This window comes from Salvelinus namaycush, unplaced genomic scaffold (assembly GCF_016432855.1).
Source record: "Salvelinus namaycush isolate Seneca unplaced genomic scaffold, SaNama_1.0 Scaffold141, whole genome shotgun sequence".
Taxonomy (NCBI): Eukaryota; Metazoa; Chordata; class Actinopteri; order Salmoniformes; family Salmonidae; genus Salvelinus; species Salvelinus namaycush.
Window position 1 is genome coordinate 279,035 of NW_024058131.1, and position 72,089 is coordinate 351,123.

At 43.6% G+C, this 72,089-nt stretch overlaps 1 protein-coding gene across 1 annotated transcript; it reads left to right on the forward strand.

Moving 5' to 3' along the window:
* The first annotated feature begins 2,831 nt into the window (after window positions 1-2,831).
* Window positions 2,832-55,633, forward strand: mroh1 (maestro heat-like repeat family member 1). The gene is made up of 43 exons (XM_038983038.1): window positions 2,832-3,060; window positions 3,800-3,911; window positions 4,082-4,227; window positions 5,157-5,288; window positions 5,552-5,714; window positions 5,932-6,030; window positions 6,141-6,292; window positions 8,215-8,355; window positions 8,469-8,561; window positions 9,036-9,114; window positions 9,564-9,677; window positions 11,736-11,809; window positions 12,420-12,542; window positions 12,704-12,814; window positions 13,678-13,822; window positions 14,458-14,498; window positions 14,673-14,814; window positions 15,419-15,471; window positions 15,950-16,057; window positions 16,364-16,483; window positions 16,947-17,069; window positions 17,533-17,679; window positions 19,393-19,419; window positions 20,393-20,515; window positions 20,768-20,847; window positions 21,163-21,307; window positions 23,806-23,901; window positions 23,995-24,099; window positions 24,708-24,843; window positions 25,200-25,312; window positions 25,488-25,640; window positions 25,720-25,874; window positions 26,733-26,898; window positions 27,026-27,222; window positions 27,620-27,757; window positions 27,897-28,011; window positions 35,343-35,489; window positions 35,893-36,081; window positions 51,282-51,431; window positions 51,832-51,966; window positions 52,243-52,345; window positions 52,805-52,870; window positions 53,138-55,633. Exons 2-43 carry the CDS (start codon window positions 3,890-3,892, stop codon window positions 53,212-53,214), a joined length of 4,944 nt encoding a protein of 1,647 aa, XP_038838966.1. The 5' UTR covers window positions 2,832-3,060; window positions 3,800-3,889; the 3' UTR covers window positions 53,215-55,633.
* Window positions 55,634-72,089: the final 16,456 nt, after the last annotated feature.

The following is a 72,089-nucleotide window of genomic DNA, read 5'->3' on the forward strand; positions in this document are numbered from 1 at the left end:
ATTCATGTCTTTATCTTGACTGAGCATCCCAAAGGGCATCCTACCCCCTATATAGTGCACTACTTTTGACCAGAGCCCTATGGGGAATAGAGGGGATAATGGGAATAGGGTGCCATTGAGGACGGATCCCTAATAGTTGAGAAAGAGAGGAAGTAAGTTGTGTTTATTCACCATGAGTATAGCAAGATTTTATCTTGATAGATATGGCATTGCACCTTGAACAGAGGCAAATGTGATTCACTACACTCATAATGAAGCCCTAGATTGATCTGCCTCTCCAATTTCCAAAGGCTTCAAGAAAGAAGGGCAGTTTCATTATGAGTTCCACAGAATGTCGTTAGGCTATGCCTTGACTATTTATTGGCCTACCTTGGATGCACATTTCCTTGACCATAAACCATGTTTTTCCCCCCCTATCTTCTCTTGGAGCGACCATGATGCCATGATCTTTTCAATTTGAAGAGTGGTGCTGATGTTGTCATCACTAAGAGCTTATTGAAAACATTTGTCAGGTTGTGCTGGTGTTTTTGCAGGTGACGGTAACAGTACAGTACATGCCTAGGCCTCTCGCTGGAGTGCACTGGAAGCAGGTAAATATAGAAGCCTAGTCCAACTGAGTGGCTCCCCCTAGTGCAGTTTTCTAGGTTTTGTCCAAGACCCAGTGGCTTGTTCTTAATGTTATTACCATCAGCAAGAGATGTCAAATAGCCAAGATGGTACAGCAGGCTGCTGAGGGGAGGACGGCTCATAACAATGGCTGGAACCAAATGGAAACCAAGGATTTGATGTATTTGATACTATTCCACCTATTCTGCTCCAGCCATTACCACGAGCCCGTTATTGTGACACCAACCTCCTGTGTAATAAAATACAATCAAATATCTAATCAAATCTAATTTTATTAGTCACATGCGCCAAATACAACAGATGTAGAGATCTTACAGTGAAATGCTTACTTACGAGCCCCTAACCAACAGTGCAGTTAAAAAAAATATGGATAAGAATAAGAGATAAAAGTAACAAGTAACTAAAGAGGAGCAGTAAAAAATAACAATATATACAGGGGGGTGCCGGTACAGAGTCAATGTGCGGGGGCACCGGTTAGTTGAGGTAGTATGTACATGCAGGTAGAGTTAATTAAAGTGACTATGCATAGATGACAACAGGGAGTGGCAGTGGTGTGGGGAGGATGGGCAATGTGAATAGTCTGGGTAGCCATTTAACTAGATGTTCAGGAGTCTTATGGCTTGGGGGTATAAGCTGTTTAGAATCCTCTTGGACCTAGACTTGGCGCTCCGGTACAGCTTGCCGTGTGGTAGCAGAGACAACAGTCTATGACTAGGGTGGCTGGAGTCTTTGACAATTTCTAGGGCCTTCCTCTGACACCGCCTGGTATAGAGGTCCTGGATGGCAGGAAGCTTGGCCCCAGTGATGTACTGGGCTGCTCGCACTACCCTCTGTAGTGCCTTGCAGTCGGAGGCCGAGCAGTTGCCATACCAGGCAGTGATGCAACCCGTCAGGATGCTCTCGATGGTGCAGCTGTAGAACCTTTTGAGGATCTGAGGACCCATGCCAAATCTTTTCAGTCTCCTGAGGGGGAATAGGTTTTGTCGTGCCCGCTTCACGACTGTCATAGTGTGCTTGGACCATGTTAGTTTGTTGGTGATGTGGACACCAAGGAACTTGAAGCTCTCAACCTGCTCCACTGCAGCCCTGTCGAAGAGAAGGCGGGCGTGCTCAGTCCTCTTTTTCTTGTAGTCCACAATCATCTCCTTTGTCTTGATCACATTGAGGGAGAGGTTGTTGTCCTGGCACTACACAGCCAGGTCTCTGACCTCCTCCCTATAGGCTGTCTCGCTGTTGTAGGTGATCAGGCCTACCACTGTTGTGTCATCGGCAAATTTAATGATGGTGTTGGAGTCGTGCCTGGCCATGCAGTCATGAGTGAACAGGGAGTACAGGAGGGGGCTGAGCACGCACCCTTGAGGGGCCCCTGTGTTGAGGATCAGCGTGGCGGATGTGTTGTACCTACCCTTACCACATGGGGGCGGCCCGTCAGGAAGTCCAGGATCCAGTTGCAGAGGGAGGTGTTTAGACCCAGGGTCCTTAGCTTATTGATGAGCTTTGAGGGCACTATGGTGTTGAACGCTGAGCTGTAGTCAATGAATAGCATTCTCACATAGGTGTTCCTTTTGTCCAGGTGGGAAAGGGCAGTGTGGAGTGCAATAGAGACTGCATCATCTGTGGATCTGTTGGGGCGGTATGCAAATTGGAGTGGGTCTAGGGTTTCTGGGATGATTGTGTTGATGTAAGCCATGACCAGCCTTTCAAAGCACTTCATGGCTACAGACGTGAGTGCTACGGGTTGGTAGTCATTTAGGCAGGTTACCTTAGTGTTCTTGGGCACAGGCACTATGGTGGTTTGCTTAAAACATGTTGGTATTACAGACTCGGACAGGGAGAGGTAGAAAATGTCAGTGAAGACACTTGCTGGTTGGTCAGCGCATGCTCGCAGTAATATGGCTAATATTGCTGTAATTGTTGGATAGAAAATAGAAATTGAATATAAAAACATAGATATTGTGATGTATCCAGTCCACATTGTCAAAGTATTTCAAGTCATGATGCATGACACAAAACACATTATTTTCCTATGGCTATAAAGTTGTAAAAGTTACAGAAAAGTGATATCTCACGTACCTCGTGATATCCAGTCAGTGATCTATCACATGCATCAAAATCATTCAATCAGCTCAACTCCTGTCAAAGTCACGCCCACACTGACTCGACGCACATGATTAGGGGTGTTTACCTGCGTGCGATGCGTTGCAGTGGCATAGAGCTAATCTAGCTATTGGATGCTAACAAGTCTCTCTCTTTATATTGAGGAAAAATACAATATCACAGTGGAAGACAGTTAGTCAGCCAAGTATCGGACAATATACATCGCATTTTCACTGGATTACTGCGCGTGAGGAGATTCATCCTTGCATTTGTCTGTAACGTTAGCTAGCTTGCTAGTTAACATCAAGCTAGCCTGTCAGACGGGCTGTTCAAAAGGTGGGGAGCCTACTTTGCTGCATTTAACGACGCTCATCATTCCACGTGTTCGCCTCTGGTATGCGGTTAACAGTATGGATGTTGTCAATATACTAGAATTGAATACGTGAAATGTCATCGACCCCATTGTCTATTGTTACAGGTGACCGCTAGCTAGCTCTGTTACAGAGCTTGCCCTTCTGTCTCAGTCCGAAACAGAGCTAACTTGTCACCTGTAGTAATAGACGATGTAGGTCGATGACACTTCATGTATTCACATACAATTATAGCATATTGACAACAACCATACTATTAACCACTTACCAGCGCAGAACATGTGGAATAGCTAACTTAGCTACGTAATATCCCAACCAAGAAAAACAAGTCTTGGTCTGACTAGGAAGTGCTGCACTTCTCTCTGACTGTTTTCAGGTTCAGACTCGTTATGATTTGACAGCTAGTTAACAGTTGATTTACTTTGTCATGCACGGCAACGGTCTGTTGCAACTCTTTGTTTCTATCCAGCATAGGACATGTCATGTGGCTATTTGCACTAGTCTTAAAGTTGCCACATAAAGTGACGCAAGTGAGCTAGTCATGATGTTACTGCACATCATCGCCAGTGAGAATATAATGGAGATTGCACCGTTTTAAGCACATGAAAACCAATCACATTGTGTTGGTGTTCTCCATTCGCCCGACTATTACCATAGACTACATTCTTTGACATGTCAAACATGCATGTTTTCTCTCTTTGTAGTGTGGTGAAACCAGATGAACAAGTTTTAACCCTTTCTGACCACCAAATGAAATCCTAAATATCTCCAGGCCCAGCCATCAGACAGGCACTATGGAGGAGTCAGATGTGGAGCGTGAGTGACCTCTATTCATAATTGTGTCCTTATGCCATTACTTCTTTTGATATTGGCTATCCCTTGCATGCTGTTTGGTGGTATGAATAGACCCCAGGTCTCTCATTTGTCTCACTCCTCCACGTCTATTCTGTATTCTCTCAATCCTCCATGTCTTCTCTCCCCATCAGAGGTGACCCTGGCCCTGCTGGATTCAGCCAATGACAAGGACCCAGTGGTCAGGGAGCAGGTCAGGAAGTCCATACTGACCCTGGGGAAGCAGCAGCCTAACAAGGTCCTGTCCATGTGCCAGGACTACCTGGTCAAGCACCCCAAGGTCAGACACCACTACTACTACTGCCACTTACTGTTGATTGGCTACTGTGTGGAGCAGAGACTGGAACACTATAATAAAGTCCCCAGTCTCATTAGCAATTTATGCTGAACTTGATGTGGCCCATGTTTGTAGGCTATCTGTGTCTGTATTTGTGTTGAGGTAGGTGGTGCTCAATGCTGGCCTACGTAAACATTGCTCTATGTTAACAATATTAATATATTCTTCTTACTACCAAGACCCAAGAAAATTGTAATACAAGCCTGATGTTTAAAACCTACTGTAGCAGTCATATGTTTCCATTGTACTTGAATAACAGCATAGGTTTCTAGTTCTGTTTTAGAGGTGTCGTTCCTCTTTCAGCCATTTATCTGTCCTGTCACCATCCTTGATGTAAATTTCACTCTCAGAACATGGGAAGTGGAGGTGTGACAGTGAAAGGGTTCTTGGATATGAGAAGGCTACTGTACTATGTGTGACCATAACCCTCTGATGCAAGGGCAATTTCAGACAGCACCAATGCTGCTCTGTGCTGCAGATTTCCACACAATGCTGGAGAGATAAGGTTTTGAGTTTTATTAGTTGTTTGCATGGGATACGCATGGTATACATCGTCCAATGAAATGCTTACTTGCAGGTTCCTTCTCGACAGTGCAACAACAATAATAAATAATAAAAGATTGCATTAGGATGTGAGATGTTCTAACATGAAGAAATAACACGCATCCTACCAGAAGCTGGAGACCTTATCATCACTTCTCTGTTGACTGGGACTCTGCATGCGCTGCTCCAACGATATGAATACAAAAGAGATGATGAAATGTACTGTATGGGAGAGACTTTTCATACAGGCCACTGTGTTGACATTAATGCATGTAGACTTAAGGCCTGTGTTTTGAAGTGAATTACAATGTATATGTATTTTCCTGCAGCTTGTCATTGGGCACAGAGTTGTCATACTGCAGACGATTGAGCTGATTGTGAAGACCAAGATAGACGATATCAGTTACCCGAAAATCAAAAGCATAATTTCTTTGGCCTCCGATGAAATGACCCGATCGAAGGTTAGATTGTTTCTGATGATTGTTATTTGGTCTCATCTGAAATACAAAGTTGGTCATTCAATTTCTCTGCTTTTAGCCTAATATTACGTGTAATCTAGTTATTCTTCTGAGAATGTACTTGATTTATCAGTGGTTATACTTTGTTCTAACATTGAGGCCATTGCATCAATCTGAACACATGAATAGTATCTGTTTGTTTTCATGTAAATACAAAAAGTATGGCCTAGGGTTTGAGTCAACAGCTCAGTTTTCATGTTTTACAGGATGTTGTACCTGATTGGCAACAGGCAGCCAGCAATATTCTGGTTGCTGTGGGAAACAAGTACATCAATGACATCATGGAGGAAATCCTCAGCAAGTTCCAGCCAGGGATCCTGCCTCATTTTTTTGTGGTCCAAACATTAGCAAGCCTCTCTGAATCCAATGGTAGGCTAACACCAGACACAATGGTGTCAAGCGCACTGTATAGAGCTGTCTAAATACTTAGGCTGCTAACATGTATCATTTATGTCCTGTCACCTAGCTTCCGAGAAGCATTTGTTTTTCTTTTTACAAAGACTATCCCCCTCAGTGTTTTTCAAATTGCTTAGAGATCTCTTGCCATTGTAATAGAGTTAGAGTCTAATCTTTCTTTTGTTGACAGTTTATGGTATGGTGCCGTTTCTCAATGCCATCTTGGGCACCATGCTCCCAATGCTGGGCATGGCCAAGCAGGACAACATGAAGTGGGTGTTCTCCTCTGGTAGGACTAGATGCACTATATCCAACATACTGTAGGGTTATATATTATTATTATTGTACATGGTTAAACATGTGTTACCAGACCCAGTTTATAGACCTTCCTTCTCCCAGCTCTGTCCCACTTCAGTGAGAGTATCCTGGAGTACCTAGCCAACCTGGACAAAGCTCCCGACCCGACGGTGAGAAAGGATACGTTCTCCAGCGAGATCTACGCAGCCTACGACATCCTCTACTGCAGCTGGCTCCAGAGCAGGGAATCCAAGGTACACCACATTACATTAAGAGGAGCAGGAAACCAATTTCTCCTAATTACATTTCTGTCTCAACGGTCCCTCTGTTGTAGGGATGTCTTGATGAACGCAACCCCTTAGACTGTGTGCTGGTATTTATAGGGAAGGGAGGAGAGAGGTCCGCAGTCAGGTCAATGACTGATATCAGATGAATAAAGACATTTAGGAGAGTTTCCTGGACATATTTGCCTGGTTAATTCTCAGCAAGGTTATGCAGATAGGTTTTCTTGTGGTGTCTGAGTAGAGGACATAACCACAGTACAGGTTGGTCTAGGCTTGTGGGAAAACAAATAGTCCCTTATCTGTAATCTGGTCATAAACTCTGTATTCCTCCATTTTGGTTCTGAAATGATTAGCCACAGAGCAACTGCAGCATAACTGCTGCTCTTTTATTTTTGAGAATGCCAAAAGTAAGATGACTCCCCGTCTCTGCATTGGTAAACAGATTTCTGCTTCAGTTAGATGTGGACTCGGTTGATAGAAATCACTGGAAAAAGATTCAGTGTCCCAAATGGCATTGTATTCCCTAAATCACGTGTCAAACTAATTCCATGGCGTGCCGAGTGTCTGCTGGTTTTGCTCCTCCTTTGTACTTAATTGATGAATTAAGGTCACTAATTAGTAGTAAACAACTCCTTACCTGGCTGTCTAGGTCTTGAGAGGAAAAACCAAAAACCCGCAGACACTAGGCTCTCCGTGGAAAGAGTTTGACACCCCTGCCCTATAGAGTAGTGCACTACTTCTGACCAGGACCCATAGGGTTCTGGTCAAACCTGATGCTGCTATATCTGGTCAAAAATAGTACACTGTAGAGAATAGGGTGCCATTTGGGATGCAGTCCTAGTGTGGTGTTTCTCTCTCTCCCTGGCTGGTGCTGTAGCTATGACTGTGGTGTTTCTCTCTCTCTCCCTGGCTGGTGCTGTAGCTATGACTAACTGTGGTGTTTCTCTCTCTCACCCTGGCTGGTGCTGTAGCTACGACTAACTGTGGTGTTTCTCTCTCTCCCTGGCTGGTGCTGTAGCTATGACTAACTGTGGTGTTTCTCTCTCTCCCTGGCTGGTGCTGTAGCTATGACTAACTGTGGTGTTTCTCTCTCTCTCTCCCTGGCTGGGGCTGTAACTACGACTAACTGTGGTGTTTCTCTCTCTCCCTGGCTGGGGCTGTAGCTACGACTGACTGGTGTTTCTCTCTCTCTCTCCCTGGCTGGGGCTGTAGCTACGACTAACTGTGGTGTTTCTCTCTCTCACCCTGGCTGGGGCTGTAGCTACGACTAACTGTGGTGTTTCTCTCTCTCCCTGGCTGGGGCTGTAGCTACGACTGTGGTGTTTCTCTCTCTCTCTCCCTGGCTGGGGCTGTAGCTACGACTGTGGTGTTTCTCTCTCTCTCTCCCTGGCTGGGGCTGTAGCTACGACTGTGGTGTTTCTCTCTCTCTCTCCCTGGCTGGGGCTGTAGCTACGACTAACTGTGGTGTTTCTCTCTCTCTCTCCCTGGCTGGGGCTGTAGCTACGACTAACTGTGGTGTTTCTCTCTCTCTCTCCCTGGCTGGGGCTGTAGCTACGACTAACTGTGGTGTTTCTCTCTCTCTCTCCCTGGCTGGGGCTGTAGCTACGACTAACTGTGGTGTTTCTCTCTCTCTCTCTCTCCCTGGCTGGTGCTGTAGCTACGACTAACTGTGGTGTTTCTCTCTCCCTGGCTGGTGCTGTAGCTACGACTAACTGTGGTGTTTCTCTCTCTCTCTGGCTGGGGCTGTAGCTACGACTGTGGTGTTTCTCTCTCTCTCTCCCTGGCTGGGGCTGTAGCTACGACTGTGGTGTTTCTCTCTCTCTCTCCCTGGCTGGTGCTGTAGCTACGACTAACTGTGGTGTTTCTCTCTCTCTCCCTGGCTGGGGCTGTAGCTACGACTGACAGTGGCAGAAGCAGTGGGATCCATGAGTCACCTGATGGCTCATGATAAACTGGAGGAGCAGCTTCCCAAACTCATTCCCACAATCCTCTCCCTGTACAAGAAGAACACGGAGCATTACGTCATCAGTAAGGTAGGTCGGCCTCTAATGACCGCTGCTGGTGTTCTATACAGGGAATAATGTGCTGTGAGGCACCCAGAGGTCTGCTCACTAATCAGCTCATGTTGTTTTCACCTCCCCTGCAGAGCCTGTGTCAAGTTCTGGATGCTTCTGTGAACATGGGCAGCAGAGTTCTGGAGACGCAGATCGACAGCCTGCTCACTACTCTAAACCAGCAGGTACGGCAAAGTGACAGTCCGCTGATGGCACAGTACAATGCAATGTTGAGGGAGCTAGCATGCAAGCATTTCACTGCACCTTTTACACATGCTGTAAACTGTTGATGTAACTAATAACATTTGATTTGAAAGTACTTCCTTGAACACACAAAGCTTCTTGTCACTCCGCCTGGGCTGTTTGCGCAATGTCAATATTATGTTTTTCTTTATTTAGCATAGCTAGTAATACTAGAGACTGACTAAGGTTTCTCTATAACAGGATACATAATAAATCACTTCCTGTTGTAGTCACATGGTTTGTGACTCACCCTATGCGACTTTGAAATGTCCTCGATGCATTGGTTTGATTGCACTTAGATCAACATCAATTAGATTGAATCGAGAACAAACTTTTCAATATGGATTGGTTGATTTGTATGAATAATAGTTAATGTACCTACATGTACAGTAATTCTCATTTTGCGCCCCCTCCAGGTTTGTGCACCTGTTGACTACAGCAACCCACTGACGGTGAAAAATCACAACGAGGTATTGAGATGCTTCAGCATTCTAGGTTGGTTTTGTGTTCTTCAATAATCAGTGTTTTGTTCTCTGGGTGTATTGGATTGAGGTCAGGGTTGTAGTCAGTACGGTACTAGGCCTATATACCATGTTCAGAGTTCCAGACTGTTTTCCCTCTTCAACCAATACAAGACTCTGTGTCTCAAGTGGCACCCTACTCTCTATATAGACTACTTCTGACCAGAACCCTATGGGCCCAATAGGCCCTGGTCAAAAGTAGTGCACTATAAAGGGAATAGGGTGCCATTGTGAACAAGGTCTTTGTTATTCTGGAACTCGGAGCTGCTGCAGAGAAACTACATGATGGACACCATGTCCTCCTGTAATGAGAGAATCCATGATTTAGATCTTAGATGGTGTGACTTCACTCAGAGGTAAATGTGTTTAAACTTTAAACAGTGGTCTGACTCTGTGCCATACGCTTCCTTCCTTCCTCCTCAGCCAACACCTTCCCAGACCGGCTGGTCATGTTTGTGCTTCAGAAACTGGAGAACAGTAATGAGAGGATCCGCATGGGCTCCCTGGCTGTGCTCCGACACCTCATCAACTCCTCCAGTAAGACTGTTAGTTAGTCTGGCTCGGGCCTGTCTGCACAGGACAGGAGGCACTTACTGCAGTGTATATATAGACACTACTACAAACTAATACAGAATATATATAGGCACTACTACTAACTTCTCCATGCCTATAGTCACTACTACAGTATACATATAGACACTACTACTAATTTACTACAATACATACAGTACCAGTCAAAAGTTTGGACACACCTACTCATTCAAGGGTTTTTCTTTATTTTACAATTTTCTACATTGTAGAATAATAGTGAAGACATCAAAACTGAAATAACACATATGGAATCATATAGTAACCAAAAAAGTGTTAAACAAATCAAAATATAGTTTACATTTTAGATTCTTCAAAGTAGCCACCCTTTGCCTTGATAACAGCTTTGCACACTCTTGGCATTCTCTCAACCAGCTTCACCTGGAATGCTTTTCCAACAGTTAAAGGAGTTCCCACACATGCTGAGCACTTGTTGGCTGCTTTTCCTTCCTAAAAGGCACATAAAGATTCTCAGACCATGCGAAACAAGATTCTCTGGTCTGATGAAAGCAAGATTGAACTCTTTGGCCTGAATGCCAAGTGTCACATCTGGAGGAAACCTGGCATCATCCCTATGGTGAAGCATGGTGGTGGCAGCATCATGCTGTGTGGGTGTTTTTCAGAAGCAGGGACTGGGATACTAGTCAAGATCGAGGCAAAGTACAGAGAGATCATTGATGAAAACCTGCTCCAGAGCAGTCAGGACCTCAGACTGGGGCGAAGGTTCACCTTCCAACAGGACAACGACCCTAAGCACACAGCCAAGACAACGCAGGAGTGGCTAAGGGACAAGTCTTTGAATGTCCTTGAGTGGCCCAGCCAGAGCCCGGACTTGAACCTGATCGAACATTTCTGGAGAGATAGCTGTGCAGCAATGCTCCCCATCCAACCTGACAGAGCTTGAGAGGATCTGCAGAGAAGAATGGGAGAAAGTTCCCAAATACAAGTGTGCCAAGCTTGCTGCGTCAGACCCAAGAAGACTCGAGGCTGTAATTGCTGCCAAAGGTGCTTTAACAAAGTACTGAGTAAAGGGTCTGAATACTATTTTGATAAATTAGCAAAAATGTCTAAACCTGTTTTTGCTTTGTCATTATGAGGTATTGTGTGTAGATTGATGAGGGGGAAAAAACTATTTAATACATCTTAGGATAGGGCTGTAACAACAAAATGTGGAAAAAGTCAAGGGTTCTGAATTATTTTCCCAAGCCACTGTACATGGTGTGCTTCACATAATGGCATCAGTTGGATTTCATTTAGCGGTTATCCCTTGTCCTAACAGTCGACACACATCTTCACCACTTTTACTTGCTCGACACACTTCACACAAACACGTCACTTGCAGGGGACACAGGTGTCCTGGGTTCTGTTCTTTGTGCATCCGTCTCCTCCCTGCGAGCTGTGTGCAATTTGCCTCGTGCAAAGGCTCACAGGGCATCTTTGCTGCTGCCTTGACTCTCATATGTCTCTCAGGTAGCCCATATGCCAGACTCATGATGAAGTGTCTCCTGGGCATAGTGTTGTTCATGCACTTCTTGAACAACACGTGTGTTGACAGCAGCCAAGTCAAGCATGTTGTGTGTGTTGACAGCAGCCAAGTCAAGCATGTTGTAAAACACAGCAACAGGCCAGCGGAGGGTGTCTCCTTTCAGAGTATAGCCGTGCCATGTGATCAAAAACATCCACACTAATTTATGGTGTTAAAACCATTCAAATAATGAAATGCCCTCCTAAAACTCCAGTTCTGTTTGTGATATTAAGATTCTAACAACCACAGTGTCTTTTTATATAGACTTATTTAAGGCAGGTCAAGGACGGAGGGGGGGGGGCATGACTTAAATGGCAGAGTAATAAAATACATTAATGAACAGTCAAAATGACTACTTTAGCAGTTCTAGTGTTATTTGACCCTGTTCTCTGGATTTGAAAGTGTCACTGGTACTTACAAAGAACTTGTTTGATATGAAATAACCTCAAGATGTTACTCAAGGCTTTCTGTCTGTGATCTAGCATCCATTATGGAGTCGAAGAAGCTTCTCATCCTGGCCAGCATCAGACAACCACTGGCTGACCACAGCAATAAGGTAACCTCATGCCATGTGTAAATATTAAACTGTTACAATTTGGCACAGTTTTCTCTCCTAAAAGGCATAGAAAATAAAAACAAACACAGTTTCAATGACCCATATCCATGTGCTGTAACAAAACAAACACAGTTTCAATGACACATATCCATGTGCTGTAACAAAACAAACACAGTTTCAATGACACACATCCATGTGCTGTAACTAAACACAGTTTCAATGACACATATCCATGTGCTGTAACAAAACAAACACAGTTTCAATGACACACATCCATGTGCTGTAACTAAACACAGTTTCAATGACACATATCCATGTGCTGTAACAAAACAAACACAGTTTCAATGACACACATCCATGTGCTGTAACTAAACAAACACATTTTCCATTGGGAAACATATCACACATTATGGGCCAATTTCCTAGACATGGATTAAATCTGGTCCTGGTTTGAAAATCACTTTCAATAGGCTATAATCTCCATTGAACATGTATTTTAGTACAAACATATGCTTAATCAGGGAAACCGGCCCTACATTGTTTCTTATTGTTGTGTTGTATTAGTGTTTTGCTTGACCTCTGACCTCGGTCAATCGTTGCCCCCCTGCAGGTGAAGAAGAGGGTTGTCCAGGTGATCAGTGCCATGGCTCACCATGGTTACCTGGAGCTGGAGGGAGGAGAGCTGCTGGTCAAGTTTATCATCCAACACTGTGCTCTCCCCGACACCTACTATGTACGTCTGTCATAAATACAATCCCTTTTGGTCTTAAGACATTATCCTTGGCGAGGGATTAGCATGACATTGTAGATGGTGGATCAGTTAACTACTCTCTGACTTGTATATGGTGGTCCGTGTGTTTCTAAAGAACTGTGTGTGGGTTTGGTCTGTTGCAGCGTCCAGGCCAGCGCCCCAGTGACCCGGAGGAAGTGACCAATGAGGCGCTGCGGAGCATGTGTGACAACACACTTCACCTCTTCACTACGACCGTGGGACGCCTGACTGACGTGAGTCTACTGCATGGAGATAAGAATCCTCTCGGCAGGCAGGCAGGCAGGCAGGCAGGCAGGCAGGCAATATATCACCTGTTTTCTTCTCTCACATTAACATTTTATCTGATCAGCATATTTATGCACAAACATATATTTTGTAGTTCATGAAATCGTTTCAGGTATAGAGGCAGTGAACAAAGGACATTTTAATGTTTGTTCCTGCTGTAAAAACGGCTTTTGAATACATCGAAGCCAAGTCACACTTAACACCAAACATAATACTGTTTATGAGAAGAGGCAGAGGGTGGAATTGCTATAATATGGAGTTTTGTGTAAAGAAGCTCAGTCAGGAGAGTATGAACTATCATCCGATGTCTTGAGAGGAAAACCGGCTCACATCCAAAGACGGCATCACCCTGTCTGTTTTACAGCCAATCACTCTGCTCTTAGTTACTTGTTCCTTTGCGGTTCCCAACATCAACACTCTGAGATGACATGTCTCTTGTATTACTTCCCACTGGAAGCTATGAGACAAGGCATTGACAGAGACTGAAGAGAACAAGGATTTACCATGCCTTCATGGGATTAAATCTCTGCAGAATTGGGTTCAAATCATACATTAAATATTTTGTTTGATTTAGCATGTCTAGAGCTCTGGGTTTGATTTAGCATGCCTAAAGCTCTGGGTTTCAACTTTTGTGACTATTCTATTGGTTCAATTGCACCAGGCGAACTCAATGTTGTGATATTACTGTACATCTGTCTCCCTGTGGCAGGTGCTGTGTTCCATGCTGTACTACCTGACTGTCTATGTCTGTCTTCAGGTGCTGTGGTCCATGTTGTACTACCTAACAGTGATCCTCTGTCTGTCTCTTCAGGTCCTTTGGCCCATGCTGCTGTACTACCTGACCCCAGGTCAGTACTCCAACGCCACCACACCGCTCTGTAAGAGCCTCACGCTGCTGGGAACCAAGAAGAGAGCCTCCCAGGAGCCCAACTTCAACATCGACTTCAACGAGCAAGGTAGGTGTCTTTTAGAAGAAGGAGCTCCATTTACTAGGTGTGCAACAGAAATGTATTTTTTCTATCCCATCCTCCCTGGTAGACATTTACAGTAGATTAATACACAGTACATTACATTCATATTAACAAGCCATTATGTCTTCACGATGAGCCGGGGTGATCTGATCAATGAGATGAGGTCTTTTCCTCCCTCCCTTTTTCACTCACCGAGTCAGTTTTGCGTTTCCGTATTGGGATTCGGCACACAGGCCCTTTAATGTAAACGAGATGGTCGCAGCCCGGGCCCACTCCTCGTCAGCACTTCTTTGGGATTGGGATTTTTGTTTGTTTTTTTCTTCGTTGAAACTGTATTTTATACAGCCATTTTGTTCTCATTAAAGGGCCGTTGGTCGGTTCTTAGAGGCCAGACAGACCAGAGTGTCTGGTTCTGATTAGCTGAATGAGAAGCCACATTTATCACTAAATAAAGCACTAGCATTGCCTGGGTCCTGAACTGGTCGTTGTTTCAATCATTAAGCTGAACTCTTTGTGGGGAGAAGTATGAGCCTGGCCAGTTAATCATTCAGTCATTCATTATAATGCTTAGTCTGCTATCAACCTTGTTTATTCTCATCTGTTTCTTCTTTCTAATTCAGTTAATCTTCCCTCTCCACATATACTGATGGTGCGGCTCTTGGTGAGTATGAAATCCTAATGACATGCCACTTGAATGCTCATGGATTTCAGTTTGCTATGTGGGTGTTATAAAACTGGAACTTGATTTAAACCCTCATGAACTATGATCAGTGTCTCCAGTAATAGCTAGGCTATGTCTTTGTCTTACCTGTAAGTCGGGGTGTGTGTGTCTCAGGTGAATGGTTCGTTCCCGTTCCGGAGTCGTGGCCATGGTGCACCGTCTTTGTCTCTACTGAATGTTATAAGTCCTAATATCCACCCTAACGCTGAGACACTCTGGGAGAAGGAGATCCCTGCTCTCCTCAGCTACCTGGAAGGTAAAGGACCTCAACTCAATGACCCCAGAGTCTTATAACCTGTAGCGAGCAATGTCTGTTCGTCAAATGGCACCCTATTCCCTAAGGAGCCCCAATGGCACCCATCTCTCTCTCCAAAGCAGAAGTGACTCTGAGGGCTTTTATTGCTGCTGCAGTATTGACAGCTTAGGAGGCTGTTTGAACCTCATTTTAATGTCAGTGGTGTAAAATAGTTTTTCCTCCATGTATTCTACTGAGAACTGACATCAATAAAGACGCATGCTTCTACCACAACAGCTGCAGTTAAGGGACGTTATAAGTGATTCACAATTTTAAAGACTATTTTATGGCCTATATATATATATATATATTTATTATTATTTTTTTGAGATATCATTTTTTTGTTGCTGTGGGCCATTTTCATCTTTCCATCATAAAAATACATAGCTTGGATTGAAGTAGAGCATAGGGTATTAAAACTGATCTTAAATCATTTTAGCTCTTTGGTCGGTTTTGGAACGTGCACAGAATATTCTACTGCTCTCTTTTTAAATGTATTTATTTTTTGTCTGGGAGGAAGTGCGTCGAGCGAGGTCTGAGTAGTATGGTCTATTCTTCTTTACAGAGTCTACCCCAGAAACACTAGACAACAAGAAATGGGAAGAGAGTCTATTACAGGTATGCCCGTCTTTATCTAACATCCTCTTTGTCTGTCCCCACAACACTGTCAATAAGTCACTATGGTGATCTTTATTTAACATCCTCTTTGTCTGTCCCCACAACACTGTCAATAAGTCACTATGGTGATCTTTATTTAACATCCTTTTTGTCTGTCCCCACAACACTGTCAATAAGTCACTATGGTGATCTTTATTTAACATCCTCTTTGTCTGTCCCCACAACACTCAATAACAGTCAATATGTAGAACAAGTTTTGTCCCAAATGGCATCTTATTCATTTTATAATACACTAATATACTTTTGACCAGGGTCAACAGTATGGCACTACATAGGGAATAGGGTTCCATTTGGGATGCATACAGTGTCTGACACAGTGTTGGATGAGAAATGTTTTCTGTTTCAGTCACAAAGGGATTTGATATACAGCATTATGATGTGGTCACATGGCTGTGTGGTTTTGTTTGGACATGTACAGTTCCTAGCCAAGTCCCTGGTGGCCATAGCTGATGACAAGTGGAGCTGTCAGCTGGCTATAGAGGCCACACGTTACCTGTCCACCTATAACCAGTCCCTGGAAGAGAAGGTTAGTGAACAACCTCATCCTAACCTCTCTTCAACCATGAGTAGGGCCAAGAGTTCTTCATGACCTGACCAGGGAATTCTCTGGTCTCCACTTAGAGTTCAGGGAAAACTCCTAGCCCTAACCATTAAAAGAACCTCAAGGAACTCTTCTGAACCTGATAAACATTAACAAAATCTTGTTAAAACAATATATTCTACAAAGTATCCAGATTGGTAGAACCTCCATAAGCCTCAGCAAAATCTTAGTAAAAGAATATCTAATACAAACTATCAAGGTTTCTCATCTTGGCTTCATGGCTCTTTCCAGAGTTTCCTCTACAGGTGCGTTGGTGTGACTCTGCAGCAGTGTTCCAATAAGGAGGTGGTCCAGAAGCAGCTACAGGAGATACTGATCAGTGCACGACACAACGACGCCATCGAGAGAGCGGTAAACCTCTTGGTCCCCGTTTGAGTCAGGCCATGATTCTCTTGATAGCATTTGCTTTTATTTATCATCAAATGTTCAGCGTGACCCGTGATGTAATTGTCTGCGTACGGCAGGGCAGAGCGTCGCCGTGCAGAACAGTGTTTCTTTGTGCAGCTAAATTGCCCATTTAAGACAGTCTTGTGACAAGTACTCTTAAGCCTTTGCTTATTTTCAAAGGGAGGTCACGTCTGCCTTCCTAAGCTGTAATTTGTGTCTGGTGTTAAGTTTACGCTAATTTCCGTTGTATTTTAACCAGATGATTAGGAATTGTGGTGTTTTTACAGTCTTTAGGCCTAATAGAGAGTGGTAGTCAAATTGTAATGCCGGTGTTAATGATAATCCAGATGTACTGTTTGGTCATTGGAGGCTGAAGCGTCCATTAAACTGTGCTAATAGAGTGTGTTTGGGGTAATGGGTTTCCCAGGGTGTCGCCATGGGGATCGGGCTGTGTGCAAGCAGTCATCTCGATGCCACTCTGGCCAAACTGGACGACTTCGGGAAATCTGACGCCTTCAAGAAAGCCTCAGGAATATTCAGCCTGCTCAAAGTTAGTATGCTATTCGTGTTTTTATTTTCATCGTAGGCGGATAAACACAAACTTGGCAATGTCTGCCTGCCTGGGAGGTTCTCTCTACACCGTACAGTCAGCAATTTAACACATTCAGATTGAAGATTTTATGGAGTTTGTTTTTCTTTCTACTACTTTGAGCATTTGATTGAGCCTGCCTGTAGTGCCAGGTACAGTTGGCACGGTTTGCACTTTTGGGACTATTCCATTGGTTCCATTTCACCAGACAAGCTCGATCAAGCCCTGCTAACCTATTTCTAAAGGAAACGGGTATTGATAAACTGATTTTAATTAGCCTAATTTATATATTTGAAGGTTTTTATAAAGTTGACATTCATTCTACATTTGAAATAGCTTTTTAGTCCACTACTAGGCTCAATCTGTGTCTGGGAAACCAGCCCCATACACTGTAATCCTCCCATCTCTACCTCCTCCTTCACAGGACAAGAATGACTTGGATGTAGAGAAGATGAAGAGCACGCTGATCCTGTGTTACGGTTACGTAGCGCTCCACGCCCCAGAGGACCAGATCCTGTCCCGCATCGACTCAGACATCCTCCGCAGCATCAGTAAGCACTTCAACACCAAGGTAAGGAGCTAGGGCTTGGGAGACACTCACATGATGCTCCACCACATCCCTTTAATAAAGCTAGTCCACAAAGTTTCGACCCAAGAGTGAATCTCTGTCAGGAAGGCCTGGATGAAACAGCCAGCATCTCTCAAATTTAAATAGTTCTTTAGATGTTGTCATCAGTCTCAATGGACCCGTTTTGGCCTTCAGGGCACATAGTCACAAAGCGTCTCAGAGTTGGAGTGCTGCTTTGGATCAGTTTTATCTTTTAAATCATAATGAATAAGAGGGGGAGGATCTGATCGTAGATCAGCACTCCTACTCAGACACTACAGGCCCAGGCCTTCATCAGCATAAAGACCGAAGAGAGTTAGTTAGGGTGTTACATTTGGCTGCCCATACTGTTAGAGTACAGAGGCTGCCAGGGACCGACCTGTTAAATACCCCCACATGTCCTATAAAGAGGTGCGGCCAGTCAAATTAAACCCCACTCCCATCTCCAACCATCCATTTATCCCCCCATTGCAGAGAGAGAAAATAATCACTGAGCATTACCTGTCGCTGATCACCACATAGCACTGTGTTTTCCCTTTCCTCAATGGCAGCGTTAGCTAGCGTAGTCAGAATAGCTGCAGTTTCACATTATTCCTGAAACTCTATTTTTACCGTTCTCCGTTGGCCCAGTGAGCATGCTTGGGTTGGCATGGTACTGAGTGACCTCACAGAGAAGAAGTTCTGTGAGCATGCTTGGGTTGGTATGGTACTGAGTGACCTCGCAGAGAAGAAGTTGTGATAAGACTGAGTCTGATGGAGTTAAAAAGACATGCTGGTCAGACAGAGGATCCATCCCAAATGGAACCCTATTCCCTATAGTGCACTATATAGTGAATTTGGGATGTACACAGTCGGTTAGGCTCACTGCTCACAATTACATACTGGTGGTTATATGGTTAAAACCAACGATGGGTCATAATGTGAGGCATTTGAAAGGTACATAAAACCACACAGCACAAACCACAGTGAAAGGAATGTGTGATTATATCAACCAGTTGGAGAAGTCCTGCTACGTTGTAGTGTTTCAAATGTCTCACTCGTATCATTCAGGAGCTCTCTGTCTCTCCATGGCTACAGATGAACCTGGTTTATGTCCTCAGTGGTTCTTCTCCTGTAGCTGCCGGCCATATGCTTAGCATCACAATGACTGTCTGAACTAGCCTCCATAGTTGTCTTGGTTAAATGAGTCCCGTTAAACTGCAGCCTTCAGGGGCCGCTGCCAATGTACACTATGACCTCCAGATGTCCACTTGAATTGGATCATGGGATTTTATGTCCATGGTTAGGGTGGGTGATTGGACACACACACACACACGGTGTTTAATGTTAAAAAGCCGAGTCTATATCCATCGAGTCGTTTGGGTTCCACACAGGGCTCATTTAATTGGCTACTGCTAGTTGGCTAGCACTGTAACATTTGCTAACCTTTTTAGTGCAATGTGGAAATAGAGGTTGAGTTCATCTGTATGTGTGAGACATTTAATGTACCGCTGTCCCTTGCCATGGTTAACCATCTAAACGGGGAACACTTTCATGGTAAGGGCCTTCTGTAGTCTGATAACATTTTCTTAATGAGGGGAAAGAGCATATTCTCTTCTCTTTAGGGGGAAAGGATATATTCTCGTCTAGTAGCGTACACTTGTGGATTAAACTCCTTGTTGCTTTTATGTTGTGCAGGTTCTGGGAATTAAAATAGAGACCAAGGTACCGTGACTGGACCCTAATGAAGGATCCTCTCTCTGTCTCTCACTAAAACTCCTCTAACAATCTCTTCTCTTTAGAACGCTGCTGCTTCAACTTTCTGAACTTTTAGAAGTAAATGGCTCAGCACCACATGTAGTTATAATGGGAGGCGGTGTATTTGTTTGCCTCTGTTTCAGAAGTTCAGAACGTTTAGTGCTTTTGAATGCCCTCCATGTCCTACTAACACGGTATGACACTATGGTGTTTCTAGGGCCTTGTGGTTTCCTCCTCCCCTGTTTGATCGAAGACACACACCAGCTCTTAGGTTGTGATGCCAAATCAGATGGTGGAATTTGATGTTCAAATTCTTTTTCCCCTTCCAGATCGCAAAGCTTACATTTCTGTCTGACATTTACAGTCTCCAAATCAAGGCATGGATGATCATTCTTTAAAAATACACCCTCTACTTTTTGATTGTTTAATTCATATTGACCTGTATCTACACATTGATTTTTAAGCCAACTGAAAAGTAGTCAAATTCATCTTCAGTAGAATGTGTGACTTACCCAACCATAAGCTGTTGTTTCTTATGCCATTTTCTGAAACCATTCTATTGATGAGATGCTCTTATCAAGTTAAAAATAATAATAATTATCGACCCCTAACATTTTCAACAAAATCAAAAAATCACTAGGGTTGAAATCCTTGGTCCTGCTCTAGGCTCTCCAGCTATCTCTAGATGTGTTATGGATGGCATAGGGAACTTTAGAATCATAGGGTCAGTGACTGTCTGTCTGTGTATGAGGGCTGCACTATACAACTAATATGTGGTCGTCTTGCTCACAATGATGCCAACAAACTAAACCTCGGACTGCTATCGCCATGAACACAGTCTGAGGCTGTGTGTTTGTCTCTGTGTTTGTCTGTCTCCCTGTCTCTGTGCATATGTGTGTGTCTATCGGTGTGTGTGTACGCTGTATTCCCCCCCCATCAGGACCTGACCATGAAGCTGAGTCTGATTCAGAGTGTGGGGCTCATAGCCAAGGCCATCAGCACCGTCGTACGTAATCAGGGCTACATGTTCGTCCGCAAGCAGGAACTCATGGGAGTCATGATGGTCAGTGTTTATGTCATGTTTATGTATTCTGTTATGTCGTTGTTAGGACAGTGTTATGTATCCCTTATGATGGAGGGTTACATTAAATGTTACTGGATTTAGATCACACCAACTGTAAAACATTGTTTATGACTGCCTATGACAGCTGTTATGTCTTAGGCAGCTGTTAGAAAGGCTTTATGATATAAGGGCTGCTACAGTCAAGTGGTTCTGATTGTGTTGACCCATCTCAATATCTTCCTTTTATTGAAGGATTTTATCAAGGCAGAACCCACGGATGCCATGCGGACTCCGGTTCGCCACCTTGTGATGACCACGTGTGCCAACCTCATGTATCCTTTAATGCCCAGAGGTGTGCTAGTGGGTTGCATATTAGAACAGAGCCCAGAGATGTCAGCCATAGACTGTCAGCCTGTCAGGAGCTTGTCAGTACCAGGTGTTTCATCTTCCTCTCGGGTTGCAAAAATCAGGGAACTTTCTCCAAATTCCCAGGTATTCCAGAAATCCTGGTTGGAAGATTCTAGATATTCCTTCCCTCCTGATTCCAGGAATCTTCCAACCAGGATGTCTGGAAAACCTGGGTAGTTTTTGCAACCCTAGCCTCTACTGAGTGACATCATTGATCCTTGACCCCAGGTTGATCCCAGTAACCTGGAGCCGGCACTGACGGAGAATGAGAACTTTGATATGCTGCGGACGTGTCTGAACGGTGTGTACGGCCTTCCCCCGGTGAACACTCCAGACAAGGACAGGGGAAAAGACGAGGAGGTGCTGGAGCCCCAACAGAGAGAGGTGAGAGATGACGCTGTAGCATCTCAATACCTCGTTGTGATTTTTCCCCGTCACTGGGTTGCTGTAGTCAACAGGTGCACAAACCTGGAGGCGCAAAATGAGAATTACTGTACATGTAGGTACATTAACTATTATTCATACAAATCAACCAATCCATATTGAAAAGTAAGTTTGTTCTCGATTCAATCTAATTGATGTTGATCTAAGTGCAATCAAACCAATGAAAAATTGACATTTCAAAGTTAGTGGATTGGCATAGGGTGAGTCACAAACCATGTGACTAAAGCAGGAAGTGATTTATTATGTATCCTGTTATAGAGAAACCTTAGTTATGTTCAACTTTAGGACACACATGAACAACCTCAAGTATACATACACTGTATGCACAGCCCTTCTCTCTGTGTGTAGACACGCAGTCATCTCAGCAAAAACATAAACCTGCACTTTGTTCCTTCACACTCATTTTGTGAAAGTATGTCTTTAAAACATATCTTAAATTCATTTATCTGATTTAAAGGCCTTAATAAGTCAAAAAATGTCTAAAATTCAGTTTTCAAATGTCTTAAAGAATGTGACGGAGATGACTACACTGTTTTATATTGTGCTTCTGCGTAATTGTTGCTACTTTGGCAAAACGGCAATATTAAATAACAATCGAACCGCACTTTCAAGATGGTGTGTGTGTGTGTGTGTCGGGCCGTTGCCAGAGGAGAGAGAGAAGGTAGCCTATACAATCAGACAACAACCCGATCTGGGATGAGAAACCGACATTGTCCTTCTTACCTAAGAAATGTTGCTTATGTTGGTGATTAGGCTACACAACGTTCCTGCAGATTGTTTTGGTTGTAAAAACATTTTTGTGCATTAATCTACTTTCATTTCAGGAAGCAGATATCTGCCCTGTCCCTGTTTCGCTGCTGGCTCTCGCTCCTTCTCCCCCCTTTACACACAGAGTGAAGGGAGAGATGCAGTCTGACAGTTGAGCAACATTTTAGAAATGTAATTGTGGGAAAGACGTTTTAAAACAACTACTGTTAAGAGTAGAGTCTCAGCTTTGTGTATACTGTAAAAAATAATTTCTGTCAAGATAGAGGAAATGACACCACTTAACAAACGGATGATGAGCCAGTGGAACGGAGAGGAGCGTACCATTTGGGGTGAATACAATGGAAAGTTTTTGTAGGATGTTACATTTACTGTTAGATCAATTGCATTGCTATCCAGCAACAATATCATATTTAGAGTTAGCACTCTAGTTAATGTGTTTTGTGTTCCCACTTCCTCGGGCAGCAGGTAGCCTAGCGGTTAGAGCGTTGGGCCTGTAACCGAAAGGTTGCTGGTTTCAATACCCGACTCGACAAGGTGAAAAATCTGAGCAAGGCACCTCAACCTTAATTAGCTCCAGGGGTGCTGCACTACTATGGCTGACCCTTTAAAACAACACATTTCACTGCACCTATCTAGTGTATGTGACAATACATTATATTTATTTGTATCATTATGTAGCATATAGCCTAGGCCAATATACACAAACATGCAGGCAAATAAAAAAAAATCTGATTATTCTGGATCCTATTTTGTTATCGCACATCAGAATAACTATCATGCATTCCCTGAACATGTTAGATGAAATGTCTATAATAATGTCTGTCTTTGCACTGGATCAAGTCAGTCTTAGAGCCCTCCCTCTTCGCTACCTTGCTTCAAAGTACAGCCATTTGATCCTGGATTCACTGAATGAGTTATTTTATTAGACTTTTTGGTTGTAGGCTAATGTTCTAGTCTTATCCCATCATTATTATTGGATAATACCTCCAGGAGACCTACTGGGTGTGTAGACTTGTTCCAGCCCCAGTCTAACAAGTCAGATTCTACAAATCAGCTGCTCAACAGGACCTTGTTAATCTGACTCCGGTGTGTTTGAGCAGTGCTGAATCAAACGCCTGCACACCCAGTGACCTAGTTCTCCAGGTGGAGAGTTGACCGCATCTTTATACACTTACTGTGCTGTATTTTTGACTTTAAGGATTTTTTCACAGTGGTATGGGGATGTTATTAAGTATCATTGTAGCAGGTATAGGTATCGAAGCCTGAGTTCTGGACACTTAGCTTGTGATCTAGCTAATGATTAGCCCATTGGGGCAGCCTAAACAAATGCAGATGGGTAACCCCATGCTTCAGCCATCTATAGCCTAGCAGCCCAGGAATCAACTAGATTCAGACGCAGGCTAATTAAAATAAAAATATTGAGTGGATGGAACATAATGACTAATAATTAGACTACAATTTGTAGACTACAAATTGACCACAAGAAGCCCAAACAGATATGTTTGACTAAAACATAATAATTTCAAACCTTGCTTACATTTGTGTACGATCACGTGTCTCTCTATAATGCGTGGGAATACTTGGGAACAGTCTTAAATTCAACTTCATGGAACCAGCAGATACCCTGAAAGTGGAGATGGTAAAGCTTGTATCTACTGCTTTTCCCACAGGCATTATACAAAGACACCTTCGATGCTCTTCAGGAGTTGTTGAGGAATATTCTGTCAAGAGACCTGAGTCCAGACGGACTCCAGAGTGTATTCAAGGTAAGTTGGTGATGAGAAGTATACGCTTAAATGTTGACTTATTTATACGTTGATCTTTAGCTCAACCTTGACCGTGTCTTTGGTCGTCCGCAGCACATTGAGGAGTGGTTGAGTTCTGGTCAGGGCCATGAGAGGGAGAGGGCGATGAACACCACCGCTCACATCCTACAGTTCTACTTCAACAACCTCCACGTCAAAGTGAGTCAGAAAAACATCTGCAAACCCTTCTTTCTCAGGTAATATTTGCTGAAGTCCTTGAGTTCTGTAGACATAAACTAACAGCAAATATAGCTGTGTTTTTCAAAAACGTTTGAGATGCCATAATGTTCAGTAGCGTATCTTATGAGCTGACCTTTGTTTGCAGTGGTTCTAAAGGCTCATTTGGTAGGAACATGGGGCTTGTGGTACCAGGACCACAAAATACTGAAGGACATGGAAATAAATCATCCAGAACTCCTGGAGAACAGTAGAAGTTGATAAGTGCTTCTTTATTGTTAAAGGGATACTTTGGTATTTTGGCAATGAGGCCCTTTATCTACTTTCCCAGACTCAGATGAACAGGTGAACTGAACTAGAAGTCTATGGGTATCTGCTAGCATCCTTGTAGATACCAATATACTTCGTCATTGCGCTAACGCTAGTTAGCATTGGCTTGCGAAACGAACTATAATTTCCTTAATACTGGATACAGAGTCATAAAAATGGTATCCACAAGTAGGGGAAGTAGATACAAGGCGTCATCCTGAAGGATCCCTTTAAACGTGGAACCAACCCATAGCCTTAATCTGGGTGTTCTGTCTCTGTAGAACATGGTCACCTTCCACAACCTGGGTTCTCTCCTGGGCCGCCTGGCCCCCCGATGCACCGACCCCAACCCCCTGGTCCGCAGGGCAGCCATCGACTGCATCTACACCCTGCTCTACATCCAGCTACGCTACGAAGGTAACACACACCACTACACACACACACACACACACACACTGTCTCTGATTTCAATACGCCTCGTCTTGTATAGTTTCCTATTCTCTGGCGACCAGCTTAACTCCCCCAGCGACCAGCTTAACTCCCCCAGCGACCAATACAGCCCATTTGTAGACACCTTTTAATATGGGAAACTCTGGTTCCATTCCAAATGGCACCCTATTCCCTATATAAGGCTCTGGTCAAAAGGAGTTCACTATATGGAATGGGCTGCCATTTGGGAAGCACACCTCTGTGTTTGTGTGGCATTCCGCTGGGAGTGAGATTGCAGTGTGTGGAGCTCAGCTGGTCTCATTGTCTCCCTGCCCTGGCGCTAGGCTTCTCTCTGGACTATAAAGACGACTCGGTGGAGAGACTGATCACACTGAGGGAGAGCATGGACAACCCAGACCACTCTGTCCTCTACAAGACCTGCTCCGAGCTGGCCAAGGTAAGGGACTCTGTTACACGATAGGAGAATACAGTCAGCATTACATTCACAAAATTCTGATCAGCTCTTTCTGGAAAACCTGGGATTTTGGGGAAAGTTACTGGAATTTTGCAGCCCTACTTTCATAATGTGTCTGTCTTTATTTTGTCTGTCTGTTTTCCCCTCGTCTGTGTAGATCATCAGTAAGCGTCTGCCCCAGCAGCAGCTCAACACTCTGATCTTCATGTTGTTTGAGGGGCTGGTGGACTCCCAGTCTAACTGCTCCAGAGCCTCCAGTGTTCTACTCAACACCCTGCTGAAGAACAGAGGAGCTGGACTACAAGACCTGGTATACTCGCACACTCACTGACTCGCACACTCTCTCTCACAAACACATTTACCCCCTCTAAATGAGCTGTGTGTGTCAGGTATCAGAGATGCTGGAGGTGCTTCACAGCCGTCTGCAGATGATCAGTGAGGAGCAGGTGAAGGTGTCTGTGGCCCAGTCCATCCTCATCCTGGCTACACAGCACCTCCAGACTGTCATCAACACACTCATCTCCTACCCCCTGCCCTTCGACAGGTGAGAACCATCTCTCTCTTCCTCTCCTCCCTCCATCTCCCACTCCCTGCCCTTCGACAGGTGAGAACCATCTCTCTCTTCCTCTCCTCCCTCCATCTCCCACCCCCTGCCCTTTGACAGGTGAGAACCATCTCTCTCTTCCTCTCCTCCCTCCCCCACCCCCTGCCCTTTGACAGGTGAGAACCATCTCTCTCTTCCTCTCCTCCCTCCATCTCCCACCCCCTGCCCTTCGACAGGTGAGAACCATCTCTCTCTTCCTCTCCTCCCTCCATCTCCCACTCCCTGCCCTTCGACAGGTGAGAACCATCTCTCTCTTCCTCTCCTCCCTCCATCTCCCACCCCCTGCCCTTTGACAGGTGAGAACCATCTCTCTCTTCCTCTCCTCCCTCCCCCACCCCCTGCCCTTTGACAGGTGAGAACCATCTCTCTCTTCCTCTCCTCCCTCCATCTCCCACCCCCTGCCCTTCGACAGGTGAGAACCATCTCTCTCTTCCTCTCCTCCCTCCATCTCCCACCCCCTGCCCTTCGACAACTGAGATCCCCATCTCTCTCTTCGTCTTCTATCTCCCCTCTGTTCAACAAAGATCCCTCTACGTCTTTGTTTCTCCATTTGACAAGTGACAGCTCTCCTCTTCTCCTTTCCAAAAGTCAACTCCCGTTCTCCCTGCTTCATTTGACATGTTAATTCTCTCGCTCTCTCGCTCTCACACACACAAGTGAAACTCCATGAACTGAGGAATTTGGGGAAAGTTAGACATTTTGCAACCCTGTGTGTAGTAGCAGAGGAAATGGTTTCACTGCCTCCCATTCAAAGTGAGCGCTACCCCTCATGGTTACTTCTCCCTGTGTGATCCCCAGTTGGAGCTGTGAGATGTGGATTGCCCTGGGGGCAGACAGTAAACTGGCCTCTCAGATCATGGAGATGCTGATGGAGAAGCTCAACGTCATGGTGCCCTACGTGGACAAGAAGGAGTCCATGATGAGAGGAGGCCTCACCAAGGTGGCCACCAGTCACCCTCTAGCTGTGAGTAGCAGGTTGTAGAGTGCTATGATGAGACTGTAGATGTCTGGGTAATGGTGGGTTGCTAGGTTTATTTGTGTCAAATGTACAAGTCTGAGCAATCATTTTCTATGCTGTTCTATTGTGTCAGATGACCTGTGCCCTGAAGGAGATGATGCTGAACGGCCAGAGCCAGGAGGCGGTGGTGTCCCTGTTCCCCCAGCTCTTCAGCTCCCTGCTGGTCCGCCTGGGCTCCAGCGTGGGCGTCACACTACCCAAAGACATCAACAGCTTCGGAACAAACAGGAAGAGCCCCACCAAACTGGCCGCCGGCTTCGACGTGTGCGGGTGGGTTAGGAGCCCACATGCGCTAGCTAGCACATACTGTATCATAAGACACACAGGGTGGAGTGCAGGGACACCCCATTAGATTATCTGGAGAGCCAGTGTTAGAAAATAACTAGAGGTTAGGTCCTACAGGGGTCCACATGAACCCCCCCCAATATACCTCCCAGAAAATGTGATTACGGAGATCATCCAAACATATAAAACGTAAATATACACTAAGTACTGGTGACATACTATATGAAGTTATCAGTACAGGTAATCAAAAAGAGTAATGACAGTATCTGTTTCACTGATCATAGTTGCCATACGATGTGAAAATGAAGTTCCTTCAGGAACAATCTAGTTATTTTAATTGAAGGTTTAACTCCTTTGTCTGTGTGTGTTCCTGGGTCTGCAGGGTAGCGGTGGAGGCACTGCGGATCCTCCTGGCCCGGGCCCAGCTGGACGATGTAGTGAAACCCCTGGACCAGGAGGGGGCCTGGGACAAGATGAAGGACCCCCAGCAGCACATCACCGGGGTCACCCTCCTCGCCAGGTACACCCTGACCCTAACCCTGGCTTCATGTCCACATCCTGGTTCAACCCTAACCTCAGCCCTAACTCTTTCTTCATGATATGTACAGTATAGCTACCCTATGTGCTGTACCAGTTAGTGTGAGGTGTGTTGTTTTCAGGGCCATGGCCAGGCACGCAGGCCCTCGTCTCCCGGCCATAGTGGAGTGTCTGTGCCCCTGTCTCAACAACATCTACGAGTGTCAGAGGGTCACTATCACAGCCTTCTTCTCTGAGGTGAGCCAAGCCCAGGGCCCACTGTTGTAGGTCTGTAAGAGCCAAGCCCAGGGCCCACTGTTGTAGGTCTGTAAGGTGAGCCAAGCCCAGGGCCCACTGTTGTAGGTCTGTAAGGTGAGCCAAGCCCAGGGCCCACTGTTGTAGGTCTGTAAGGTGAGCCAAGCCCAGGGCCCACTGTTGTAGGTCTGTAAGGTGAGCCAAGCCCAGGGCCCACTGTTGTAGGTCTGTAAGGTGAGCCAAGCCCAGGGCCCACTGTTGTAGGTCTGTAAGGTGAGCCAAGCCCAGGGCCCACTGTTGTAGGTCTGTAAGGTGAGCCAAGCCCAGGGCCCACTGTTGTAGGTCTGTAAGGTGAGCCAAGCCCAGGGCCCACTGTTGTAGGTCTGTAAGGTGAGCCAAGCCCAGGGCCCACTGTTGTAGGTCTGTAAGGTGAGCCAAGCCCAGGGCCCACTGTTGTAGGTCTGTAAGGTGAGCCAAGCCCAGGGCCCACTGTTGTAGGTCTGTAAGGTGAGCCAAGCCCAGGGCCCACTGTTGTAGGTCTGTAAGGTGAGCCAAGCCCAGGGCCCACTGTTGTAGGTCTGTAAGGTGAGCCAAGCCCAGGGCCCACTGTTGTAGGTCTGTAAGGTGAGCCAAGCCCAGGGCCCACTGTTGTAGGTCTGTAAGGTGAGCCAAGCCCAGGGCCCACTGTTGTAGGTCTGTAAGGTGAGCCAAGCCCAGGGCCCACTGTTGTAGGTCTGTAAGGTGAGCCAAGCCCAGGGCCCACTGTTGTAGGTCTGTAAGGTGAGCCAAGCCCAGGGCCCACTGTTGTAGGTCTGTAAGGTGAGCCAAGCCCAGGGCCCGCTGTTGTAGGTCTGTAAGGTGAGCCAAGCCCAGGGCCCGCTGTTGTAGGTCTGTAAGGTGAGCCAAGCCCAGGGCCCGCTGTTGTAGGTCTGTAAGGTGAGCCAAGCCCAGGGCCCGCTGTTGTAGGTCTGTAAGGTGAGCCAGGCCCAGGGCCCGCTGTTGTAGGTCTGTAAGGTGAGCCAGGCCCAGGGCCCGCTGTTGTAGGTCTGTAAGGTGAGCCAGGCCCAGGGCCCGCTGTTGTAGGTCTGTAAGGTGAGCCAGGCCCAGGGCCCGCTGTTGTAGGTCTGTAAGGTGAGCCAGGCCCAGGGCCCGCTGTTGTAGGTCTGTAAGGTGAGCCAGGCCCAGGGCCCGCTGTTGTAGGTCTGTAAGGTGAGCCAGGCCCAGGGCCCGCTGTTGTAGGTCTGTAAGGTGAGCCAGGCCCAGGGCCCGCTGTTGTAGGTCTGTAAGGTGAGCCAGGCCCAGGGCCCGCTGTTGTAGGTCTGTAAGGTGAGCCAGGCCCAGGGCCCGCTGTTGTAGGTCTGTAAGGTGAGCCAGGCCCAGGGCCCGCTGTTGTAGGTCTGTAAGGTGAGCCAGGCCCAGGGCCCGCTGTTGTAGGTCTGTAAGGTGAGCCAGGCCCAGGGCCCGCTGTTGTAGGTCTGTAAGGTGAGCCAGGCCCAGGGCCCGCTGTTGTAGGTCTGTAAGGTGAGCCAGGCCCAGGGCCCGCTGTTGTAGGTCTGTAAGGTGAGCCAGGCCCAGGGCCCGCTGTTGTAGGTCTGTAAGGTGAGCCAGGCCCAGGGCCCGCTGTTGTAGGTCTGTAAGGTGAGCCAGGCCCAGGGCCCGCTGTTGTAGGTCTGTAAGGTGAGCCAGGCCCAGGGCCCGCTGTTGTAGGTCTGTAAGGTGAGCCAGGCCCAGGGCCCGCTGTTGTAGGTCTGTAAGGTGAGCCAGGCCCAGGGCCCGCTGTTGTAGGTCTGTAAGGTGAGCCAGGCCCAGGGCCCGCTGTTGTAGGTCTGTAAGAAGGAAGCAATATGGTAGAATGTCCACCACCACACTGATTCTTCCTATCCAGAACCTTCACATCTGCAAACATATAAATCTTGTGTCACACCAAGCAATTTGGATGCAATTTCTGTTGCAGATGCAAGTGACATCAACTTTGCTGATACACAAAGCAATTCAAATGTAATAGAAATTGCATGCAACATCCAACCCTGTCATACATCACGGTTTCATAAATGTTGTTTTGCCAAACGTTTGGTAATTGTAACATAATCGATATAGACAAAATGCTGGCTGTACAATTTAGCTAGCTAGCCAAAATGTTGCCAATTTGCCAACCATGTTTTGCCAAGCTACTGTAACTAGCTAGCAAACCAAGCTAGCGATGAGCTAAGCTAGCTAGCTAGTGAAGTTCATGTTGGACAGAAAGGTCTGGTGGAGGACACAGGTTAAAGAAGGATTTTTAAGCCTTGAGACAATTGAGATGGATTGTGTGTGTGTGCTATTCAGGGGGTGAATGGACAAGACAATATAGAAGTGCCTTTGAACAGGGTATGGTAGTACAGCAGGTTCCAGGCACACTGGTTTGTGTCAAGAACTGCAACTCTGCTTACTAAGCTAACATTTTGTTGATGTAATTAACCCCTTAGTTTAAGCACTAAACTATCTCCATATAGTTCCATGTATTTTTTAAAGTGGTGCACGGCTACCTTCAGTCTAGTCTTATGAGGGTTGTGGGCGTCCTGGAGCAAAACAACTGACATGCACGTGTTTGTGAGGGTCATATTAGTGTATAGCCCAAACTGTTCAGACACTACAGACAGAAATTGGCAGATCGGCTGTACCGACTTCAGACAAGTCCTGTGATGCTTGTAGGGGGGGTCGTAAGGCAAAACATGGTGTTAGAGGGGCTGCCCACATCCACTCTAGGGGGTTTAGAGGTGTGACAGAGTTAGGATGTCAAACTGGACATAGTGGCTTTACAGTATTATAATACTTAGAAAACCATTTTAATTGCCGTTGTCACCAGGAGTCAAAGTACTTCACATTGCATTGTTGAGCTTTTGTAGGTCTCCTACATGTACATTGAGATATATCGGCTTCACACTGTGTTCTGTCTCTGTGTGTAACGCTAGTTACTGAACCACTGGCTTCACACTGTGTTCTGTCTCTGTGTGTAACACTAGTTACTGAACCACTGGCTTCACACTGTGTTCTGTCTCTGTGGGTAACACTAGTTACTGAACCACTGGCTTCACACTGTGTTCTGTCTCTGTGGGTAACACTAGTTGCTGAACCACTGTGTTCTCTCTGTGTGTAACACTAGTTGCTGAACCACTGTGTTCTGTCTCTGTGTGTAACACTAGTTACTGAACCACTGTGTTCTGTCTCTGTGTGTAACACTAGTTGCTGAACCACTGTGTTCTCTCTGTGGGTAACACTAGTTGCTGAACCACTGTGTTCTCTCTGTGGGTAACACTAGTTGCTGAACCACTGTGTTCTGTCTCTGTGGGTAACACTAGTTGCTGAACCACTGTGTTCTCTCTGTGTGTAACACTAGTTGCTGAACCACTGTGTTCTCTCTGTGGGTAACACTAGTTGCTGAACCACTGTGTTCTGTCTCTGTGTGTAACACTAGTTGCTGAACCACTGTGTTCTGTCTCTGTGTGTAACACTAGTTGCTGAACCACTGTGTTCTGTCTCTGTGGGTAACACTAGTTGCTGAACCACTGTGTTCTCTCTGTGTGTAACACTAGTTGCTGAACCACTGTGTTCTGTCTCTGTGGGTAACACTAGTTGCTGAACCACTGTGTTCTGTCTGTGTGTAACACTAGTTACTGAACCACTGTGTTCTCTCTCTGTGGGTAACACTAGTTGCTGAACCACTGTGTTCTGTCTCTGTGGGTAACACTAGTTGCTGAACCACTGTGTTCTCTCTGTGTGTAACACTAGTTGCTGAACCACTGTGTTCTGTCTCTGTGTGTAACACTAGTTGCTGAACCACTGTGTTCTGTCTCTGTGGGTAACACTAGTTACTGAACCACTGTGTTCTGTCTCTGTGTGTAACACTAGTTGCTGAACCACTGTGTTCTCTCTGTGTGTAACACTAGTTGCTGAACCACTGTGTTCTCTCTGTGGGTAACACTAGTTACTGAACCACTGTGTTCTCTCTCTGTGTGTAACACTAGTTGCTGAACCACTGTGTTCTGTCTGTGTGTAACACTAGTTGCTGAACCACTGTGTTCTGTCTCTGTGTGTAACACTAGTTACTGAGCCACTGTGTTCTCTCTCTGTGGGTAACACTAGTTGCTGAACCACTGTTCTCTCTGTGTGTAACACTAGTTGCTGAACCACTGTGTTCTCTCTGTGGGTAACACTAGTTACTGAACCACTGTGTTCTCTCTGTGGGTAACACTAGTTGCTGAACCACTGTGTTCTCTCTGTGGGTAACACTAGTTGCTGAACCACTGTGTTCTCTCTGTGGGTAACACTAGTTGCTGAACCACTGTGTTCTCTCTGTGGGTAACACTAGTTGCTGAACCACTGTGTTCTCTCTGTGGGTAACACTAGTTGCTGAACCACTGTGTTCTCTCTGTGGGTAACACTAGTTGCTGAACCACTGTGTTCTGTCTCTGTGGGTAACACTAGTTGCTGAACCACTGTGTTCTGTCTCTGTGGGTAACACTAGTTGCTGAACCACTGTGTTCTCTCTGTGTGTAACACTAGTTGCTGAACCACTGTGTTCTCTCTGTGTGTAACACTAGTTGCTGAACCACTGTGTTCTCTCTGTGGGTAACACTAGTTGCTGAACCACTGTGTTCTCTCTGTGGGTAACACTAGTTGCTGAACCACTGTGTTCTCTCTGTGGGTAACACTAGTTGCTGAACCACTGTGTTCTCTCTGTGTGTAACACTAGTTGCTGAACCACTGTGTTCTGTCTGTGTGTAACACTAGTTGCTGAACCACTGTGTTCTGTCTCTGTGGGTAACACTAGTTGCTGAACCACTGTTCTGTCTCTGTGTGTAACACTAGTTACTGAACCACTGTGTTCTCTCTGTGTGTAACACTAGTTGCTGAACCACTGTGTTCTGTCTCTGTGGGTAACACTAGTTGCTGAACCACTGTGTTCTCTCTGTGTGTAACACTAGTTGCTGAACCACTGTGTTCTGTCTCTGTGGGTAACACTAGTTGCTGAACCACTGTGTTCTCTCTGTGGGTAACACTATTTACTGAACCACTGTGTTCTGTCTCTGTGGGTAACACTAGTTGCTGAACCACTGTTCTGTCTCTGTGTGTAACACTAGTTACTGAACCACTGTGTTCTCTCTGTGTGTAACACTAGTTACTGAACCACTGTGTTCTCTCTGTGTGTAACACTAGTTACTGAACCACTGTGTTCTCTCTGTGTGTAACACTAGTTACTGAACCACTGTGTTCTCTCTGTGTGTAACACTAGTTACTGAACCACTGTGTTCTCTCTGTGTGTAACACTAGTTACTGAACCACTGTGTTCTCTCTGTGTGTAACACTAGTTACTGAACCACTGTGTTCTGTCTCTGTGTGTAACACTAGTTGCTGAACCACTGTGTTCTGTCTCTGTGTGTAACACTAGTTGCTGAACCACTGTGTTCTGTCTCTGTGGGTAACACTAGTTGCTGAACCACTGTGTTATCTCTGTGTGTAACACTAGTTGCTGAACCACTGTGCTCTGTCTCTGTGTGTAACACTAGTTGCTGAACCACTGTGTTCTGTCTCTGTGTGTAACACTAGTTGCTGAACCACTGTGTTCTGTCTCTGTGTGTAACACTAGTTGCTGAACCACTGTGTTCTGTCTCTGTGTGTAACACTAGTTGCTGAACCACTGTGTTCTGTCTCTGTGTGTAACACTAGTTGCTGAACCACTGTTCTGTCTCTGTGGGTAACACTAGTTGCTGAACCACTGTGTTCTGTCTGTGTGTAACACTAGTTGCTGAACCACTGTGTTCTGTCTGTGTGTAACACTAGTTGCTGAACCACTGTGTTCTGTCTCTGTGTGTAACACTAGTTGCTGAACCACTGTGTTCTGTCTCTGTGGGTAACACTAGTTGCTGAACCACTGTGTTCTCTCTGTGTGTAACACTAGTTGCTGAACCACTGTGTTCTGTCTCTGTGTGTAACACTAGTTGCTGAACCACTGTGTTCTCTCTGTGGGTAACACTAGTTGCTGAACCACTGTGTTCTGTCTCTGTGGGTAACACTAGTTGCTGAACCACTGTGTTCTCTCTGTGTGTAACACTAGTTGCTGAACCACTGTGTTCTGTCTCTGTGTGTAACACTAGTTGCTGAACCACTGTGTTCTCTCTGTGGGTAACACTAGTTGCTGAACCACTGTGTTCTGTCTGTGGGTAACACTAGTTGCTGAACCACTGTGTTCTGTCTCTGTGGGTAACACTAGTTGCTGAACCACTGTGTTCTCTCTGTGGGTAACACTAGTTGCTGAACCACTGTGTTCTGTCTCTGTGTGTAACACTAGTTGCTGAACCACTGTGTTCTGTCTCTGTGTGTAACACTAGTTGCTGAACCACTGTGTTCTCTCTCTGTGGGTAACACTAGTTGCTGAACCACTGTGTTCTGTCTCTGTGGGTAACACTAGTTGCTGAACCACTGTGTTCTGTCTCTGTGGGTAACACTAGTTGCTGAACCACTGTGTTCTCTCTGTGGGTAACACTAGTTGCTGAACCACTGTTCTGTCTCTGTGTGTAACACTAGTTGCTGAACCACTGTTCTGTCTCTGTGTAACACTAGTTGCTGAACCACTGTGTTCTCTCTGTGGGTAACACTAGTTGCTGAACCACTGTGTTCTGTCTCTGTGTGTAACACTAGTTGCTGAACCACTGTGTTCTCTCTGTGTGTAACACTAGTTGCTGAACCACTGTGTTCTGTCTCTGTGTGTAACACTAGTTGCTGAACCACTGTGTTCTGTCTGTGGGTAACACTAGTTGCTGAACCACTGTGTTCTGTCTCTGTGTGTAACACTAGTTGCTGAACCACTGTTCTGTCTCTGTGTGTAACACTAGTTGCTGAACCACTGTGTTCTGTCTCTGTGTGTAACACTAGTTACTGAACCACTGTGTTCTCTCTGTGGGTAACACTAGTTGCTGAACCACTGTGTTCTGTCTCTGTGTGTAACACTAGTTGCTGAACCACTGTGTTCTCTCTGTGTGTAACACTAGTTGCTGAACCACTGTGTTCTCTCTGTGTGTAACACTAGTTGCTGAACCACTGTGTTCTCTCTGTGGGTAACACTAGTTGCTGAACCACTGTGTTCTCTCTGTGTGTAACACTAGTTGCTGAACCACTGTGTTCTCTCTGTGGGTAACACTAGTTGCTGAACCACTGTGTTCTGTCTCTGTGTGTAACACTAGTTGCTGAACCACTGTGTTCTCTCTGTGGGTAACACTAGTTGCTGAACCACTGTGTTCTCTCTGTGTGTAACACTAGTTGCTGAACCACTGTGTTCTCTCTGTGGGTAACACTAGTTGCTGAACCACCACGTGGTGACAGAGCTGATGATGATGGATGTCCTGATGAACAACATGATGGAGCGTATCTCTGACCCCTGCTGTACCGTCCGCATGCTGGCCGTCAGGGGGCTGGGGAACATCGCTGTGGGATCACCTGAGAAGGTATGACTCATTTAATCTTACCTCAATGTGGCAATATTACGCAGGCAAAAGTATTAACAGATGTTTCAAGAGATACCAGAGGGATAGGGTTAGGATATACTACAGAGCAGGATCAATGAGTTAGCCAGATATGTTTTATAAACAACTCAAAATATATATTTATTTTCTGGTTCATTAAGAAATCTGAACTGTGTTTTTGGTTGAGTCAATTAGACCATGCCAATTTCAAGTTGATATAAAATAAGTTATTTCAGCATATTTAGGCAAGTTATCTGGCTAACTGGTTAATCCTACTTTGTAGTATATCCCTCTGGTCCAACCAAGACCGCAGCAGAGGGGAACAATGTTTCAGACAAATATGGGTCTCTATGTAATCACAACCTATACAACATCTATTTTATAGGTAAATAAATATGCCAAGGAGCTGCTGGCTGCTATGAGCTCTGGGATGGAGGAGAAGGACGACCCTGGGAAGCGCATCACTCTAGAGGCCATGTCGGGCCTGTCCAAGGTGCTCCTCTACCTGGACAAGAAGAACGTCCAGCTGCTGGTCGTCTACATCTTCATGAAGATCAAACCCTTCCTGGAGAGTGTGAGTAGAGCAGAGACACACGTCTCTGTTGTCATGGTTACCACCCTGCTGCAGCCCACTGTCATGGTTAACACCCTGCTGCAGCCCACTGTCATGGTTACCACCCTGCTGCAGCCCACTGTTGGTAGAGTTACCACCCTGCTGCAGCCCACTGTTGGTAGAGTTACCACCCTGCTGCAGCCCACTGTTGGTAGAGTTACCACCCTGCTGCAGCCCACTGTTGGTAGAGTTACCACCCTGCTGCAGCCCACTGCTGGCTTGCCTCTGAAGCTAAGCAGGGTTGGTCCTGGTTGGTCCCTCGATGTTGCTGGAGGTGGTGTTGTAGGGCCAGTAGGAGGCACCCTTTCCTCTTGTCAAATTTTTTTTTTATCCCAATGCCCCAGGGCAGTGATTGGGGTCATTGCCCTGTGCAGGGTGCCGTCTTTTGGATGGGACGTTAAACACTTATTGTTAGAGTAGGGGTGTTAACCCTGGTGTCCTGGCTAAATTCCCAATCTGGCCCTCATACCATCACGGTCACCTAATCATCTCCAGTTTCTGATTGGCTCTTTCCTCCCCCTCTCCCCTGTAACTATTCCCCAGGTTGTTGCTGTAAATGGGAATGTGTTTTCAGTCAACTGGTAGAATAAGGGTTCAATCAAAAGAAATAAAGAGTTGAATCCTGGTCTCTGTACATTGATTCCATGTACTGTAGCTTTTGTCTATTGACTTTATTACTTTGGGGCGGCAGGTAGCCTAGTGGTTAGAGGCAGGTAGCCTAGTGGTTAGAGGCAGGTAGCCTAGTGGTTAGAGGCAGGTAGCCTAGTGGTTAGAGGCAGGTAGCCTAGTGGTTAGAGGCAGGTAGCCTAGTGGTTAGAGGCAGGTAACCGAAAGGTCGCTAGATCAAATCCCCGCGCTGACAAGGTAAAAATGTCGCTCTGCCCCTGAAAAGGCAGTTAACCCACTGTTCCTAGGCCATCATTGTAAATAAGAATGTGTTAACTGACTTGCCTAGTTAAATAAATAAAAAATTATAAAGTTACTGAAACTTTGCAAGGTTGCCTTCACAAAATAGGTTTCTTACCACAAGGGCCTTTTGTAGTTAATAACATAAGACATACAATTTAACCTGAGATGTTACACTGAGGTATGTGGTTACAGTTTAACCTGAGATGTTACATTGAGGTGTATGTGGTTACAGTTTAACCTGAGATGCTACATTGAGGTGTATGTGGTTACAGCTTAACCTGAGATGTTCCATTGAGGTGTATGTGGTTACAGTTTAACCTGAGATGTTACATTGAGGTGTATGTGGTTACAGTTTAACCTGAGATGTTACATTGAGGTGTATGTGGTTACAGTTTAACCTGAGGTGTATGTGGTTACAGTTTAACCTGAGTTGTTACATTGAGGTGTATGTGGTTACAATTTAACCTGAGATGTTACAAGCGTCATTGAGGTGTATGTGGTTACAGTTTAACCTGAGATGTTACATTGAGGTGTATGTGGTTACAGTTTAACCTGAGATGTTACATTGAGGTATATGTGGTTACAGCTTAACCTGAGATGTTACATTTAGGTGTATGTGGTTAGTTTAACCTGAGATGTTACATTGAGGTGTGTGTGGTTACAGTTTAACCTGAGATGTTACATTGAGGTGTATGTGGTTACAATTTAACCTGAGATGTTACAAGCGTCATTGAGGTGTATGTGGTTACAGTTTAACCTGAGGTGTATGTGGTTACAGTTTAACCTGAGGTGTATGTGGTTACAGTTTAACCTGAGATGTTACATTGAGGTGTATGTGGTTACAGTTTAACCTGAGATGTTACATTGAGGTGTATGTGGTTACAGTTTAACCTGAGATGTTACATTGAGGTATATGTGGTTACAGCTTAACCTGAGATGTTACATTTAGGTGTATGTGGTTAGTTTAACCTGAGATGTTACATTGAGGTGTGTGTGGTTACAGTTTAACCTGAGATGTTACATTGAGGTGTATGTGGTTACAGTTTAACCTGAGATGTTACATTGAGGTGTATGTGGTTACAGTTTAACCTGAGATGTTACATTGAGGTGTATGTGGTTACAGTTTAACCTGAGATGTTACATTGAGGTGTATGTGGTTACAGTTTAACCTGAGATGTTACATTGAGGTGTATGTGGTTACAGTTTAACCTGAGGTGTATGTGGTTACAGTTTAACCTGAGATGTTACATTGAGGTGTATGTGGTTACAGTTTAACCTGAGATGTTACGTTGAGGTGTATGTGGTTACAGTTTAACCTGAGGTGTATGTGGTTACAGTTTAACCTGAGGTGTATGTGGTTACAGTTTAACCTGAGATGTTACATTGAGGTGTATGTGGTTACATTGAGGTGTATGTGGTTACAGTTTAACCTGAGATGTTCCATTGAGGTGTATGTGGTTACAGTTTAACCTGAGATGTTACATTGAGGTGTATGTGGTTACAGTTTAACCTGAGATGTTCCATTGAGGTGTATGTGGTTACAGTTTAACCTGAGATGTTACATTGAGGTGTATGTGGTTAGTTTAACCTGAGATGTTACATTGAGGTGTATGTGGTTACAGTTTAACCTGAGATGTTCCATTGAGGTGTATGTGGTTACAGTTTAACCTGAGATGTTACACTGAGGTGTATGTGGTTACAGTTTAACCTGAGGTGTATGTGGTTACAGTTTAACCTGAGATGTTACATTGAGGTGTATGTGGTTACAGTTTAACCTGAGATGTTACATTGAGGTGTATGTGGTTACAGTTTAACCTGAGATGTTACATTGAGGTATATGTGGTTACAGCTTAACCTGAGATGTTACATTGAGGTGTATGTGGTTAGTTTAACCTGAGATGTTCCATTGAGGTGTATGTGGTTACAGCTTAACCTGAGATGTTACATTGAGGTGTATGTGGTTAGTTTAACCTGAGATGTTACATTGAGGTGTGTGTGGTTACAGTTTAACCTGAGATGTTACATTGAGGTGTATGTGGTTACAGTTTAACCTGAGATGTTACATTGAGGTGTATGTGGTTACAGTTTAACCTGAGATGTTACATTGAGGTGTATGTGGTTACAGTTTAACCTGAGGTGTATGTGGTTACAGTTTAACCTGAGTTGTTACATTGAGGTGTATGTGGTTACAATTTAACCTGAGATGTTACAAGCGTCATTGAGGTGTGTGGTTACAGTTTAACCTGAGATGTTACATTGAGGTGTATGTGGTTACAGTTTAACCTGAGGTGTATGTGGTTACAGTTTAACCTGAGGTGTATGTGGTTACAGTTTAACCTGAGATGTTACATTGAGGTGTATGTGGTTACAGTTTAACCTGAGATGTTACATTGAGGTGTATGTGGTTACAGTTTAACCTGAGATGTTACATTGAGGTATATGTGGTTACAGCTTAACCTGAGATGTTACATTTAGGTGTATGTGGTTAGTTTAACCTGAGATGTTACATTGAGGTGTGTGTGGTTACAGTTTAACCTGAGATGTTACATTGAGGTGTATGTGGTTACAGTTTAACCTGAGGTGTATGTGGTTACAGTTTAACCTGAGATGTTACATTGAGGTGTATGTGGTTACAGTTTAACCTGAGATGTTACATTGAGGTGTATGTGGTTACAGTTTAACCTGAGATGTTACATTGAGGTGTATGTGGTTACAGTTTAACCTGAGGTGTATGTGGTTACAGTTTAACCTGAGATGTTACATTGAGGTGTATGTGGTTACAGTTTAACCTGAGATGTTACGTTGAGGTGTATGTGGTTACAGTTTAACCTGAGGTGTATGTGGTTACAGTTTAACCTGAGGTGTATGTGGTTACAGTTTAACCTGAGATGTTACATTGAGGTGTATGTGGTTACATTGAGGTGTATGTGGTTACAGTTTAACCTGAGATGTTCCATTGAGGTGTATGTGGTTACAGTTTAACCTGAGATGTTACATTGAGGTATATGTGGTTACAGCTTAACCTGAGATGTTACATTTAGGTGTATGTGGTTAGTTTAACCTGAGATGTTACATTGAGGTGTGTGTGGTTACAGTTTAACCTGAGATGTTCCATTGAGGTGTATGTGGTTACAGTTTAACCTGAGATGTTACATTGAGGTGTATGTGGTTACAGTTTAACCTGAGGTGTATGTGGTTACAGTTTAACCTGAGATGTTACATTGAGGTGTATGTGGTTACAGTTTAACCTGAGGTGTATGTGGTTACAGTTTAACCTGAGATGTTACATTGAGGTGTATGTGGTTACATTGAGGTGTATGTGGTTACAGTTTAACCTGAGATGTTACATTGAGGTATATGTGGTTACAGCTTAACCTGAGATGTTACATTGAGGTGTATGTGGTTAGTTTAACCTGAGATGTTCCATTGAGGTGTATGTGGTTACAGCTTAACCTGAGATGTTACATTGAGGTGTATGTGGTTAGTTTAACCTGAGATGTTACATTGAGGTGTGTGTGGTTACAGTTTAACCTGAGATGTTACACTGAGGTGTATGTGGTTACAGTTTAACCTGAGATGTTACACTGAGGTGTATGTGGTTACAGTTTAACCTGAGATGTTACACTGAGGTGTATGTGATTACAGTTTAACCTGAGATGTTACATTGAGGTGTATGTGGTTACAGTTTAACCTGAGATGTTACATTGAGGTGTATGTGGTTACAGTTTAACCTGAGGTGTATGTGGTTACAGTTTAACCTGAGATGTTACATTGAGGTGTATGTGGTTACAGTTTAACCTGAGATGTTACATTGAGGTGTATGTGGTTACAGTTTAACCTGAGATGTTACATTGAGGTGTATGTGGTTACAGCTTAACCTGAGATGTTACATTGAGGTGTATGTGGTTAGTTTAACCTGAGATGTTACATTGAGGTGTGTGTGGTTACAGTTTAACCTGAGATGTTACATTGAGGTGTATGTGGTTACAGTTTAACCTGAGGTGTATGTGGTTACAGTTTAACCTGTTACATTGAGGTGTATGTGGTTACAGTTTAACCTGAGATGTTACATTGAGGTGTATGTGGTTACAGTTTAACCTGAGGTGTATGTGGTTACAGTTTAACCTGAGATGTTACGTTGAGGTGTATGTGGTTACAGTTTAACCTGAGGTGTATGTGGTTACAGTTTAACCTGAGGTGTATGTGGTTACAGTTTAACCTGAGATGTTCCATTGAGGTGTATGTGGTTACAGCTTAACCTGAGATGTTACATTGAGGTGTATGTGGTTACAGCTTAACCTGAGATGTTACATTGAGGTGTATGTGGTTAGTTTAACCTGAGATGTTACATTGAGGTGTGTGTGGTTACAGTTTAACCTGAGATGTTACATTGAGGTGTATGTGGTTACAGTTTAACCTGAGGTGTATGTGGTTACAGTTTAACCTGAGATGTTACGTTGAGGTGTATGTGGTTACAGTTTAACCTGAGGTGTATGTGGTTACAGTTTAACCTGAGGTGTATGTGGTTACAGTTTAACCTGAGATGTTACATTGAGGTGTATGTGGTTACAGTTTAACCTGAGATGTTACATTGAGGTGTATGTGGTTACAGTTTAACCTGAGATGTTACATTGAGGTGTATGTGGTTACAGCTTAACCTGAGATGCTACATTGAGGTGTATGTGGTTACAGCTTAACCTGAGATGCTACATTGAGGTGTATGTGGTTACAGTTTAACCTGAGATGTTACATTGAGGTGTATGTGGTTACAGTTTAACCTGAGGTGTTACATTGAGGTGTATGTGGTTACAGTTTAACCTGAGGTGTTACATTGAGGTGTATGTGGTTACAGTTTAACCTGAGGTGTTACATTGAGGTGTATGTGGTTACAGCTTAACCTGAGATGTTACATTGAGGTGTATGTGGTTACAGTTTAACCTGAGATGCTACATTGAGGTGTATGTGGTTACAGTTTAACCTGAGATGTTACATTGAGGTGTATGTGGTTACAGTTTAACCTGAGGTGTGTGGTTACAGTTTAACCTGAGTTGTTACATTGAGGTGTATGTGGTTACAATTTAACCTGAGATGTTACAAGCGTCATTGAGGTGTGTGGTTACAGTTTAACCTGAGATGTTACATTGAGGTGTATGTGGTTACAGTTTAACCTGAGGTGTATGTGGTTACAGTTTAACCTGAGATGTTACATTGAGGTGTATGTGGTTACAGTTTAACCTGAGATGTTACATTGAGGTATATGTGGTTACAGCTTAACCTGAGATGTTACATTGAGGTGTATGTGGTTAGTTTAACCTGAGATGTTCCATTGAGGTGTATGTGGTTACAGCTTAACCTGAGATGTTACATTGAGGTGTATGTGGTTAGTTTAACCTGAGATGTTACATTGAGGTGTGTGTGGTTACAGTTTAACCTGAGATGTTACATTGAGGTGTATGTGGTTACAGTTTAACCTGAGGTGTTACATTGGTGTATGTGGTTACAGTTTAACCTGAGATGTTACATTGAGGTGTATGTGGTTACAGTTTAACCTGAGGTGTATGTGGTTACAGTTTAACCTGAGATGTTACATTAAGGTGTATGTGGTTACAGTTTAACCTGAGATGTTACATTGAGGTGTATGTGGTTACAGCTTAACCTGAGATGTTACATTGGTGTATGTGGTTACAGTTTAACCTGAGATGCTACATTGAGGTGTGTGGTTACATTGAGGTGTATGTGGTTACAGTTTAACCTGAGGTGTATGTGGTTACAGTTTAACCTGAGATGTTACACTGAGGTGTATGTGGTTACAGTTTAACCTGAGATGTTACACTGAGGTGTATGTGGTTACAGTTTAACCTGAGATGTTACATTGAGGTGTATGTGGTTACAGTTTAACCTGAGATGTTACATTGAGGTGTATGTGGTTACAGTTTAACCTGAGGTGTATGTGGTTACAGTTTAACCTGAGATGTTACATTGAGGTGTATGTGGTTACATTGAGGTGTATGTGGTTACAGTTTAACCTGAGATGTTACATTGAGGTATATGTGGTTACAGCTTAACCTGAGATGTTACATTGAGGTGTATGTGGTTAGTTTAACCTGAGATGTTCCATTGAGGTGTATGTGGTTACAGCTTAACCTGAGATGTTACATTGAGGTGTATGTGGTTAGTTTAACCTGAGATGTTACATTGAGGTGTGTGTGGTTACAGTTTAACCTGAGATGTTACACTGAGGTGTATGTGGTTACAGTTTAACCTGAGATGTTACACTGAGGTGTATGTGGTTACAGTTTAACCTGAGATGTTACACTGAGGTGTATGTGGTTACAGTTTAACCTGAGATGTTACATTGAGGTGTATGTGGTTACAGTTTAACCTGAGATGTTACATTGAGGTGTATGTGGTTACAGTTTAACCTGAGGTGTATGTGGTTACAGTTTAACCTGAGATGTTACATTGAGGTGTATGTGGTTACAGTTTAACCTGAGATGTTACATTGAGGTGTATGTGGTTACAGTTTAACCTGAGATGTTACATTGAGGTGTATGTGGTTACAGCTTAACCTGAGATGTTACATTGAGGTGTATGTGGTTAGTTTAACCTGAGATGTTACATTGAGGTGTGTGTGGTTACAGTTTAACCTGAGATGTTACATTGAGGTGTATGTGGTTACAGTTTAACCTGAGGTGTATGTGGTTACAGTTTAACCTGAGGTGTATGTGGTTACATTGAGGTGTATGTGGTTACAGTTTAACCTGAGATGTTACATTGAGGTGTATGTGGTTACAGTTTAACCTGAGGTGTATGTGGTTACAGTTTAACCTGAGATGTTACGTTGAGGTGTATGTGGTTACAGTTTAACCTGAGGTGTATGTGGTTACAGTTTAACCTGAGGTGTATGTGGTTACAGTTTAACCTGAGATGTTCCATTGAGGTGTATGTGGTTACAGCTTAACCTGAGATGTTACATTGAGGTGTATGTGGTTACAGCTTAACCTGAGATGTTACATTGAGGTGTATGTGGTTAGTTTAACCTGAGATGTTACATTGAGGTGTGTGTGGTTACAGTTTAACCTGAGATGTTACATTGAGGTGTATGTGGTTACAGTTTAACCTGAGGTGTATGTGGTTACAGTTTAACCTGAGATGTTACATTGAGGTGTATGTGGTTACAGTTTAACCTGAGACGTTACATTGAGGTGTATGTGGTTACAGTTTAACCCGAGATGTTACATTGAGGTGTATGTGGTTACAGTTTAACCTGAGGTGTATGTGGTTACAGTTTAACCTGAGATGTTACGTTGAGGTGTATGTGGTTACAGTTTAACCTGAGGTGTATGTGGTTACAGTTTAACCTGAGGTGTATGTGGTTACAGTTTAACCTGAGATGTTACATTGAGGTGTATGTGGTTACAGTTTAACCTGAGATGTTACATTGAGGTGTATGTGGTTACAGTTTAACCTGAGATGTTACATTGAGGTGTATGTGGTTACAGCTTAACCTGAGATGCTACATTGAGGTGTATGTGGTTACAGCTTAACCTGAGATGCTACATTGAGGTGTATGTGGTTACAGTTTAACCTGAGATGTTACATTGAGGTGTATGTGGTTACAGTTTAACCTGAGGTGTTACATTGAGGTGTATGTGGTTACAGTTTAACCTGAGGTGTTACATTGAGGTGTATGTGGTTACAGTTTAACCTGAGGTGTTACATTGAGGTGTATGTGGTTACAGCTTAACCTGAGATGTTACATTGAGGTGTATGTGGTTACAGTTTAACCTGAGATGCTACATTGAGGTGTATGTGGTTACAGTTTAACCTGAGATGTTACATTGAGGTGTATGTGGTTACAGTTTAACCTGAGGTGTGTGGTTACAGTTTAACCTGAGTTGTTACATTGAGGTGTATGTGGTTACAATTTAACCTGAGATGTTACAAGCGTCATTGAGGTGTGTGGTTACAGTTTAACCTGAGATGTTACATTGAGGTGTATGTGGTTACAGTTTAACCTGAGGTGTATGTGGTTACAGTTTAACCTGAGATGTTACATTGAGGTGTATGTGGTTACAGTTTAACCTGAGATGTTACATTGAGGTATATGTGGTTACAGCTTAACCTGAGATGTTACATTGAGGTGTATGTGGTTAGTTTAACCTGAGATGTTCCATTGAGGTGTATGTGGTTACAGCTTAACCTGAGATGTTACATTGAGGTGTATGTGGTTAGTTTAACCTGAGATGTTACATTGAGGTGTGTGTGGTTACAGTTTAACCTGAGATGTTACATTGAGGTGTATGTGGTTACAGTTTAACCTGAGATGTTACATTGGTGTATGTGGTTACAGTTTAACCTGAGATGTTACATTGAGGTGTATGTGGTTACAGTTTAACCTGAGGTGTATGTGGTTACAGTTTAACCTGAGATGTTACATTAAGGTGTATGTGGTTACAGTTTAACCTGAGATGTTACATTGAGGTGTATGTGGTTACAGCTTAACCTGAGATGTTACATTGGTGTATGTGGTTACAGTTTAACCTGAGATGCTACATTGAGGTGTGTGGTTACATTGAGGTGTATGTGGTTACAGTTTAACCTGAGGTGTATGTGGTTACAGTTTAACCTGAGATGTTCCATTAAGGTGTATGTGGTTACAGTTTAACCTGAGATGTTACATTGAGGTGTATGTGGTTACAGCTTAACCTGAGATGTTACATTGGTGTATGTGGTTACAGTTTAACCTGAGATGCTACATTGAGGTGTATGTGGTTAGTTTAACCTGAGATGTTCCATTGAGGTGTATGTGGTTACAGCTTAACCTGAGGTGTATGTGGTTACAGTTTAACCTGAGATGTTACATTGAGGTGTATGTGGTTACAGTTTAACCTGAGTTGTTACATTGAGGTGTATGTGGTTACAATTTAACCTGAGATGTTACAAGCGTCATTGAGGTGTGTGGTTACAGTTTAACCTGAGATGTTACATTGAGGTGTATGTGGTTACAGTTTAACCTGAGGTGTATGTGGTTACAGTTTAACCTGAGATGTTACATTGAGGTGTATGTGGTTACAGTTTAACCTGAGATGTTACATTGAGGTGTATGTGGTTACAGTTTAACCTGAGGTGTTACATTGAGGTGTATGTGGTTACAGCTTAACCTGAGATGTTACATTGAGGTGTATGTGGTTACAGTTTAACCTGAGATGTTACATTGAGGTGTATGTGGTTACAGCTTAACCTGAGATGTTACATTGAGGTGTATGTGGTTACAGTTTAACCTGAGATGTTACATTGAGGTATATGTGGCTACAGTTTAACCTGAGGTGTATGTGGTTACAGTTTAACCTGAGATGTATGTGGTTAGTTTAACCTGAGATGTTCCATTGAGGTGTATGTGGTTACAGCTTAACCTGAGATGTTACATTGAGGTGTGTGTGGTTACAGTTTAACCTGAGATGTTACATTGAGGTGTGTGTGGTTACAGTTTAACCTGAGATGTTATATTGAGGTGTATGTGGTTACAGCTTAACCTGAGATGTTACATTGAGGTGTATGTGGTTACAGTTTAACCTGAGATGTTACATTGAGGTGTATGTGGTTACAGTTTAACCTGAGATGTTACATTGAGGTGTGTGTGGTTACAGTTTAACCTGAGATGTTATATTGAGGTGTATGTGGTTACAGTTTAACCTGAGATGTTACATTGAGGTGTATGTGGTTACAGTTTAACCTGAGATGTTACATTGAGGTGTATGTGGTTACAATTTAACCTGAGATGTTACAAGCGTCATTGAGGTGTGTGGTTACAGTTTAACCTGAGGTGTATGTGGTTACAGTTTAACCTGAGATGTTACATTGAGGTGTATGTGGTTACAGTTTAACCTGAGATGCTACATTGAGGTGTATGTGGTTACAGTTTAACCTGAGATGTTACATTGAGGTGTATGTGGTTACAGTTTAACCTGAGATGTTACATTGAGGTGTATGTGGTTACAGTTTAACCTGAGATGTTACATTGAGGTGTATGTGGTTACAGTTTAACCTGAGATGTTACATTGAGGTGTATGTGGTTACAGCTTAACCTGAGGTGTATGTGGTTACAGTTTAACCTGAGATGTTACATTGAGGTATGTGGTTACAGCTTAACCTGAGGTGTATGTGGTTACAGTTTAACCTGAGATGTATGTGGTTACAGTTTAACCTGAGATGTTACATTGAGGTGTATGTGGTTACAGTTTAACCTGAGATGTTACATTGAGGTGTATGTGGTTACAGTTTAACCTGAGATGTTACATTGAGGTGTATGTGGTTACAGCTTAACCTGAGATGTTACATTGAGGTGTATGTGGTTACAGTTTAACCTGAGGTGTATGTGGTTACAGTTTAACCTGAGATGTTACATTGAGGTGTATGTGGTTACATTGTTGTGTATGTGGTTACAGTTTAACCTGAGGTATGTGGTTACAGTTTAACCTGAGATGTTACGTTGAGGTGTATGTGGTTACAGTTTAACCTGAGGTGTATGTGGTTACAGTTTAACCTGAGATGTTACATTGAGGTGTATGTGGTTACAGTTTAACCTGAGATGTTACATTGAGGTGTATGTGGTTACAGTTTAACCTGAGATGTTACATTGAGGTGTATGTGGTTACAGCTTAACCTGAGATGTTACATTGAGGTGTATGTGGTTACAGCTTAACCTGAGATGTTACATTGAGGTGTATGTGGTTACAGCTTAACCTGAGATGTTACATTGGTGTATGTGGTTACAGTTTAACCTGAGATGTTACTTTGAGGTGTATGTGGTTACAGCTTAACCTGAGATGTTACATTGAGGTGTATGTGGTTACAGTTTAACCTGAGGTGTATGTGGTTACAGTTTAACCTGAGATGTTACATTGAGGTGTATGTGGTTACATTGTTGTGTATGTGGTTACAGTTTAACCTGAGGTATGTGGTTACAGTTTAACCTGAGATGTTACGTTGAGGTGTATGTGGTTACAGTTTAACCTGAGGTGTATGTGGTTACAGTTTAACCTGAGATGTTACATTGAGGTGTATGTGGTTACATTGAGGTGTATGTGGTTACAGTTTAACCTGAGGTGTATGTGGTTACAGTTTAACCTGAGATGTTACATTGAGGTGTATGTGGTTAGTTTAACCTGAGATGTTCCATTGAGGTGTATGTGGTTACAGTTTAACCTGAGATGTTACATTGAGGTGTATGTGGTTACAGCTTAACCTGAGATGCTACATTGAGGTGTATGTGGTTACAGCTTAACCTGAGATGTTACATTGAGGTGTATGTGGTTACAGTTTAACCTGAGATGTTACATTGAGGTGTATGTGGTTACAGTTTAACCTGAGATGCTACATTGAGGTGTATGTGGTTACAGTTTAACCTGAGATGTTACATTGAGGTGTATGTGGTTACAGTTTAACCTGAGATGTTACATTGAGGTGTATGTGGTTACAGTTTAACCTGAGATGTTACATTGAGGTGTATGTGGTTACAGTTTAACCTGAGATGTTACATTGAGGTGTATGTGGTTACAGCTTAACCTGAGGTGTATGTGGTTACAGTTTAACCTGAGATGTTACATTGAGGTATGTGGTTACAGCTTAACCTGAGGTGTATGTGGTTACAGTTTAACCTGAGATGTATGTGGTTACAGTTTAACCTGAGATGTTACATTGAGGTGTATGTGGTTACAGTTTAACCTGAGATGTTACATTGAGGTATGTGGCTACAGTTTAACCTGAGATGTATGTGGTTACAGTTTAACCTGAGATGTTACATTGAGGTGTATGTGGTTACAGTTTAACCTGAGATGTTACATTGAGGTGTATGTGGTTACAGTTTAACCTGAGATGTTACATTGAGGTGTATGTGGTTACAGTTTAACCTGAGATGTATGTGGTTACAGTTTAACCTGAGATGTTACATTGAGGTGTATGTGGTTACAGTTTAACCTGAGATGTTACATTGAGGTGTATGTGGTTACAGTTTAACCTGAGATGTTACATTGAGGTGTATGTGGTTACAGCTTAACCTGAGGTGTATGTGGTTACAGTTTAACCTGAGATGTTACATTGAGGTATGTGGCTACAGTTTAACCTGAGGTGTATGTGGTTACAGTTTAACCTGAGATGTATGTGGTTACAGTTTAACCTGAGATGTTACATTGAGGTGTATGTGGTTACAGTTTAACCTGAGATGTTACATTGAGGTGTATGTGGTTACAGTTTAACCTGAGATGTTACATTGAGGTGTATGTGGTTACAGCTTAACCTGAGATGTTACATTGAGGTGTATGTGGTTACAGTTTAACCTGAGATGTTCCATTGAGGTGTATGTGGTTGGGTCTGAGTTTATTTGAATTATTCCTGATATCAGTCTAGCGTCTGGTACTGTAAAATATGCTTTTCTCTCTTGGTAACTCCCCTACCTGATAGATTAAGGTGAAATTACACCAATCCCTTACACGGAACTCAAACCGGCTGCGTGCGTCCGCCATCGTGCGCACATTTATTTTGTCCCCCCACACGAAACGCGATCACGACACGCAGGTTAAAATATCAAAACAAACTCTGAACCAATGACATTAATTTGGACAGGTCGAAAAGCATTAAACATGTATGGCAATTTAGCTTGCACTTGCCAGCTAATTTGTCCTATTTAGCTAGCTTGCTGTTGCTAGCTAATTTGTCCTGGGATATTAACATTAGGTTGTTATTTTACCTGAAATGCACAAGGTCCTCTACTCCAATTTATCCACACACAAAAACAGTCAACCGAATCGTTTCTAGTCATCTCTCCTCCTTCCAGGCTTTTTCATTGTTTAACTTTATATGGTGATTCGCATCTAAACTTTCATAGTATTACCACGACAACCGGAAACAGTTCGTCTTTCAATCACCCACGTGGGTATAACCAATGAGGAGATGGCACCTGGGTACCTGCTTCTATAAACCAATGAGATGGGAGAGGCAGGACTGCATCAAATAGGAATGACTTGTATTTTAGCCCTTGGCAACGCAGACGCTCGCGAGCAGTGTGGGTGCAATAATTGAATAACAGATTCCTAAATGTATTTTGCAGCGCACGCGACACAAGCGGTGTAGTCAGGGTATTAGAGACTAGTGGCCTCTGAGGAGGATGCTTGTGATGGGGCTACAACGTATGAAACAGATTTGTAAGGCTTATTAGGTTTCTCAGAGAGAAGGCAAGATATTATATGTTTGATATTGGGTGTTTTCCGCTCCTAGTTTCTCAGGGCCAGATTACTATCATGTAGAAGTTGACCGTATCAACAAAAGGACAACCTTGTTTTAATAAATGGATGTTAGACTGAGTCGCTCTGGATAAGAAGGGTTTGATCTGCTAAATGACCAAATGTATTACATGAAGGTTAAAGGTTCTGTTATGTAGGTCTACTGGTGTGTGTTAACGTTATGATGGGTTTAGGTTGGATCCTCTAAAGGTTCTCTTATGTAGGTCTACTAGTGTGTGTTAACGTTATGATGGGTTTAGGTTGGATCCTCTAAAGGTTCTCTGTTATGTAGGTCTACTAGTGTGTGTTAACGTTATGATGGGTTTAGGTTGGATCCTCTAAAGGTTCTCTGTTATGTAGGTCTACTAGTGTGTGTTAACGTTATGATGGGTTTAGGTTGGATCCTCTAAAGGTTCTCTGTTATGTAGGTCTACTAGTGTGTGTTAACGTTATGATGGGTTTAGGTTGGATCCTCTAAAGGTTCTCTTATGTAGGTCTACTAGTGTGTGTTAACGTTATGATGGGTTTAGGTTGGATCCTCTAAAGGTTCTCTTATGTAGGTCTACTAGTGTGTGTTAACGTTATGATGGGTTTAGGTTGGATCCTCTAAAGGTTCTCTGTTATGTAGGTCTACTAGTGTGTGTTAACGTTATGATGGGTTTAGGTTGGATCCTCTAAAGGTTCTCTGTTATGTAGGTCTACTAGTGTGTGTTAACGTTATGATGGGTTTAGGTTGGATCCTCTAAAGGTTCTGTTATGTAGGTCTACTGGTGTGTGTTAACGTTATGATGGGTTTAGGTTGGATCCTCTAAAGGTTCTCTTATGTAGGTCTACTGGTGTGTGTTAACGTTATGATGGGTTTAGGTTGGATCCTCTAAAGGTTCTGTTATGTAGGTCTACTGGTTTGTGTTAATGTTATGATGGGTTTGGTGTGGATCCTCTAACTGCGCTCCTGTACTGTTGACCCAACAGGAGAATGATGAGATCCGCTGTGCCTCCATCATGCTCCTGGGGAACCTGTCTAAGTTTGGTTCAGGAGAGCCTGTGTTCAAGGACCAGATCCACAACGTACTGGTCAGCCTGCTGCTGCACCTCAGTGACCCCAACCTGCAGGTGGTCAAGGTGGGTAACCTCACATCAACACTCAGGCAGTGGACTTGGGAAACTATGGTTCTAGAAACTGGTTTGATGTTTGGTACAGTATACCTGTTTAGTTTTATTTGCAGTCCCGTGCTTTACATACCTAGAATTAATCTGATATAGTCTGGTTTATATCATAGATTCATCTGATATAGTCTGGTTTATATCATAGATTCATCTGATATAGTCTGGTTTATATCATAGATTCATCTGATATAGTCTGGTTTATATCATAGATTCATCTGATATAGTCTGGTTTATATCATAGATTAAAGTAAATGACATGTTATTACATCATCATGTGGATTGAACTGAAGCAGCCTTTGTGCCGAGACTCAGATGGGAGACTAAAAGACTGTTTCCTGTCTGTTTCTCCGTGCAGGCGTGTAAGTATGCCATGCGAGTGTGTGCTCCGGTGGTGGGCTCAGAGCTCATCACCACTATGTTCCAGAACCATCTCCACGAGGACAAGAGTCTGCACTACGGAGAGTTCATCAACGACCTCACCAAATATATTGTGAGTTGATCACTGTCTAATACCGTAATACTCTACTCACCGTCCACAAACTGGTACAGACCTCACCGTCGGCCATCAAAACCAGTAACGGAGATCTGGCATCAGAACGAGGCAATTATTTACCTACTGTAGAAAACAGCTTTTAAATGTGTTGCACGCTATGCAATCAGTAGAGCAGTTGCCTTGGAAACCCACCTTGAATAATGTTCTATTACAAAAGGTTACGGTTGTTTTTCTCTTTTTTTATGATAGATCTGTTATTTGATTTGTCCCCAGATTCAAGACTTCCCTGGCATGCTCAACTTCTACCACATCACTGTCATCCAGTTCTTCAAAAGCAACTGGGCCGAGGTTCGGGCCGGCGCTGCTATGTTTATCGGTAGGTAGGGAAACTGGTCAGGGTGGGATGTCTTTTCTTTATCTCGCTTTCCTCAACTTCACCTCAACACCAGGGTTGGGGTCTATTCCATTTCAGTTCCAGTCAGTTCAGGAAGTACACTGAAATCCCAATTCTCTTCAATGCTTTTCAATAAGGAAAAGTGTAATGTGGTTTATCTTGTGAATTGACCTCAACCCTGCTCTACACGGCTCTGTGTCTCTGCTTCTGTAGCTATCCCAATGTCTTTGTAGTCATTTATGAGTTAGAAAAATGTTGGTCATTTTTCAGACAGTGTTCTGTTATAATATAGGATAAATGTCATAATTAGTTGTAATTTCAAGAAGAGAATATCAATGAAGCTGTTTGCACAAACCAAATATTCTCTCTCATTGACCATGGTAGAGATTTTCACTTAAATATTTATCCAATGAAACGTTAATGTCCTTTATTTCTTTGTAGGTTTCCTTCTGGGTAATCTTCCTGAGGAATTATTTTCTCACATCAACATGGGGAGTGTGACCAAAGGTAGGCTTAGCGGTTTCTCTAGTTCTACTTCCCCGTGAGTTGGGCCTGTTGGAACGGTTGTTCTAGTCTGTGTGATGAGTACTCCTTCCATGTGATATTACTGTAACTAAATGTGTATGTTGGGCCAGGAGTTATTCCTGCTCAGATCCAATGATCAGGGAAACCTACCTCATACTCATTGTCTTCTATGCAACGCTAGTCCGACAGGAGTGAAGCCACCTGGGGGAAGACAATGACCTCATGTGTTCTGTGTGTGGTGTCTCCCAGGTCTGGTCATGCTGCTCCAGGACCCAGACCCAGTGGTGAGAGTCAAGGCAGCTGAAGCTATGGGTCACTTCCATTGAACAGACACACATCCTGCCTGCCATTCATTACTTCATTAGCTGTTTTAGAGTTGTTACTGTTTTCCAGGAAGATGATCTGGTACTTCACATGTTGACAGTGCAACTTGAATTAGTCCTTGAAAGTATGTACTAGTGACCAAAGACTGTACCTCCATGTATAGAACAACATGCATAGCACTTTGGAGCAGTATTATGAAATCTGAAATGTTTTGAATTAGTCTTTTAGAATGTTGACAGTGTGTTAGGGTTAGGTCAATAGGTCAATGGGCCTGACCTCCGCTGAGCTTAGGGTTTAGCTGAATTCCAAATCGAGCCCTATCCCCTCTTCCCTACGCACTCCTGTAGATCTGAAGGGATTAGAACGGTGTAGGTGATATGGTAGTTAGTTCCTTGGCCTCCTGATGGGACTTGGCTGCCGGATGGAATCTCCACCATATTGGTTATAACTATCTGTCCCTTTCAGGTCAAGAGAAGGGGCTTGCGATGAGGGGCTAGGGGTTGATCTCCAGCCTCCACTCCATTCACACTAGTCTAGTGGATCAACCACTGAAACACACGTAGGGCTGGCACTATTACCCTGTAACCCACCGTTATGGATGAAGACCGTAAAGAAAATAACCGCCATGACCGTAAATATGATGTGTGCGGTTAAGTCCCTTTCTTCTGCAACATGGACTCTTAACGGGATTAAACTTTGTTGTAATGTAGAATGTGCATTCAAATGATAACTGGTGTGGCTCATGCAATGGAATGTACTGTACTTTTTGTAATGTCTATTGAGTTGAATCACCAAATCACAGCACATATTTTACTACCTGCTTTGGTGTTATGGGTACACTCGCAATGGCTGCCAGTCCACCCATTATGCCAACGTTGAGTTGAATGGGGACTCCCGTTCTATTCATTGTGTTTCTATGGCAGCACATGCAGTCAGGAACGCAGGAGAAATGTGCGTCTACATTTATTAATTTGTATTCTTTTTGCTATTTGAACGGTTGTTACGGTGACCGCAGTCATTTGGCTGACCAAATTGCCGTCCTACAAAGTACCATGACCGTCACAGCCCTCCACACAAGGATGAGCAGTTATCAGCCATGTCCAAGGAGACTGTCTGTCAGCAAGGAACCAAGGCCCAAACCATCCCATGTACCCGTTCTTACAGTTACTTCTGAGGCAGAAGGGATTTCAGAGGCTCCATTTATTCTCATGCTAGGATGGTCTAACAACAGGACTGCATCCTAAAACACTATTGTAGCTAGTTCAGAAAATGTCTTGTAGGAACAGGAGTTTTCTTCTGACCACAAGACCTCACCAGGAGGGGAGAAACAGGCCCTAGTTATATAGTTATACATTGAGGGCCCAGAGTTTCTTTTTGTCAGGGGAAATGCCTGGGTCACTTTCATTAGGACCTCACAATAGAAAATTAATACGGGAAATTCGTATCGTTGGACTAGTCCAGATAGTCCCTCCCCGTTTTCAGTCAGTTTTCTTCCGTTTGGTGCCTATTGAACGTGACCCCTAGTCTGTATCTGTTCTTCTTTACCCCAGGTACAACATGTACGCAACCAGGCACTCCCGTGGAGTCGCTACAGTGCCAAATAATCAGACCTGGATTTAAATACTATTTGATTTATTTCAAAAATGGTGTTTACTTTAACCTGCCAGAGGGGCGGGGTTTGCAGTTTTGCCAGCGCTATTCTATTGGTTGCATTGTGCCAGCAGGCAAGCAGAATTAAGAACACCTAAAGTACTTGAAATGATTTCAAATAGTATTTGAACCCATATCTACAAATAATAGTTTTACTGGGTAGCTGCATTAAGATGGACGCAATAACCTTTTCCTTTTCATATCTCTCCTTGTCTTATCTCACCCTTTCTCTTAAATGATGGAATGCACTTAACTTTTCCACTCTTATCTGTTTCATGTGATTGGGTTAGGGTACTGATTTATAACAGGTTATGAGGTCTTAAGCGATGCCATTCCTGTCAAGTAAGTTTTACGTTGCACTACTTAATCAGTCTGTCATTGTACACGGTGAATGACACATCCACATGTTTTTGTTGTGTTACTGATGGGTAGAGATGTTTGTCTGTGGTAAAGTGCAGTATAGGCACTATTTAATGTGTTGCCTACATTGGGTAAAATTCCTGGTAATGAAGTACAGCTGGATTGGACCTGTGTGTCTGTCAGTGTCTGGGGTGTTTGTGGGATGTTGAAGGGTTACTGAGGATGATGGCTGTTCTGTTGGACCAGTCTTTGTTAATGTAATACGTTAATGTGACATCTTTCAATAATGGACATGGGAAAAGTGCACTGTATTGTGTATGCACACTGTCCATTTAAAATGGAAACGGGCCTTTGATGTTGATGATGATGGCAATCATATATTATTTTGAAAATAATAAAGTGACGAAACCTTAAAATAACTGGTGTCCTGAGCCTTTTGTGTCACAACTGTTCAAAGGAAAGAACTAAGACATAATACATCATATGGTTATTAAAGCTGTTTTATAAGGAAAATATGGAGAAAAGTTCATATAAAGGAAAGGTGCTTATATACTATTGAGGATACGAACCTTACTGTACAGTATGTGAAAGCTTATTTGATAACCTGTGGGAGTCCCCTGCTCTCTTCACACAGCATTCATCTGCAACGGCATCTGTCTGGTGGAAGTGAATTGGGGAATAAGATTTAATTGTGTCCATCAGAGCAGTTTTTCTAAATGACTAATGGTTTTAATATATCTCCTGAAAAGCTCACTTCAAAGTACTGTCCACTGGGTCTCTTCACAACTCCTCAAAAGGAAGAGAGGAGAGTATTAGAAGGGTAGTTTGAAGACTGAGAAGAAAGTGAAAGTCTTACCCAGCAGTATTTGGATCCGTAGTGTTCAAGGTGAATCAAACAATTGGTGATTAAGGTAATTTAACTCTAGGCCATATCATTTCTGTTACATTCACTGCACGTTCTAACTGGACACTGTATTAAACTGCAGTCAGCAGATTGGGGTCTCAGGCAGTCTATGAGATAATCAACGCCTAATAGAATAGAATACATAGCGGCGTATTGAATCTGAGTCAATTTAACTTAATGACGAAACAGGCAGGCTTGTTGAATATAATGGGCTGAACCTTGATAACCACTAGCCCATGTGAATGACTGGATGTCCTCTTCAAACTGCTTACAGTGACTGCTCTGCATGAGAAACCCATATTGTCTAAATAAGCAATCCAATCTCAAGATGCGTAATGGTGATTTAAAATGATCAGTGTCATTGCATTGAATGGCACCGGTGTTCTCAGGTCAACACAGTTAATTTCAGATAACAATTGGTTTACCGTAAATGGCAGCTCCACATTGTCATGCAGGTAATTTCAAATCTTAATTGACCGTCTTTAAATAATGACTTTGAAGGTAATGCAATCATATACTGTAGCTGCACTTGAGGAGGCTGTGGATTGGAATGCCAGCTAGATCAGTGGTCAGGACAGGAGATGGTGATATTTGTACTTCATTGTCCTAGAGAAGACAGGAGATGGTGATATTTGTGCTTCATTGTCCTAGAGAAGACAGGAGATGGTGATATTTGTACTTCATTGTCCTAGAGAAGACAGGAGATGGTGATATTGGTTCTTCATTGTCCTAGAGAAGACAGGAGATGGTGATATTTGTGCTTCGTGAGAAGACAGGAGATGGTGATATTGGTTCTTCATTGTCCTAGAGAAGACAGGAGATGGTGATATTGGTTCTTCATTGTCCTAGAGAAGACAGGAGATGGTGATATTTGTGCTTCATTGTCCTAGAGAAGACAGGAGATGGTGATATTTGTACTTCATTGTCCTAGAGAAGACAGGAGATGGAGATATTTGTGCTTCATTGTCCTAGAGAAGACAGGAGATGGTGATATTTGTGCTTCATTGTCCTAGAGAAGACAGGAGATGGTGATATTTGTTCTTCATTGTCCTAGAGAAGACAGGATATGATGATATTTGTACTTCATTGTCCTAGAGAAGACAGGAGATGGTGATATTTGTACTTCATTGTCCTAGAGAAGACAGGAGATGGAGATATTTGTGCTTCATTGTCCTAGAGAAGACAGGAGATGGTGATATTGGTTCTTCATTGTCCTAGAGAAGACAGGAGATGGTGATATTTGTGCTTCATTGTCCTAGAGAAGACAGGAGATGGTGATATTTGTGCTTCATTGTCCTAGAGAAGACAGGAGATGGTGATATTGGTTCTTCATTGTCCTAGAGAAGACAGGAGATGGTGATATTGGTTCTTCATTGTCCTAGAGAAGACAGGAGATGGTGATATTTGTGCTTCATTGTCCTAGAGAAGACAGGAGATGGTGATATTTGTGCTTCATTATCCTAGAGAAGACAGGAGATGGTGATATTGGTGCTTCATTGTCCTAGAGAAGACAGGAGATGGTGATATTGGTTCTTCATTGTCCTAGAGAAGACAGGAGATGATGATATTTGTACTTCATTGTCCTAGAGAAGACAGGAGATGATGATATTTGTACTTCATTGTCCTAGAGAAGACAGGAGATGGTGATATTGGTGCTTCACTGTCCTAGAGAAGACAGGAGATGGTGATATTGGTGCTTCATTGTCCTAGAGAAGACAGGAGATGGTGATATTTGTACTTCATTGTCCTAGAGAAGACAGGAGATGGTGATATTTGTGCTTCGTGAGAAGACAGGAGATGGTGATATTTGTACTTCATTGTCCTAGAGAAGACAGGAGATGGTGATATTTGTACTTCATTGTCCTAGAGAAGACAGGAGATGGTGATATTTGTGCTTCATTGTCCTAGAGAAAACAGGAGATGGTGATATTTGTACTTCATTGTCCTAGAGAAGACAGGAGATGGTGATATTGGTGCTTCATTGTCCTAGAGAAGACAGGAGATGGTGATATTTGTACTTCATTGTCCTAGAGAAGACAGGAGATGGTGATATTTGTGCTTCGTGAGAAGACAGGAGATGGTGATATTGGTTCTTCATTGTCCTAGAGAAGACAGGAGATGGTGATATTGGTTCTTCATTGTCCTAGAGAAGACAGGAGATGGTGATATTTGTGCTTCATTGTCCTAGAGAAGACAGGAGATGGTGATATTTGTGCTTCATTATCCTAGAGAAGACAGGAGATGGTGATATTGGTGCTTCATTGTCCTAGAGAAGACAGGAGATGGTGATATTGGTTCTTCATTGTCCTAGAGAAGACAGGAGATGATGATATTTGTACTTCATTGTCCTAGAGAAGACAGGAGATGATGATATTTGTACTTCATTGTCCTAGAGAAGACAGGAGATGGTGATATTGGTGCTTCATTGTCCTAGAGAAGACAGGAGATGGTGATATTGGTGCTTCATTGTCCTAGAGAAGACAGGAGATGGTGATATTTGTACTTCATTGTCCTAGAGAAGATAGGAGATGGTGATATTTGTGCTTCGTGAGAAGACAGGAGATGGTGATATTTGTACTTCATTGTCCTAGAGAAGACAGGAGATGGTGATATTTGTACTTCATTGTCCTAGAGAAGACAGGAGATGGTGATATTTGTGCTTCATTGTCCTAGAGAAAACAGGAGATGGTGATATTTGTACTTCATTGTCCTAGAGAAGACAGGAGATGGTGATATTTGTGCTTCGTTGTCCTAGAGAAGACAGGAGATGGTGATATTTGTGCTTCGTTGTCCTAGAGAAGACAGGAGATGATGATATTTGTTCTTCATTGTCCTAGAGAAGACAGGAGATGATGATATTTGTGCTTCGTTGTCCTAGAGAAGACAGGAGATGGTGATATTGGTTCTTCATTGTCCTAGAGAAGACAGGAAATGATGATATTTGTGCTTCATTGTCCTAGAGAAGACGGGAGATGGTGATATTTGTACTTCATTGTCCTAGAGAAGACAAGGGATGGTGATATTGGTTCTTCATTGTCCTAGAGAAGACAGGAGATGGTGATATTGGTTCTTCATTATCCTGCAGAAGAGAAAAGGCAATAATAGTTTGTCTAACGTTGTGACCAATGATGCATATAAACCCTGGATTGCTGATGCTATGTATTGGCCATTGAGAGGCTTTAAAGCCACTGGTCAGCCATATTGGCTCTCCCCAGAAGAAGTAATCCTCTATAGCAGGTATTCCCAAACTGGAGTACATCAAATGTTTTTTTTTTTTCACATTTTCAAACAGTCCATTTATATTTTCCAACGGGGCTATACATTTTGGTGAGGTTTTTTCCTCGCCTGAGTAACCTCGTTTCACTGCCAAAAATAAAAGTAAACCATCTAGTGTACAACGAAATAACAACACAATGTCAAATACAGGTAGCCTAGTCAAATAAATAACATCCAATCACAAATAACAACACAATGTCAAATACAGGTAGCCTAGTCAAATAATTAACATCCAATCACATGAACCGTTACTCTCTCGCAGGAATTTCATTAACGGTCCGTATGTAGCCAAACATATCTGCTGCTCATGTTGGTATCTGTACTGATGGCGCAAAAGCCATGACAGGGAGACATAGTGGAGTGGTAACGTGCGTGCAAGCAGTTGCTCCCGACACCACTTGGGTACACTGCAGCATCCACCGAGAGGCTCTTGCTGCCAAAGGAATGCCTGACAGCTTGAAAGACGTCTTGGACACTACAGTGAAAATGGTTAACTTTGATAAGGCCTCTGAACTCTTGAGTATTTTCTGCACTATGCAATGATATGGACAGTGACCATGTAACGTTTTTACAACATAAAAGTGCGCTGGTTATCATGGGGCAAAGTATTGACACATGTTTTAGAATTGAGAGATGAGCTTTAGTTTTCTTTACTGACCATCATTTTCACGTGTCTGACCGCTTGCATGATGATGAGTTTCTCACACGACTGGCCTATCTGGGTGATGTTTTTTCTCGCCTGAATGATCTGAATCTAGGATTACAGGGACTCTCCCCAACTGTATTTAATGTGCGGGACAAAATTGAGGCTATGATTAAGAAGTTGGAGCTCTTCTCTGTCTACATGAATGAGGACAACACACAGGTCTTTCCATCATTGTATGATTCTTTGTGTGCAAATGAACTCAAGCTTACGGACAATGTCAAATGTGATATAGCGAAGCATCTAAGTGAGTTGGGTGCGCAATTACACAGGTACTTTCCCAAAACGGTTGATGACACAAACAACTGGATTCGTTATCCCTTTCATGCCCTGCCTCCAGTCCACTTACCGATATCTGAACAAGAGTGCCTCATTGAAATTGCAACAAGTGGTTCTGTGAAAATTTTATTTAATCAGAAGCTACTGCCAGATTTCTGGATTGAGCTGTGCTCAGAGTATCCCGCCTTGGCAAATCGCGCTGTTAAGACACTGATGCCCTTTGCAACCACATACCTATGTGAGAGTGGATTCTTGGCCCTCACTAGCATGAAAACTAAATACAGGCACAGACTGTGTGGAAAATGATTTAAGACTGAGGCTCTCTCCAATTCAACCCAACATTGCAGAGGTATGTGCATCCTTTCAAGCACACCTTTCTCATTAACCTGTGGTGAGTTATTCACAATTTTCGATTAACAAATAAGGTTTTATATGTAAGATGGTTAAATGAAGAGCAAAATGATTGCTTATCATTATATTATTATTTGTGCCCTGGTCCTATAACAGCTCTTTGTCACTTCCCACGAGCCGGGTTGTGACAAAAACTCACACTCATCCTTAAGTTTAATGAATGTATCGTATAGTGTGTGTGTGGCAGGTTTACAATGATGGCAAAAAACAACATTTGAGATTGCGCTGACGCTGGTGCTAGAGGGGGTACGCAGCTGGAGGTTGAATGTTTGAAGGGGTACGGGACTATAAAAAGTTTGGGAACCACTGCTCTTTAGGAATGAATGGAATTCTACAGTATTTCAATTAAGGACAAAATTACATAATTCATGATTTTGTTGTTTTGGGGACAGTAACATTCGTAATCCCTAAAATTATATACTTTAATTAAGGAAAATGTTTGATATATATTTTTTCATTTTTATACGTTTAGTGCACATAATACAATTTCAAAGTATGCATTAATATAAAACGTGTTAAAAATGAATCTAGACATTAATAAATGTATATTTTTTTCAATGGAGGAGGAGTACCAAGATGGCTGCACTGTGGCTTTAATACAGCGCCCCCTGTTTGTCATCCAGGGTGTATACACATCATTGGTTGTGACTCATGTCATGCCACAGAACCATGGACCTTTCCCCTGTACTGTAAAATCTCCCTCCCACATCCCTAACTTTACATGTTGATGAATGGGTCATGTCTAAGGTTTTTACACCTCTGCAAACAGTTGAAAGCCTCATTAATAGGTACTTACAGTACCAGTCAAACGTCTGGACACATCTACTCAATCAAGGGTATGTCTTTATTTTTACTATTTTCTACATTGTAGAATAATAGTGAAGACATCAAAACTATGAAATAACACAAATGGAATATTGCAGTAACCAAAAATGTGTTAAACAAATCAAAATATATTTTAGATTCTTCAAAGTAGCCAACCTTTGCCTTGATGACAGCTTTGCGCACTCTTGGCATTCTTCAACCAGCTTCATGAGGAATTATTTTCCAATAGTCTTAAAGGAGTTCATATGCTGAGCACTTGGCTGCTTTTCCTTCACTCTGCTGTCCAACTCATCCCAAACCATCTCAATTGGGTTGACGTCAGATGATTGTGGAGGTCAGGTCATCTGATGCAGCACTTCATCACTCTCCTTGGTCAAAAAGCCCTTACACAGCCTGGAGGTGTGTTTTGGGTCATTGTCCTGTTTGAAAACATATTATAGTCCCACTAAGCGCAAACCAGATCGCTGCAGAATGCTGTGGTAGCCATGCTGGTTAAGTGTGCCTTGAATTCTAAATAAATCACAGACAGTGTCACCAGCAAAGCACCATCACACCTTCTCCTCCATGCTTCACTGTAGGAACCACACATGCGGAGATCATCTGTTCACCTTCTCTGCGTCTTACAAAGACACGGAGGTTGGAACCAAAAACCTCAAATTTGGACTCCACCGCTCTAATGTCCATTGCTCGTGTTTCTTGGCCCAAGCAAGTCTCGTCTTCTTATTGGTGTACTTTAGTAGTGGTTTCTTTGCAGCAATTGGACCATGAAGGCCTGATTCACGCAGTCTCTTGTGAACAGTTGATGTTGAGATGTGTCTGTTACTTGAACTCTGTGAAGCATTTATTTGTGCTGCAATCTGAGGTGTAGTTAACTCTGCTGCAGAGGATAAGTTCATTAGAGGTAACTCTGGGTCTTCCTTTCCTGTGGCGGTCCTCATGAGAGACAGTTTCATCATAGCGCTTGATGGTTTTTGCAACTATACTTGAAGAAACTTTCAAAGTTCTTGAAATGTTCTGCATTGACTGACCTTCATGTCTTAAAGTAATGATAGACTGTCGTTTCTCTTATTTGAGCTGTTCTTGCCATAATATGGACTTGGTCTTTTACCAAGTAGGGATATCTTCTGTATACCACCCCTACCTTGTCACAACACAACTGATTGGCTCAAACGCATTAAGAAGGAAAGAAAATCCACAAATTAACTTTTAACAAAACACACCTCTTAATTGAAATGCATTCCAGGTGACTACTTCATGAAGCTGGTTGAGAAAATGCCAAGAGTTTGCAAAGCTGTCATCAAGGCAAAGCGTGGCTACTTTAAAGAATCTAAAATCTAAAATATATTTTGATTTGTTTAATACTTTGTTGGTTACTACATGATTCCATGTGTGTTATTTAATAGTTTTACTACAATGTAGTAAATAGTAAAAAATAAATAAAAACCCTTGAATGAGTAGGTGTGTCCAAACTTTTGACTGGTGCTGTATATCAAACTTCACTCCTGTTAAAGAGAGCAGGAGGTAGTTATGAGAGTGAAGGAATGTCTTCCCTTTCATGAATGATGGAACATCCTCAGTATGGGCGGACGGCTGCCTCCCATCACATTGAAAAAGGATCATTACGAGGTTTCCTTGTTATGCATCAGCTAATGTTCCATCTGATCACAAGACTATGATGTCATATCACAGGACTCAAGGATTTTCATGATGTCATATCACAAGAATATGATTTCATAATTTCATACCACAAGGATTTATTATGATATCATGTTGAATTTGATCACTTATTAAAATGCGTGACAGGAGCAGGTTATAGATCTGTCACCTGACCAAGGAGAAGGACTCCTCCACCACCTCTCTCTCGTGTAACCACATGAGGGAGCTAAAGCTCATCATAATGAAGTAATCCTCACGTTGTCGTTTCAACCTTGCTGAATTGCTAAACGTGAGAGTCAGACAGTCATACATTGAGTGGAATGCTAAAGACAACGAAGAGAGTGAGAGAAATGTGATTATTATCCAATGGAAACGGTTCTGGGGATGTGGGTTAAAAGGTCAAACACACCGTGATCAGATTGTGTTTATCAAGTCATTCACATTACCTTGCAGAAATCCCCTTTAATCCTTCTCAGGGTTGAATCCTTATAGTCTCAGGATTAGGGAAAACGTGTGTATATGTGAGGTCAGGTAGATGTGATTCTACCTGGGTTCCAAATGGAACCATATTCCCTTCGTAGTACACTACTTTTGACCAGAGTCTAGGGTACCATTAGGGATGCTACCTCTGTGTGCCTGAGGTAATTTTCTATGTTGGAAAAACACTAACTGTCCTTCATCATAATCAAGTTGATCTTTTCCATTGTCACCGTACGGTCACTACCTCCTATCGACTTGGGCTGTTCTGTTTCTTGGCTGGTTTAAACAGGGGATTACTGCTCATTTGTTGCTGTATGATAACGTCTCTCATTGGCCATTATTGCTCTAATGCTGCCGATGAAAGGGCCTGACAAGACCCACACACACACACACACACACACACACACACACACACACACACACACACACACACACACACACACACACACACACACACACACACACACACACACACATACACACACACACACACACACACACACACTCTCAGAGGAGCGAGACAGAGATCCGGTGTTAATCACAAAGACTTTAGGAAACCAGCCTTGCATACAGACTCTACAATATGACAAACTATAGGTGGGAAACTTAATGAAAGATTACAGCACCCTTGTGAGATGTTACTGGAAGGTCATTGGAATGATTTTGATAACAGACTGAAGGTGACACTGGAAGGTCATTGGAATGATTTTGATAACAGACTGAAGGTGACACTGGAAGGTCATTGGAATGATTTTGCTAACAGACTGAAGGTGACACTGGAAGGTCATTGGAAGGTCTTTGATAACAGACTGAAGGTGACACTGGAAGGTCATTGGAAGGATTTTGATAACTGACTGAAGGTGAAACTGGAAGGTCATTGGAATGATTTTGATAACAGACTGAAGGTGACACTGGAAGGTCATTGGAATGATTTTGATAACAGACTGAAGGTGACACTGGAAGGTCATTGGAATGATTTTGATAACTGACTGAAGGTGACACTGGAAGGTCATTGGAAGGATTTTGATAACAGACTGAAGGTGACACTGGAAGGTCATTGGAAGGATTTTGATAACAGACTGAAGGTGGTATTGATTCCTGTCCTCATGCATATAGGAAACAAGACAAACACCTAGAGATCTTTTCCTCCTCAATCACTTCTCGCCTTTCTTATTTCAAGGTTTAATAGAATGTTAGTGTTATTCCATGGGAGAACCAGTATGGAGGCCCACCTCTCTCTCTCATCCAGTATGGGGGTCCACCTCTTTATCCCCCTCTCTCTTTCTCTCAACCTCTCCCCCTCTCCTCCACCACATCTCTCTCACTCTCCTCCACCATCTCTCTCACCCACTTCTCCACCAAACCTCTCTCTCTCCTCCACCACCTCTCTCTCCCACTTCTCCACCAAACCTCTCTCTCTCCTCCACCACCTCTCTCTCCCACTTCTCCACCAAACCTCCCTCTCTCCTCCACCACCTCTCTCCCCCACTTCTCCACCAAACCTCCCTCTCTCCTCCACCACCTCTCTCTCCCACTTCTCTACCAAACCTCTCTCTCTCCTCCACCACTTCTCTCTCTCTCTCCTCCACCACCTAACTCTCTCCGCTACCTCTCTCTCTCCTCCACCACCTCTCTCTCCTACTTCTCCACCAAACCTCTCTCTCTCCTCCACCAAACCTCTCTCTCTCCTCCACCACCTCTCTCTCTCCTCTACCACCTCTCTCTCCTCCACCACCTCTCTCTCTCTCTCTCCTCCACCACCTCTCTCTTTCCTCCACCACCTCTCTCCCCCTCTCTCTCTCTCCACCTCTCTCTCCACCTCTCACTCTCTCTTTCTCTCCTCCACCACCTCTCTCTCCTCCACCACCTCTCTCTCTCCTCCACCACCTCTCTCTCTCCTCCACCACCTCTCTCTCTCCACCACCACCTCTCTCTCCCTCTCTCTCCACCTCTCTCTCCACCTCTCTCTCTCTCTCCTCCACCACCTCTCTCTCTCCTCCACCACCTCTCTCTCCATCTCTCTCTCTCTCTCTCTCCTCCACCACCTCTCTCTCTCCTCCACCACCTCTCTCTCTCCTCCACCACCTCTCTCTCTCTCCACCTCTCTCTCTCCTCCACCACCTCTCTCTCTTTCCACCTCTCTCTCTCTCTCCACCTCTCTCTCTCTCTTTCCTCCACCACCTCTCTATTTCCTCCACCACCTCTCTCCCCCTCTCCTCCACCTCTCTCTCCCTCTCTCTCCACCTCTCTCTCCTCCACCACCTCTCTCTCTCTCCACCTCTCTCTCTCTCCTCCACCACCTCTTTCTCTCCTCCACCACCTCTCTCTCTCCTCCACCACCTCTCTCTCTCCACCTCTCTCTCTCTCTCTCCTCTACCACCTCTCTCTCTCCACCTCTCTCTCTCTCCACCTCTCTCTCTCCACCTCTCTCTCTCTCTTTCCTCCACCACCTCTCTCTTTCCTCCACCACCTCTCTCTCCCTCTCTCCACCTCTCTCTCCTCCACCACCTCTCTCTCTCTCCACCTCTCTCTCTCTCTCCTCCACCATCTCTCTCTTTCCTCCACCACCCCTCTGTCTCTCTCGCGCTCTCTCTGAAATTACAGTCATTCATTCCCACATGGCAGGCGTGGAAAGCTAGACAGAAGAGGAATGTATCTGGAGTTGTCCCCACTCTTTCAGGACATACTGTATGGCTTTAATTTGTGACTCGATTGCTTTTGCTCACATTTGATAGTTCCCATCAATTTATACTGTGGTGTGATACAATGAAAATACCTTGTTGTGCTCTGAAACCATTATATTTGAGATCCTATAGTAATCTTGATTCTGGTCCGGATCAAGGAAATTGTCCGATGGCACTGGCTTGGTATTAGAAAACCTATTTCAATTGCAGACTGAAAGAGTTTTATTGACTTTGCAGTAAACTTGAAAATGTTTCATGCAACTTTTTATGCCATTTGTTTTCTTGTCCTGAGTTTACAGTTTTTGCCATATTCATACTGACATATAAAATTACTATCATGTCAAAACAAATGTGGATTCCAATACAATTAGTAGCTAAGACAAACTGTGGATGATGAATTGTTGCATTGTGTCTATTGTCTTGCAGCCCAACCCATAACAACACCTCAGTAGAAGGAGAACTTGATGATTGCATACTACTACATCAACCAAAACAATAGCTAGTGTGTTGCTAGGCTTAACTGGTGAGCTGCCATGCCCTTGGAAAATGATCACAGTTACTGCAAATTGAAATAACTGGCTGCTCCTTCCGTTGATCATTTTCAATTTGGGTGCTTGGGTGTGTTCTATCCCATCAGGATGATATCCCCATAAGGATACTCTGTGTCTGGGTTTCACTGCAGGTTCAAGAGAAGCACACACACACACACACATACAAACACACACACACACACACACACACAAACACACAAACACATACACGCTCACACACACACACACACACACACACACACACACACACACACACACACACACACACACACACACACACACACACACACACACACACACACACACACACACAAACACACACACACACACACAAACACACACACACACACACACACACACACACACACACACACACACACACACACACACACACACACACACACACACACACACCACACACACCCTAGTAAGGTGGAGTCAGTGTGATCATAAACGAACCGTGAAATTAAGAAACAGATAGCTAGCACATAGTCTCTCTGGGGACCCTGATGCTAGGGGGAGAGAAGAGCAGCCCTTCCAGGCCAGTGGGAATCATTCGCTTTAGGAGGGGACTCTGTCCTCCAGCCGTTCTCTTCAGAAGGCACTGGGAGGATGAGCTAAACTCTCGCCGCTCATCCACTAGGGCAAAAGGAGGGAGGGAGAGGGTGAGAGGGGCTGGCTGTCCTTTAAACAAGGCTAATGGACACCAACTCTTTGGTGAGGGAAAGGGAGAATTTAAACTGGACTGATAATTAAAAATGCTTGATGCAACAACAGTAGTAAACAGTATTCCACCTAAAAATATCTCTAAATGAACTAACCTTTATATATATATATATATATATAGATATAAAATAACCCTAAAATATTTTTTTTCTGGAGTTTCTATGGCTAAAACCACCAGGAAATCAAAACTTAATTGTCACATAGAGAACCTTCATAACACATGCACATATTCAAATGAGTTTGCCGCGCCCCATGCAGGCACAGACTGTATGTACATTATCATGGATTAAGTTGTAATGTCCTCTGGATCATATGGAGACTGTTAGTGTGAGCCTGAGAGAATTGAATGAGTTGAGAGAATGCTGTCTCTTTCTGTCTGTCTGTCTCTCTCTCTGTCTCTCTCTAACTACCACTGAATAATCTGGGAGGTAAGGTGTTAAAACAGCACAGCTGGAGCAGGAACCTGTTAGCTTCTGGGGTGTATTTTGTTCTGTCACTGTCATGCTTCTATCCAAGACCCAGAGCTGACGCTGTCACTGTTGATCACCAAGACTGTTAAAGCTGTTCCCTCTGAACAGAGCTGACGCTGTCACTGTTGATCACCAAGACTGTTAAAGCTGTTCCCTCTGAACTGAGCTGACGCTGTCACTGTTGATCACCAAGACTGTTAAAGCTGTTCCCTCTGAACAGAGCTGACGCTGTCACTGTTGATCACCAAGACTGTTAAAGCTGTTCCCTCTGAACAGAGCTGACGCTGTCACTGTTGATCACCAAGACTGTTAAAGCTGTTCCTCTCTGAACAGAGCTGACGCTGTCACTGTTGATCACCAAGACTGTTAAAGCTGTTCCCTCTGAACAGAGCGGACGCTGTCACTGTTGATCACCAAGACTGTTAAAGCTGTTCCCTCTGAACAGAGCTGACGCTGTCACTGTTGATCACCAAGACTGTTAAAGCTGTTCTCTATGAACAGAGCTGACGCTGTCACTGTTGATCACCAAGACTGTTAAAGCTGTTCCCTCTGAACAGAGCTGACGCTGTCACTGTTGATCACCAAGACTGTTAAAGCTGTTCCCTCTGAACAGAGCTGACGCTGTCACTGTTGATCACCAAGACTGTTAAAGCTGTTCCCTCTGAACTGAGCTGACGCTGTCACTGTTGATCACCAAGACTGTTAAAGCTGTTCCCTCTGAACAGAGCTGACGCTGTCACTGTTGATCACCAAGACTGTTAAAGCTGTTCCCTCTGAACAGAGCTGACGCTGTCACTGTTCATCACCAAGACTGTTAAAGCTGTTCCCTCTGAACAGAGCTGACGCTGTCACTGTTGATCACCAAGACTGTTAAAGCTGTTCCCTCTGAACAGAGCTGACGCTGTCACTGTTGATCACCAAGACTGTTAAAGCTGTTCCCTCTGAACAGAGCTGACGCTGTCACTGTTGATCACCAAGACTGTTAAAGCTGTTCCCTCTGAACAGAGCTGACGCTGTCACTGTTGATCACCAAGACTGTTAAAGCTGTTCTCTATGAACAGAGCTGACGCTGTCACTGTTGATCACCAAGACTGTTAAAGCTGTTCCCTCTGAACAGAGCTGACGCTGTCACTGTTGATCACCAAGACTGTTAAAGCTGTTCCCTCTGAACAGAGCTGACGCTGTCACTGTTGATCACCAAGACTGTTAAAGCTGTTCCCTCTGAACAGAGCTGACGCTGTCACTGTTGATCACCAAGACTGTTAAAGCTGTTCCCTCTGAACAGAGCTGACGCTGTCACTGTTGATCACCAAGACTGTTAAAGCTGTTCCCTCTGAACAGAGCTGACGCTGTCACTGTTGATCACCAAGACTGTTAAAGCTGTTCCCTCTGAACAGAGCTGACGCTGTCACTGTTGATCACCAAGACTGTTAAAGCTGTTCCCTCTGAACTGAGCTGACGCTGTCACTGTTGATCACCAAGACTGTTAAAGCTGTTCCCTCTGAACAGAGCTGACGCTGTCACTGTTGATCACCAAGACTGTTAAAGCTGTTCCCTCTGAACAGAGCTGACGCTGTCACTGTTGATCACCAAGACTGTTAAAGCTGTTCCCTCTGAACAGAGCTGACGCTGTCACTGTTGATCACCAAGACTGTTAAAGCTGTTCTCTATGAACAGAGCTGACGCTGTCACTGTTGATCACCAAGACTGTTAAAGCTGTTCCCTCTGAACAGAGCTGACGCTGTCACTGTTGATCACCAAGACTGTTAAAGCTGTTCCCTCTGAACAGAGCTGACGCTGTCACTGTTGATCACCAAGACTGTTAAAGCTGTTCCCTCTGAACAGAGCTGACGCTGTCACTGTTGATCACCAAGACTGTTAAAGCTGTTCCCTCTGAACAGAGCTGACGCTGTCACTGTTGATCACCAAGACTGTTAAAGCTGTTCTCTATGAACAGAGCTGACGCTGTCACTGTTGATCACCAAGACTGTTAAAGCTGTTCCCTCTGAACAGAGCTGACGCTGTCACTGTTGATCACCAAGACTGTTAAAGCTGTTCCCTCTGAACAGAGCTGACGCTGTCACTGTTGATCACCAAGACTGTTAAAGCTGTTCCCTCTGAACAGAGCTGACGCTGTCACTGTTGATCACCAAGACTGTTAAAGCTGTTCTCTATGAACTGAAGGGCTGTGTCCCAAATGGCACCCTATTCCCTATATAGTGCACAACCCTATGGGGCCTGGTCAAAAGTAGTGCACTAAATAGGGAAAAGGGTGCAATTTGAAACACAGCACTTCAGTTCAGAGGGTATTAACAGTATATTGCCTGATATCTAGGATAGTGGTCTGGGAGAGCCATGTGTGAAGTAAAGGGGAGCACAGTAGCCCAAGTGGTTCAGCTCCAAGAGCAAGCTGTTTCCAACTGTATATCTCCCTGACGTCATGCAGCTTCCTCATCCAGTCAAATACATGAAATAACATCTGGGCTGGATGATTGCTGATTGGTCGTCTTTCAGTGTCATGCTGTTTTTCATGCTCTCCCCTGGTACTGTATCTCCCTGAGCTCCTGTGGCTGTAAAAGCATCCTGGTTACAAATCATCAGCAAACCGTGTGCAGTCTTACTACTTGATTTACTGTGCCAACCACCTGTTTGGGCCTGGAGACTAAATGATCGGGCTAATCGTAGAGATAGTAATTAGTGAGTGTACGTGCAAATCTTACTCCATCTGACTGAATCACATGGGCTAATTAATTTCATTTCACTAAAGCAATCTGTTCCTTTCTGGAGATGGGTCATTAAATCAAGGGACTTGTTCCCAGTCAAATATCCTAGATTGCCGTTCTATACCTTCCAGTGGTGTAGGGAGATTGATTACGTTGCACCTCTGGCCTGAGTTCACAAGTATTGTACCGAATTAACATCTATTTCCACCTTCATCCTCGGATAACTCTGTTATTTAAAGTAGCAGAAGAGCTCACTGTACAGAAACGTACGGGTACATCCCATATAACACCCTATTCCCTTCATAGTGCACTACTTCTGGTTAAAAGCAGTAGACTATATCGGTAATAGGGTGCCATTTGGGACACATCCTGTGACTGACTGTCTGGTTCTGCAATAACATTAGCTCAACACCCACCGTGATAGGTCATCACATTTCATTCCACCTGATAGAGACCATGCAGCACTTCACAAATAGTAAATGAGGCACATTAATATCTGGTCTTATCTAGTTAAATACGCTCCCTTGTTAATGAGCAATCACCAGCCTTAATTAACCAGCAATCGCCCACTTCTTAAATTTAATTAAATGCCACTTGAACCGTTTAATTGTGACAGCACTTAAATAGTTTTGTCCTGACTGAAGTAAGGATGCATTCCTCAGGGAACAGTGAATTATATTGTGGTGAGGAGGACGCTGTTCAAAGATCGCTGCTGTGTATCTAAATTAAATGTCCATTTATTCATGTGGAAATCAATTCTGATAATATGACTTTATTATAAGTATTACAAGTTAACACTGTTGGTGTCTAATGGTATGGTGGCTGTGTAGTTGAATTTGTCTGTTATATCCTCACCTATCTTTCAGTGTTAGCAGCTAACTGTGTTAGATCAAGTCTCCATCGGCTTAGATTTACAACTGAGAAAGAGAGCCAGCAGTTCTGGTAAAATAAGACTGTAGAGGCTATAATGGATATCTGAAAAGATACGTGCACATGTTCAAATGGATCCTTGGATAACTACAACCAGTTGTCCCTTCTTGACTAAATTCACCTCAATTCATCATGTTGAGAAAGCGAGAGAGAGCGCATTGATAGAGGAGAAACAGAGACAGAGAAAGAGAGAGAGAGAGAGACAGAGAGAGAGAGAGAGAGAGACAGAGAGAGACAGATATAGAGAGA

Bases quoted from the DNA above. Each gene is read 5' to 3' on its own strand.
- mroh1 (XM_038983038.1), top strand. From the start codon at position 3,890: ATGGAGGAGTCAGATGTGGAGC. The intron at 15,472-15,949 runs GTATGCCCGTCT...GGACATGTACAG, and splicing joins GGGAAGAGAGTCTATTACAG to TTCCTAGCCAAGTCCCTGGT. The intron at 23,902-23,994 runs GTAAGTTGGTGA...GGTCGTCCGCAG, and splicing joins GACTCCAGAGTGTATTCAAG to CACATTGAGGAGTGGTTGAG.